The sequence below is a fragment of the Solanum dulcamara genome, chromosome 3 (genome assembly GCF_947179165.1).
Source record: "Solanum dulcamara chromosome 3, daSolDulc1.2, whole genome shotgun sequence".
NCBI classification, from domain to species: domain Eukaryota; kingdom Viridiplantae; phylum Streptophyta; class Magnoliopsida; order Solanales; family Solanaceae; genus Solanum; species Solanum dulcamara.
Window position 1 is genome coordinate 6,139,708 of NC_077239.1, and position 72,089 is coordinate 6,211,796.

The 72,089-nt window shown below is 33.5% G+C and overlaps 5 protein-coding genes, 2 non-coding genes and 1 pseudogene across 7 annotated transcripts; 2 read left to right on the forward strand and 6 right to left on the reverse strand.

Moving 5' to 3' along the window:
* Window positions 1-7,800: 7,800 nt before the first annotated feature.
* On the reverse strand, window positions 7,801-7,872 carry TRNAD-GUC (transfer RNA aspartic acid (anticodon GUC)). Its single transcript has one exon. It is a non-coding gene; the product is annotated as a tRNA-Asp (tRNA).
* A 1,510-nt stretch (window positions 7,873-9,382) lies between these two features.
* Window positions 9,383-9,454, forward strand: TRNAP-AGG (transfer RNA proline (anticodon AGG)). The gene has a single exon. It is a non-coding gene; the product is annotated as a tRNA-Pro (tRNA).
* A 78-nt stretch (window positions 9,455-9,532) lies between these two features.
* LOC129882301 (rop guanine nucleotide exchange factor 7-like) lies at window positions 9,533-13,076 on the reverse strand. The gene is made up of 7 exons (XM_055956547.1): window positions 12,227-13,076; window positions 11,779-11,895; window positions 11,494-11,648; window positions 11,258-11,332; window positions 10,885-11,175; window positions 10,455-10,805; window positions 9,533-10,312 (listed from the first exon to the last, which is right to left on the reverse strand). The coding sequence occupies exons 1-7, from the start codon at window positions 12,756-12,758 to the stop codon at window positions 9,854-9,856; spliced, it is 1,980 nt and encodes a 659-aa protein (XP_055812522.1). The 5' UTR covers window positions 12,759-13,076; the 3' UTR covers window positions 9,533-9,853.
* A 17,651-nt stretch (window positions 13,077-30,727) lies between these two features.
* On the reverse strand, window positions 30,728-31,801 carry LOC129882303 (probable glutathione S-transferase). Its single transcript, XM_055956549.1, has 2 exons — window positions 31,355-31,801; window positions 30,728-31,196 (listed from the first exon to the last, which is right to left on the reverse strand). The coding sequence occupies exons 1-2, from the start codon at window positions 31,661-31,663 to the stop codon at window positions 30,858-30,860; spliced, it is 648 nt and encodes a 215-aa protein (XP_055812524.1). The 5' UTR covers window positions 31,664-31,801; the 3' UTR covers window positions 30,728-30,857.
* Window positions 31,802-33,347: 1,546 nt separating this feature from the next.
* LOC129882302 (probable glutathione S-transferase) lies at window positions 33,348-35,497 on the reverse strand. The gene is made up of 2 exons (XM_055956548.1): window positions 35,063-35,497; window positions 33,348-33,921 (listed from the first exon to the last, which is right to left on the reverse strand). The coding sequence occupies exons 1-2, from the start codon at window positions 35,369-35,371 to the stop codon at window positions 33,553-33,555; spliced, it is 678 nt and encodes a 225-aa protein (XP_055812523.1). The 5' UTR covers window positions 35,372-35,497; the 3' UTR covers window positions 33,348-33,552.
* Window positions 35,498-42,877: 7,380 nt separating this feature from the next.
* LOC129881498 (probable glutathione S-transferase) lies at window positions 42,878-43,933 on the reverse strand. Its single transcript, XM_055955694.1, has 2 exons — window positions 43,483-43,933; window positions 42,878-43,306 (listed from the first exon to the last, which is right to left on the reverse strand). Exons 1-2 carry the CDS (start codon window positions 43,789-43,791, stop codon window positions 42,938-42,940), a joined length of 678 nt encoding a protein of 225 aa, XP_055811669.1. The 5' UTR covers window positions 43,792-43,933; the 3' UTR covers window positions 42,878-42,937.
* A 3,623-nt stretch (window positions 43,934-47,556) lies between these two features.
* On the reverse strand, window positions 47,557-53,930 carry LOC129881998 (probable glutathione S-transferase; annotated as a pseudogene).
* Window positions 53,931-56,063: 2,133 nt separating this feature from the next.
* LOC129881499 (probable glutathione S-transferase) lies at window positions 56,064-57,709 on the forward strand. The gene is made up of 2 exons (XM_055955695.1): window positions 56,064-56,418; window positions 57,220-57,709. The coding sequence occupies exons 1-2, from the start codon at window positions 56,110-56,112 to the stop codon at window positions 57,565-57,567; spliced, it is 657 nt and encodes a 218-aa protein (XP_055811670.1). The 5' UTR covers window positions 56,064-56,109; the 3' UTR covers window positions 57,568-57,709.
* Window positions 57,710-72,089: the final 14,380 nt, after the last annotated feature.

Below are 72,089 nucleotides of genomic sequence, written 5' to 3' on the forward strand. Positions count from 1 at the left end.
GATGTTTCCATGGTAGGTAAGATGAGTTCTTTTTAACAGAATACTCATTTTCGAAGCTGCGTTTGAATAAGATAAATTCCTTATTAGGATTTGGTGTCTTCATAAGAATTGTAGATATGGAAGTCTAGTTTCATATCGTTCAAGAATCAACCAATTTGGAGCAACCTACAGTGAGATATGAATTTTCTTCTATCAACACTCGATTCCGTCACAGCACTATATCTTGCAAAGATTAATTTATTTGACCTACCTATACTCCGAATTTGTAGTTATGTTCTTCATGAAAGTTGTAGGTAAGGATGTTGTGATTATTTGGACCAACTTATGAAAAGTTATGCCCAAAATACAGAGGCTGTATTATTTTCGTCGAGAATTGAAATATCGACATACAACATTTTAGGGGTTGTTACAAAATTATTATTTTTGTGACATATTTGTTAATAAATTGTGACTAATTATGTCACCACTGATGACTTTTTATTGTGGCGACATTCTTTAATCGTCACAAATAACCTTTAGTTATGGAACTACTACGAACGGAGCAATTGTCGCTGGTATAGACCTTTAGCAACGATCTTTGGGCATTTTGTCGCCACAGTAAAGTATATTTCTGGTAGTGCCAATTCAAATAGTTAAAGGGAATTTTAGGCCCTTCTCCGTACTTAATCATATGAATTGCAAGAAATGTACGGTTCTCAAGAATTGAGGTCTTAGATTATTGTATATATGGGGTATTTTAACAGAATCAAATTATGGTTATTGCATATTATATGGTATTGTAACTTCTATTGGATTTTAAAGGTGTGAATAGGAAATAAAGGGTTGGAAAGGTTGTGCCTTTTCTAAAGGGTTGTGACCTTTCTGAAAGATTGTGTCTTTTTCAAATAGTTGTGTCCTTTATGAAAAGTTGTGACTTTTGTGAAGGGTCGTGACTTTTTTAAAGAGTTGCGACTTTTCTGAAAGGTTGTGACTTTTGCGAAGGGTTATGACTTTTTCAAAGGGTTGCGACCTTTCCGATAAGACACAATAAACACCTATTCACACTACCATTTGTTGTCTATAAATAGAGGATTTTCCTCTCATTTTTTGAATATAAAATTTATCCCTCTTCTGCATATATTTTCTTACAAACAAAATTGAGTCTTTGTGTGATTTCATTGCTGACTTTTGAATTAGCCGGAATTATTGAAGTTTAAGGTATCACTACTTCTTTAATAGGTTATCCATTTTATCTTGGGAGGAAATAATTCATAACCTCGGGTACAATGGGGGGATTAAATTTCTTAAGGACACACAATGATTTCTGTGGACTCGGATACTTTCATTTCTTTTCATCTTAAAAGTATTTTTGTTTTATTATATTAAATACAGGGACAACAACTTCTAATAGGAAGATTTAGTTTTGTAATTCTTTATAAACTTTGAAGGTGAATAGAATTATCTTTCAATAAATTTGTTTTTAATTTTATGTCATTTTTATACGAGATTATCGATTTTATATATAAGAGATTCGAAAAAATCATTTTATTCTGTTAGAAATGGCCAATAGAGATGATTTTCATGTCCTAGTCTTACATTGGTCATGAAAATAAGATAATCCCAGAAAAACGAATACTAATTGTCATCGGATACTTCATTCTTGTTACTCTTGTAGCGCACATTTGTACTCAAGAAACTGAAATTTTTACTAGGACGAGAATGTAAAAGACTATTTCTACACTTGCTTATTTCCTATTGGTCTTATTGTAACAATAAAATGTGCAGGTATTCTACTTAGCAAATAAATATCTAACGGTATATTGGTATTTTCTATAGCTATATATAGGTATCTTTGGAAGCTGCTAAAAGCTTTTAAATGCTTCCAATCGACTTGCAAGAGCTAAAACAAATAGGAAATTTACGGAAATCCCACTAGTTTAGGGATTAATTATTTAGATACACTCTAGTTTGCAATATTATATTTTGTATCGTTAATTTAGGCTGAGAATACATGTATCTGCTTATTATATTTGAAATACATAATGAGCGAGATATATGAGAGACACGTGCTATTAATGGATCTTAACTGAATTGGTTAAACAATGGAGCAAATCACGCCATTTAACAACATTTGAGAATCTGAAGCAAAAGATGTTTTTAAAATATTCTAAAATTTCGGAATTCCATCCCATCTTTTTTGGGAGAAACATCAAAGATATCATTCTTCTTCTCCATTAATTCGATTTTGAGCTCTGTTTTTTTATCTAAACTCAGATACATACATTCTGTTTGACTTAACAAATGCTATAACTTAGATACACAATTCCAATCAAATATAAAACTTCAAACCTAAAATTCAGATACACAAATTCACTCGATATACATGCCCAAACTCATATACATACGTTCTGTTTAACTTAACAAATGTTATAACTCAGATACACAATTCCAATCAGATAGGAAACTTCAAACCTAAAATTCAGATACATAATTAGATACACAAATTCAATCGAGATACATGCCTGAACTTAGATACATATTTTATCCGTCTACAATTGAAAAATAATAATTGAATGATTAAAGTGTTTACAGTTCTATCCGAATCATCTTGTTGCTCAGATTGTGCATTTGTGGGTGTATTCATTCTAGCAAACCTTAACTCAATAGAGTTCTACCTTACCTTTAAATTTTAAAAATGAGAAGAAAAAAACAAATTGAAATATGTCACAGATACATGACTTTGAGTAATGTTTGATTCGATACAAACTTGAATATATAATATTCGATTTTCAGATTTGGTGTAGAGAGAGAATGAGGAAGACAGTAATAGTGGTAGAGGACGTGAGTGGGAGGTTGAAGAAAGAGGGGGTGAGTCGATTGACACGAAAGCCTTAATTATTGGTGGTTTAATTGTGCATATAACTATTTTAAGCTATTATTTATGAATATGTGTATCTAAATGTATTTTTTTAATATATAATAGAAAATTCATAATTAGTGGTAAAATACGTAATATTTTTAAGTATAGGTAGTAATAATATATGATAGAGGAGTATGTCTATTTATGTGGTTTCTCCAAAACAAATTGGAGGTTGTTTGTGTGAGAGGATCGGGCCTTTGAGACAAAAGGCCAAGACTTTGAACTTTGAGTGATCCATTTTGTTTAGACCATAAGTCTTAGGGTAAATTATGCAAAATGTCTAACTCATAATCCTCAGGGAAATTTACGTAGATATACTATATTAAGAAAATATTTATTATTTATATTAATAACATTTTTTTATTGAATACTTATAATATATTTATAATATAATTTTAATACATATTACCGAAATAATTTATAAAACATATATAATACAAGTTTTATTATGGATAATACATTTATCACACACTTTAATACACTGTGTCAATTTCGTACCAAACATGCATAATATATTTTAAAACACTTATAATACATTTATATTGTGGACATAATTTACTTTTAATACATAGCAAATTTATCATAGTTTTATTATGTATTGTTATAGATGGTAATAAATAAAAAGTAGCTAAAATCAGTAATTATTGATTAAAAAGTGTTTAACCAAGTAATTTTTCTAATCTGGGATTACTTACCATTGTTTTTAGCCCAACTAATAAAAATTATCTAAAATGGTTATTCGGCCATATTCTTTTCCAAAAAAATGGCCACACAACCTTTCTTTCTTCTTCTTCTTCATTGTCCTCCTCCTTTTTCTTCGTCTTCGTCCTTTTTCTTCTTTGTCTTCTTTGTTGTTTTTTCTTTTTCTTTAAAATTTGACGTACCGCAAATGTGAATCGTTTCGATCAAATTATACATCAAAAGACTTGAAAACATCGAGGGAATGTCATATTTAAAATTTGGGACTTTTTAGAGGTGATTTTGAGTTGGTCAGAATGAATAGTCAGTGTATACTTCATGTATAATCAGTATATACTTCATGTATAGTTAAGCGTGTATCATAATATATAGTCAGTATATAGCTCATGTATAGATAAGCTATATTGTATAATCAATATATACTTTTATGACTTTTGGCTACTTTTTATGTAAATAAAAATATGACTATATTTATTATAAACTAATTACTTTATTGTGTATATTTGAAACTAGTCGTATTTTGTATGTCCTCTGGATCTAAAAGTTTCTTCGATACATTGGATATAGACGAGGTTGAAGGAGTATCAGACACTAATGGCAATCACTTTATGGTGTTTTTAAAAATATTATTTTCATGTACACACTTCTTTTTATAACTAAGAAATTTTCAAGGATCAAATTTTAACTCGATGGATAATGGGTTCATCTCTTTAATCTTTTCTACTTAAATATATATCTAAGGGTTTTTATTTGAAACGCATGTTGTATTTTATCACCGAACGAAGTCCTAGGTCCTACTACATTATGTTTGTTCAGTCTCAACAAAGGTTTCATGAAATATCCCAGTTAATTGTGATTGTTTTTTTGGTATATCCTATGGTTGCAAACAGTTGGATGATTGTAATTGAGGATCTCAGAAGTATTGGATGGAAATTAATCCCTAGTCCTATTAGTCTTCTATAGTATGAGTGTTAGCATATAATATTATACTAATTTTAAAAAATCTATACATAAAATATCTAATTTTATGAAGAGGTCATAGATTCACGTATTCCATATTTAGCCTATAAATTCACCCCCAAGTGGAAATGTTTGATGAGCTTCAACTACTGAAAGCAATATAAATGTTGCACCACCCGTTATTACATGTTGAGTGAGAATTTATGAAAAATAAAGATGAGATTTTGGATGGTCAAATAATCTTAGATATTTAGTAGAACTTTTTAGAATTGTGTAGAGTTACTTGTTGTATCTAAAAAATGTGTAGATGTTCTAGAGAATGAGATATTTGTAGTCAATTATAGAATGATCTAGAGTAGTATCTAGGATAACCATCTTAAGAAAATATCTAGATATAGAAGATAAGTTTACTAGAATTTTCTTGTAGATGTATCTAGAAGCATTTCTAGAACCATCCATAGACAAGTATAAATAGGGGATGGTCTTATACATTTGTACTCAACCAAAAATCTAAAACAACAAAAATAAAAGTGTCTTCTTTCATAACAAAGTTGTCTTACCAAAATATACATTCTCCTTTCTACCTTCCTCTTCTTTAGTTGAATCTTCCGATCTTAGTTAACGATCTTAGGCTAGCAGAAGGGTCTCCTCAATTATACTTTTCTTTCGCTATTATATACATGGTATCAGAGCCATAGCTATACGTTGGCTTGCGTTATATTTCAAGATCGGGTTGGTGGTAGATTCAACTAGTTTGTGTACATGGATTTAAGTGATCGTGCTAATGGACTGGGGATGGAGTTGTTGAATCAGTCCAATTACAAGGTGTGGAAGATATGTATGAAATCATACCTTATGGGTGAGGATTTGTGGGATGTTGTTAATGGAAGTAACACAAGTCCTCCTGATGACGGATCGAAAAATAACAGTGCATACAAGAAGTGGAAACAAGTTAATGCAAAAGCAGAGTTCATTCTGAAGAAGACAATCTCCTCTGGTTTATTCGATCATATTATAAAGTGTAAATCAACTCATGAAATATGAAGGATCCTTGATCATTTGTTCAACAAAAAGAATAAAGCCCGACTGCATATATTGGAGAATGAATAGGCTAAAACCACTCAAGCTAATCTTTCTATCGCCGAGTATTTTTTAAAGATTAAGAACTTATGTTCTAAGATATCTTTATTAAATCCAGAAGAGGCTATATCTGAAGCAAGAATGAGAAGAATTATAATTCGTGGTTTGAAACCTAAATATATTTCATTCGTGATTACAATTCAAGGATGGGCTCAATAGCCATCCTTGGAGGAATTTGAGAATTTATTGTCTTCATAGGAGTTACTAGCCAAACCGTTGGCTGGTGTATTTATCAAAGAAGGGGAAGGAAATGCTCTTGTAGCCGACAAGAGGAACTTTAGAGTAAAATCAAGAGATATGCCGCTCTCTAGATTACCAGGTGGTTTAAGATCGCCAGAAAAGAAGGAAGAGGCTTCTAGCAATTACAGTAAGAAGCCTCTCAAATGTTACCGTTGTAGTGAAATAGAACACATAACAAGATATTGTCGAGCAAAGGAGAGCAATATGGCTCAAGTTGAGAAAGTTGTTGAAGAAGAAGACCGGGGAAGGTGCTTCTTAGCTGAGGCTCGAGCAGTAGACGTCATGGAAGTTTGAAAGAGACTGGATAGTGGATTCAGGATATAATACTGTCGATCACGAGGAGAAGCAAGACACTAATATTTGTGATATGGTAATTATTATCACATAAATCAAAGAAATAGATCCTAAATAAAGAGTTTCTGAAACAATATATGCTAGTGATGACCTTTACGGAGCAGGCACTGCAGAAAATGTAGTAGAAGTTGATGTCTCTTGTCAATCATCTATCATATCAAAGACAATGACTGACTTAGAGCAAACGTTGGAAGTAAATGAAGAAGATGATTATCAAATACATGAAGAAGAAAGCTTTGAAGGCCAAATTTCAGGAGGAGAGACAAATAACATAACTTTTGGAGGCCCTGAAGCTAATAAACTAGTTATTGAAGAGTTGGAAATAAAACTTGATGGTGGAACCTATTATGATGTTGAGGCATCATAGAAAATAGATGATCAGACTATCAACGACTCAAACGAGAAGGCCGATAGAAATGAAATCTCTTTCTGTTATGGAGTTGCGTTAGAAGGAACAGATTTCAAAATCTTGAACTCCGGAGTTCCAAACTTGCCCATCACAGATCTTTATCCATATAGTACAACTATCAGAAAGCAAAGAGAAAGAGGGAGCTCGAGAACTCAACAACATAAAACTCGACAAAGCTCTGACTCACTTGGTTCGCAAAGGCCGTTGGTATTTTACAAAAAAGAAAAGTTTATCAATGCGTATTATTGTTTCTTTGCAAACCCAATTGACTATGGAAAAATTTCATCATTTGAAGAAGTAAGAGGAGTCAGAAGAAAACTATTGAGATCTTCACCGCGGAATGATCAAAACCTTTGATTGAGTATCATCTGCAACAAACTTGGGGTAGTTTCCAAAAAATCACTTTAAGGGGGTGTGTGAAAAATAAAGATGATTTTTTGGATGGTCAAATAATCCTAGATATTTAGTAGAACTTTCTAAAATTGTGTAGAGTTACTTGTTGTATTTAAGAAATGTGTAGATGTTCTAGAGAATGAGATATTTGTAGTCAAAGGGCTGCCTGGTGCACTTGTGCTCCCGCTATGCGCTGGGTCTGGAGAATATAAGTTTACTAGAATTTTCTTGTAGATGTATCTAGAAGAATTTCTAGAACCATCCATATACAAGTATAAATAGGGGATGGTCTTATATATTTGTACTCAACCAAAAACCCAAAACAACAAAAATAAAAGTGTCTTCTTTCATAAAAAAATTGTCTTATCAAAATACACATTCTCCTTTCTAGGTTCCTCTTCTTTAGTTAAATCTTCCGATCTTAATTAACGATCTTGGGTTAGCAGAGGTTCTCCTCGATTATATTTTTCTTCTGCTATTCTCTACAGAACCATAATAAGTAAACTTAGATAAAAACTCCATCCAATATAGCTTTGCCAAGAACTAGCTCAACATTTCCTCCAAAATTATCAAATCAAAAATTTTAATATCGTATCATGGCTACCTGTATTTAGTCCATTACGAGATCTGGGTTTTAGGGCTATAAGTGAACTGAGACAGGTTTGAGTCTTACGAGACGATTAATCATAACCAGAATAAAAAGAAACGCCGCTGCCGGGGATCGAACCCGGGTCACCCGCGTGACAGGCTGGAATACTTACCACTATACTACAACGACTTGTTGACTTCAACAGTCAAATCGTTAAATAAATATCTTTCCATACTTCATCTACTTATTACAGACAGGAGGTTCATCTTTTTAAAAAAAATCATCACATTATTTTTTATGTTCAAACTTAGACATGATTGTCACCTTTTAATATTCAGGAAATATTTACCTAACTTAACCAAAGTATTATACCCTATAATTAATACACCTAATTGTGTGAATACCATGCATGTATCACTACTTTTTTTTATTTAACCAAACACTACAAAATAATGCAAAAACATTTTTTCGTGAAAATTATTTTCTTTTTAATATCTTTAAGCAGATGAGCTGACCTTCCTTTCGGAATTTTATTTTTTTTTAAAAAAATAAATTAACCTTGTTACATTTTTAAAATATCACAACAGAAACTTGTCATTCTATACTGCCCATTGATAACTCTGTTAGACCTTTATCTTTTTAACATATTTTGTGAAATTATTGGAATATTACATCACTATTGTTTGTCTTTCAAATTTCAGAATTAGCTAGAGCAAAGGAATAATGTCATTTTGTAAATATTATAACCTGATTCTTGAGGTGTTTTACTTTGAGCTGAGGGTCTATCTAAAACAATTTATTTATCTTTTTAAAGTAGTGATAAGACATTAAGGCTGCGTACACACTACTTTTTCCACGTCCCACGTACGAGATTATAGAGGATATGTTTGTATCTGGTGAGATCAGACAATTAGACACGTGAACAAGTTAGATGCAAATACGTGGAGGAACATGAAAGCAATAATTTTGAACCGGAATAAATTATATGATCCATTTCGACGGGACTGATCAACGGATGGTACCAGCTGATACGAAACTTTCCCGGAGGCAATGCAGGACATTACTTTTTTCTCTTAAATGACATTTAATTTGATTCAGCATGAGTTAAAAGGCAATTATTCTACGTTATCAAATCCTGAGAATTCATCCTTATAAAAGCAGTAGAATCTTTATGTGGTAGATCATAGAATTTAACTATTGACTACTTGAATTTCTGTCTAGCAATGTTTATCAATATCATTACATATTCATTAGTTTTGGATATTCACCAAGCTTGTCTGAGTCATCTTCATCAAAAATATCACTCGGATCATGCCAAAACATGGTACAATTGCTTAATATTCTGTTAAATTCATTCAACTAGTCTTAGTTTATTTCTTATTTATAGCTCTTCTTGTTTATATATTATTTCATTATCTTGATTAATTCAATTCACGTGTTCTTTAAAATTAGGATACAAATTTAACTGTAATTTTTTTAAGGTCAACAATGCTATTGTTGTTGCGAATAAATGAAAAAGCATGTCATTTCCAAATTCCTTCCACATGCAAGAGTCAAGGCCCAAGATGAACGTTTTTAGAATGAGTATTATATAAAGAAAATAAGTAAAAATAAACAAATTATTCTGATAGCAAAAGAGCAAAAAATATTATAGCAATTTCAGTGCTAAATAAACTGTATTCAGTTGTAGAGCCAATGTGGGCATTTGGTCTAGTGGTATGATTCTCGCTTAGGGTGCGAGAGGTCCCGAGTTCAATTCTCGGAATGCCCCAACTTATAATTTATTACATTTTTTTGCTTCGAAGCAAACTATAAGCACTTTCTGAAACAGCAATCTTTAGTAGTAGCATTACTGGAAATAAAATACATTAAGGTAACACTGGCTGATAAATATACATGGTAACGGGGACGATCAATATACTTTTATACAATGTAAATGTTCGTCATTGCCATCAGATTAAGCCTGTATGAAAGATGACAAAACTGCACAACAGAATAAATGTTGAGAGGACAGAGAAAACTAACATTGAAGTATAAAGAAATCGTTGAATGAACGTTTTAAATAATATAAGATTGAACCTATATCACACTGGAGTTCCCCTTCTATATCATCAGTGACAATATGCTTGAAAGAGCTAACTTTATCCATAAAAACTTGTGCTTTTCCGAGTTAGTCATGTGTCGATGGACTCACAATTTCTCCTGAACATTCAGAGGAGCCGACTGATGCTGTTGCTGAATCTGATCTCTTAAGTTCATTGCTGATGTCCTTCCCATTAGAATCAACGCTCCAATCATCAGTCAACATCTTTTTCACGCCAAAACCAAACTGAGAATTCTTGCTGCTGTCAAGGAATTGTGATCTGTCTCCTTTTGCTGGAGTAATATGCTGGGAAGACAAGATTGGTGTGGTGAAAGGAGCTTTGATCTGACTACCCGAGACGTGTACTGAGATTGGAGTTCCAATGGTTTTATGAGAAATGATGCCTACTTTGGAGATTGGAACAAATTGGTCCGAGTGCTTAGTTAAATTATCAACATAAATAAGATCATCGATACGAGCCATGATATTGAATGCTAGGCTCTCAAGAACTCTTGAGTAGCTCTCCAGGATTGATTTGCCAACATCCTAAGAACATCATTGAACAACAATTGTCAAACTTGAATTTGCTAAACAAGACAATAATAGGTAGTACTGATGTATATTGATTAATCAATTGGTCGAGAGAGAAAAGATGACAAAAATAGTCGAGTTGATTTCAAGTGAAAACCTTGTTATGTTGGATCTTGCTCATGTCTAAGGTGGTCTGAGGAAGACCAGGAAACCGCTGTCTTAAGCAAAGCAAAAGGCTTTCAGCTCTATCTGCAAGTAGGTCCCTTTTATCAACATCAATCATCAAATCTTTAACCATTTCCCATGAGGACTTCGAAGTGGATCGGAGCAGACTGGATTTTGCCTGAGTTCTTCTGCGCCACACGTAAATTGAGGCCTCTACTCGGTTTGCTATTTCTAATGCTTGGTGCTCAGACGATAAATCAAGGCAGTCAAGCAGACATTCAGGTGAAAATTGATCTGAGATGATATATCGGTGGATAAGATCACCTAAGCTAGCTTTTCCATTCTGCAGGGAAGTAAAATCCAATGCCAAATCAGCTCCAAGTACATAAAACGTAAGAGTCATATCTACAAGGATATTGTACCTTAGGAAGATTCTCAATATATGATTCAGGCACCTCCATTTCAGCTAAGGTATTGCTGTTAATTGCCATTGCAGCTTTCAAGATTTGGTTTGTGCAGTCGCGTTTGTGCTGCAACTGCTTTTTTGCATTTTGGCTAAGACCATCGATGGGGACTCTAGGAACAGGAAGCCACCATTTCTCCTCTTGACGAGGGAGAGGATTTCGAAATGAGGATGATCCATCAGCTTCTTCAGCTGAGAGCCCTTGGTCGACATACCAGAATTCTGTTTTTCTAAAACTGTCCAAAATCTCCTGTGAAATGAGGCAGAATATTCAGCACATCTCATTCAGCAGCTATGAGTGAAGTCTCGAGGAAAAGGGATGTATATCTTACAAGAAGCATATTGTCTAGTTTTCTGAGTGCTGGAAGGTTGGCATAAAGATCCAACCGCGGCCTAGAAGTCATTACCTATAACAAAACATAGGAAGAACAAATGAACACAAATGTAACATTTCCTACCTAAATATATATATAGGCTTTCTCAGCTTTTGCCTAAATGCCCAAATCACATTTACTAGCAACAAATCGAGTGTTGGTCCAAGTTCCAAATGTTCGATAAACATATTTACCTCAAGCTTAGTCCCATCTGGAAATGTCTGCCAAGAGGGTATCAATTCTACAATGTAATCACTAACACAAAGAAGCCATTCCATTTCTCTCCTCCACATTAACTTCTTCTCTGTAGGTAAAGGTTCCAATCTCCAAATTTGTCCAAAAAGTGTAGCTAAGGGCAAAAAACAAAAAAAAGAAATAGGAGGCACAAGCCACATCTTTAAATTAGTAAAACAAAAACACCAAAACAAATCAACCCCATCAAATGAAACTAAATATCAACAAATAAGATGGAAACATACCACATAAATTAGTTATAGCATTTGAAATTACAAGTGCTGTGCAAACCCCATTTCCACAACCAGACATGTCTTCACCAAGCAGCAACTTTGAAAATCTTTCCTTCATCATCTCAACCTCTACAGAAACACCAAAAGTTCAAACCAAACAATCTAATTTTCCAACAACACAACAACAACATACACAGTGTAGTCCCACAAAGTGGGGCTCAGGCCCCTTCCTCAAAAATACAGAGGCTTAGACTCAAAAAAAATCCAACAAGTACACGGAATACAAGAAACATCATATAGCAGCAGAAACAGTATTACAACAACATAACACTATAGTCAGAAGTACCCAAAACAACAAGTAGTAACAGAAATCGAACAACAAGAAACTAAAAGAGTATTACTACGACTGCTGGTGTGTGGACGAACAACAAGACAATTTTAGATTTATACAGAAACATACCTGATAAACAAGACCCTTGTTTCTCCAACTTCCTCTTATCCACATGGGGTTTCTCGACTTCTTCAGAATCAGCACAATGCTGCACCTCATTCTTCTGAATATGCCAAACAATTGAAAGGGGTGAACATGAATCCTCAGAGCTATGTTCTTCATCATTCACAGTTCCCTCAGATACCAAGAAATCTGAACTTAAACTGCTCTCTATACCCTCCTCATACACAAAAGACTCAATTTTGATGTCATTCTCCTCAGAAAACTCAAATTTCCCCTCTGTTCCATCACTCTTCTCAGTCAAAACCTCCATTTTATCATCAAGAAAAACTGAGTTTTCCACTACAACCCCATCAAAATCAAATCTTTTACTGCCAAACCCGTTTGTCAATTTTGCTTTTTGGTACAGATTCTTGAAAGATTTGCAGACCCCGAATTTAAATACAGAAAAAGGGGTACGATTCTTGGAATTTGTACAAGTGTTTATAGGAATAAAATGCTTGAGCTGTGGCTGAAATTGTAGAGGAACTTCTTTTTCCATAAGGTTTCAATTTGAAACATTTCTGCTGTATAGAGGGGAGGTGTTAAAATTGAACTCTTTTTTTTTTCTAATACAAAAACTCAAGAAAAAAAAGAAACTTTTCTTCAAGAAGAAAAGAATGATGCAGTATATAACTAGCTTAGGTAAGGCGCCTCTGTCACACCCGTTGGGCGTTTGCTTAAACAAGAGTTCTTTAATAATTATTTCTCACTACATTGGTGTAATAGCAAAAGACATTCAATATTTTGAGCTCCTTTTATGTGACATTATTTATAGTGATTGTTGGTTTGGTTGTGGGAGTCGTGTAATTGACGGATCAACTCATAATATGTACAATATATATATATGGTTAAATTGCTTTTAAGTAGCTGGCAAAAGGAGTAGTTTTCGTTAAGATTCTGACTTATTTGAAGATTAGATTTGTTATTCTTGCACATGTTACAATTTTTTTTGCGTTAGAGCTACAATTGTGTTAACATGAGCAGGAGTTAAGATAGATCATTCATGTGCTTTTATCTTCGTCAAGAACTATATATATATATATATCGACCATTCTTAATATATTATAAATCATTCATGTGCTTTTATCTAATTCAAATTTTATTCGGGCAGTTCGGTTTTATACTTTTTAACTTTCAGTCAGAGAAAAATAAAGTTACAAGAGGAATTATTATTAAAATAAAAAAAGAGGAAAAAGTTTATCATCTACCTACCCTATTGTCTTCAAGGCAGACAAACTTAAATACCTAATTAACAAGAAAGATTAAAGTGTAATTTTGTCATTATTATCTTCCTTCTTTTTTGTTAATAAGGTTTAAAACTTAATCTAAACTTGGCTTACATTTTTTTTTAAAAAAACTTGGCTTACATTGAATCTACTAATGTCTTCTTTTTTTTTAAACTTTTCTTTTAACTTTGTTACAAATTAAACAGGCTCACACTGAGGGATATTATTTAGAATCTATGTACCTGTATTTTGTTTGTTTCTGCAGGTAGGACAAAAAGATTGAAGCTAACAGATTATGACTTATAGTTTGAATTCAATACTAAATATATAAAAGAAATATAAAAATTAAGTTGTAATTTAAAATTAAAATTATAATTTGTTTGGATGGTTATTACCTATTATATTATATTATATTGTGTTGTTAATTTAAATATATTATTTAATTTATTTTGGTATCCTATCGTTAAATCATCATGTGTAACGATAATGAAAAGTTTTATTTTTGTGTAACGATTGATTTAGTGTGATTGCATCGTCAAGATGATTGTTGTCGACCCAAACAAGCTACTATATTAACAAGATTAATTAAGTTGAATTTTTTCATTATTAAATAAGGTTTAAATTTTGATTTAAACTTTACTTAAATCAACCTATAATTTCTCTTTTAAAAAAATCCCTTTTTTATAATTCTTTGTAAGAACATTTCGTTGTCGTCCTCGTCATTAAATAACAAGGGAAAACTACATATAGGATATAATTTTGTTTGTTTATTAATCCATGTGCCCGTAATTTGTTTGTTTTAGATGGTAGGGCAAAAACTTTGGATTTGAAAGCTATAACTCTTTCCAATTTATTTTATCTGATTGAATAGGCTGTTTGAAGAAATATATATTTTTAAAATTAAATTATTTTTAGATATGATTTTTTATAACATACTCCCTCCATCCTATTTTAGTTGTCATAATTTTCTTTTTGAGAGTCAAACTATATAAATTTTGACTAACATTTTAAGATATATTTTTTATCATATTGATATAAAAAAAATTATAAATTATAGTACTTTTCATATAGTTTTTGAATATCTAATTTTTTTTAGTTTATAATATTAAATTAAAGTAATATAATTTAATTTTTAAAATTAATCAAATTGACTTTCGAAAAGCACAACATGATAATTAAAATGGGACGGAGGGTGTATTAGACAAAATCTAATGTAAAATAAAATAACGAGAATACCATTTTGCAAGACAAAAAATACACTAATTAAATTATTCTTTCCTATCATTTTTTTTCTTTCACCAAAAAAATTAAAATTCGAATTAGGTACGTAACTTCATTGCTAGTTCGTTAGTGAATCACTCTAAGCTAATATTTTTTTTATATAATTTATTGCTAACTAGGATTAGCGATGGATTCGTTTGTTTAACTATTGTCCGTAGCTGATTTCTACTCTTGTTTTTTTTAAGTGCTTATTTACTGTTTAATTGGTTCTTTTCCAAAATAAATAAATTCAATATTTATCTCTAGACTCCATAATAAATAAGATACAACTTTGGATAGAAAGTGGTAAATAGGCCAAAATAGGAATCAACTACACCCTAATAGCATATGGTTCGTGTTAGAATTATTACCTTTTCACCAAAGTGGAATTTTGGGGAAAATAATTATATCTAAAATTGGGATCATTATTATTCAATATCAATACAGACGCCAATGTAAATTTAGGAAAAATTACTTAAATACACAACTTATTTTATCATATTCTCTAAAATTTTCTATCATTTAAAAAAATTATAAAAATTCCTACTCTCTCCTATTTTTGGATACATTATTTTATGTGATGTATCTCTCGGATACATCACTTTACATAATGTATCGAGACGTTGGATACATCACTTTACGCGATGTATCGGTCGGATACATCACTTTACAATGTATCGATCGAATACATCACTCACGCGATGTATCGAGACGTCGGATACATCACTTTACGTGAGATATCGTTCGGCTATATCACTTTACGCAATGTATTAATCGGATACATCAGTTTACGTAATGTATCATCAGGGTGTTTTGGGATGTATCCAGATTCCACCAAATTTAAGAAGTTTTTATAATTTAAAAAAAGAGTAAAATTAAAATATATTTAGCTATTAACACTATGAGATTTGTGTAATCCTTCCTATAAATAAATGAGGTTAATTAAATACAACTATAGATGCCATTATTGAGAATTGTTCAGTTTACGATTAGGGCCACATATAATCATAGTATATAAGTAATATATATTTCTCAACATCATATATCTAATTATGCCACTTTGTATTTAGTTTTTATTTAACTTTATTTCGTAGCTTTCCTTGTAAGGATTTGAAGTTCTCCATGCCAATGAACACTAGTTTGATGATAGTGCTGGTTGTTCCAACTGAAAACAGCAAAAGACAAAAAAAAAAAAAAAATGAAAAAACAAACTTCTTACGAAAAAGTCATTTTTGTTACATAGCGTTTTATTCCATTAATATAAACTCTTCTGGCGTAAATATAAAATTTGGTCAAGTCTCAATGCAAATATTAATGGACCCCCCCCCCCCCCTTCCAAATAAATTAAAAGAATGGCAATGGAAATCTTAGAAAAACTCCTCTCAACGGCTATAGATATATATAGTATAGAATTATATTGTTTGTTATTCATATGCATGGAAAAGTTGATAGTTGAATTTGAACAACCACAATTCATACTTCTGACCGTTTAGTAAAGTTATAACCTACCATAGGTTAAAGACAATTTATTTATGTAAAGGTAAAGATATTTATCACTTTATAACGTACCTTTGTATTTGAATAGGATCCCTCCAAAATTTTACCAATGTAGAATGTAATAAATATGCTCTTCTTTTTCTTGTAGAAAGACTAACAATGCTACATTCAAACTTCAAACCATTTAATTTTTTTCTACAAAATACTTACTTTAACATTATATATAAATTCCATCCAAATGAAGATTTAGATAAAAATATTTTATTACTACTTGTTTATTGCTTTCCCTCTCTTGTTCCTTAAGTAATTTTTATTAGACTTAAATGTGACTAAACATCAAAAAAGTTTCATTACGCAATATGATTCATATTAGTGTTAATAATACTGTCTCCCCCCTAATTTATGTGATACGTTTTGATCGGACACGAAATTTTAGAAATAAAAGATAATTTTGTTATGTTTACCTAATTGTCCTTATTACAGCCATTTTAGTGATTACTTTTGTTGACTTTTCTCGCAATAAACTGTTAAGTGAGACTCCATAAGAATAAAATTGGAATGGTAATATTAAATAATTATCAAATAAAGAAATATGACATTCTTTTTTGAGACAAAAAAAAATGTCATTTGAATTGGATCCGAAATGAATTTAGAATTTTAAGTCAATAGCATTTAAGATTTGACATCATGTAACTTGGACCACATAGTTCAAATGCCCAGTTTTGTTGGTTCTGGATAGGCCAACTTGGTATGTACTTTGTACCACAAACTTTCACATTCCATAGCATTTTATGTAGGAGAATTTTTATATATACTCACTCAAAAATATCTTAATTATATTCCATAGCAATAGTTTACTAATTACAATTTATAGCTATAGTTATAGCAGAATTTGTATAATTCGCGCAACATTTGTATACATTTGTATATTTCACTATACAATTCATGCACAACATTTGTATAATTCGTTATACAATTTGTAGTGTTTGTATATTTCGCTATACTATTCGATTCACGCACAACGTTTGTATAAATTGCGCGAATTATACAAAACTCAATTGTATAATCGCACGAATTATATAAAACTCAAACTGTAATTACAAATAGATGTTTGCCGCAAGCCATAATTAATTTAAACTATAATTATGTTAGCTAACTAACTAGTACATATTTATTTATCCGCGTTATTTTTCCTTTTATCTACAAGTCTGCTGGGCTTTGTCTATCTAGAACACTTAAAGCTCTTAACAAGATGAAAGGCCCAACAGAAATCTATTCCGAGTCTAGCAAATCTTCAAGTGAAAGTCTCTCTCATGACTTCCACAATCTCATCTCTTCAGGTGTCAAATGGACGGGTTATTTATATTCAAGTTCATTTTGACAGCTCTATCTCCCAGTGTAGCTTGAATATCACTGAATGTCTTGCATATGTCAATGTATACACTTGACATACATATGATATACAGTTGTATACGTTGACATACATGCAAGATACACACAATATTAAGTGATATACATACGTGTATGTCGTTGTGTGGATATAGTTATGTAAAATGTTTTTGTACTTGTTGCTACGATTTTGGTTGGGACTCAAGCCGCTCGATTTAGTTTCAAACAAATCTGAGGTAATTCAACAGTTAGTAATTCTCGTTGTTATAAGGTTATTGTTATAAGGTTAACACTTTTTCGAGTGCTGACCTATTTCGAATAGTTCAGGATTATATTTGTTATAACCCGTATTTTACACAGTTGGATATTTTGGGATAATTGTATCCAGTTAAGGATAATGCTATGTTTTGATCTTATTTGATATGTAAGTCGGTTATGAAAATTTTGGATGTGAAAATACTAGAAAAGGGATGCGGAAATACTAGAAAAGATTAGGGGCAAAATTAGAATTTGGTGATGGAAATATTGGAGAAGGCTAAGGGAAAAATTGGAATTTCACAACATGTAGTTCTATGACATATATGGGCTAAGGAGTTGGGCTTGGAAAGAAAATCAAAACAAAATAATAAGAGAGGCTCAACCATAAGTCATGGCCCAAAAAAAAAGAGAGATCCAAGCCCATGTAAATTTATCCATGTGATGAATGACATAAAAGGGTACTTAGTCATAAGTTCCTAGAACTTTCAAGACTAATTGAGAGGAGTGAAGAACAAAAGAAACAAGAGGAAAAAAAAGAGAAGAAAATCGGCCAAAGGGGAAAAAAATTGGTCCTTGAAATCTTGCTCCCAAAAATATTTTCTTCTAGTATTCCCACTAATTCAAGGGTCCTCTATAACATAGCAGAGTTATTTTGGAAGATTGGAGGCTTGTTTCTTTGATTTAGGAGTGAAGAAGTTAGAAGAAAAAAGGTAAGAATTAATTCCTTTTTATTATGTTATGAAGGTGGTTTATGTTGTAGTATGTAGAGATGTGTAGAATTTATGGAAATATGGAAGTTTGCATGGTAGTATGGTGCCATGTATACATGTTCTTATATGAGCAAGATTTATTAAATTTTTATGTAGTATGTTAGTAGTAGTTATGGAGTAGTAGTTATGGTGAAATTGTATGTTGAAAATGAAAGTTGGATGAATTTAATTGAAGTTGAAAATATGTGTTAAGGTGATGAGATGGAAAGAATTAAGTTTGTATAGTTTGTTACTTGTTGTTGTGATTCTTGGAATATAAATGGAGCTTGAATGATTTAAGTTGGTATTGAAATGGGTTGTAGGGAATTATGTCCTTATAGTATGATTTCATAATATTATGGAAATAAAGTCGTTAAAGTGTGGATTGTTGTTGTTGATTATGAAGTTGAAAGAAGAAAATGAATTATAATAGCTTTGTTGCATTTATGGAGCTTTTGGGTGAAATATGAAATTGATGAGTATTGGATAACTTGTTTGGAAAATTCTTCACCTATGTTTGAATGAGTTTAAAGTAATTTATGAACATGAAATATTCATATTTATTTGGAAATGCAAAGTTTGGTTGGAAGTTGTTGCACTAGTTGGAAAAGAAACCAATTTATGTTATGGTGCGTTTTGAATTGATTGTTGATGTTATTGGTGGTGTTGTCGGCATGGTTGTTGATATTGTGGCCGAATTGGAATCTCGGGGTTGTTGTATATATAGGGGAGGTGTTGCCCAAATTTTTGTAGGCAAGTGAAGGTTAAAAAAATTGAACTCTTAAAGGTTCATAACTTACATTTAGTAATTGTGACCATTTGTAGATTTTGGAGAAAAAGGAATTTGAGTTTGAGTGAGCGGAAGAACCGGATAAGGTATGTAAAACTTTACCTTTTCTTCTCTTGGCATGTCTTAGGTGTAATAGGTTTGAATACGAGCCTCGGGGATGACTCTACTCTTCGAAATCTACGCCTAAATTTGTCCCTTTTTCGTTCAATAGAATTGAATTAAATATTTATGAATAGTTGGAAAAATTGCCTAAACCTCTAGAACTTGTACAAATAGAACCCAACTATTTTAATACTCTCAAAAGTAATGTCATAAAGCTTAACACACATAATTTGTGTACATCACCTCATTCGACTGAGGTGGGCCCATTATTCTCAAACTTTTCCTTGCTATTCTATTTGACTTAGGGTGAGTAGAATTTAAAATACTAAACGACTATTATTTTAATTATTTCATCAAGCTCCATAATATATTTTAAAATATGAAGACGATTTCAGAAAGATTATTTTGATATAAACTAACGTGACAGCAGAAAGGCATGTGCTATGATTATTGTTCAATTTCGTTTGTATGATTTGTCATCAGGATTATGCTATTGAGTCTCTATAAGTGTTTTGTATTTTGAATTGCATTTAGATTCTCATTACTCCGCTCGTGCCTATTATTATGATATCGTTCGCCGAAACCCGGGTCGGCTTTGTAATCATGTGCCCTATAATATACTCGGCAGTATGATGTGTTATGGGTTCCGAGACCTCGTCATAGGGCCGGGTACCGTTTATGGTGTCATAATGTGATATGGCATATGAGATGTTCTGATGATATGACATGTTGTGATGATATGATGTGTTCGGGGTTTGTACGGAGATTTAAAACCTTCCGGAGTATGATGTGTTGTGGTACCAGCATCAGGGTGGTGACCACGTTCCCGAGCCTTATGCATGATTTTTATTTGCATTATGTACATATGTTTTCAGTACAGGTTTTGATGTCCTGGTTTGGTATGGGCTCCTTGCACCTTTCCGTTTCGTTACTGTTTATGCTTTGCATATTCAGTACACATTTTGTACTGGCCCCCTTTCTTCGGGGGACTGCGTTTTATGCCCGCAGGTACAGACGTTCAGGATCCATCAGCATAGGCTACATATCTTCTGCTACTACAGAGTGCTCCTTTGACCCGGAGCCTGCATTTTGGTATATGTCTTTCCGACGTATACACTCTTGTATATTTGACCATTTGGGTACGGCGGGGCCTTGTCCCGTCATATGTTTTCTCTATATTTTGGTAGAGGCTTGTAGACATCAGTGTGGGTCATGGGTTGTGTATGTTCTTTTGTTTATGACTTCTGTTTTAATACGGTCCCTTCCGTTATAATGGCCAATACGTCCCATATGTTTGTATATATGCTCATATCTGGCGATGCGCGTTCTGTCGCCCCTTTTGGCTTGATATGTTATTTTCTGCACGCGCGGCTTTGGTATGTAAGTTCGTTTGGGTGTCCAAATAGGGCACCAGTCGCGGTCCACGGAGCTGGGTCGTGACAATATTTGACTTTTTCCTCTTAAATAATTAACAAATCCAAGCTACGACTTAAGCATTTCACCCAATTTGTTTTAGGGCAAATAGGATATTTATGCCATTTTAAAGTAGTTCTGGAGGGTAATAGAACCCCTGTAAAGTATATGAGGCGTGTAATTGGTAATTGACTAATAAATTTGGGTGACATTTAGCTATTTTCTCGTTACACATTTGACTAATCAATTAAAATATTATTATTTTTGCTATCAATTTTGAAAATAAAAAATGACCTAAAATACCCTTGAACTATTGAAAATGGTACAAAACCACCCTCCATCCACCTATTAGCTCCAAAATACCACTAACGTGTACCTTTAGGTCCTATATTGCCCTTATTTTTAATGGCCTCTAATTTAAACTCAATTAATAAATTCATTAATGATGTGGCACTCATCTATTGGTTACCCTATAATTAACCTAAACTAATTAAAAACACACTCATTTCCAAATCAAATCGACCCACCCCAAATTAATTTAACCCAGCCCCCAAATTAAGCTAACTTACATATTCCCCATCTCTTTCCTTGTTTTTCGGTTTTCATCATCGCTCCCTCTTTCTCAGGCGAAAATCAAATTATTAGTTTCCTTCTTTATTTCTCTTTCTCTATCATTCCATCTCTTTCTATTTCCTCTTCTCCAAAATCCTAATTTCGTCTTTTTTTTCTTGTTTAGTAAAAAAAATTTTGAATTTTGTGATTCTTTGTGCTTTTGGTGCACTCAGATTACTCTTTTCCATAGTTTCTTTTTTTTCAAGTTGATATTTTTGCATTCTTATTGCTTTCGATTATGGCTTAAAATTTTGAGATTATTACTAGTCTGACTCTTGAATGTGAAACAAGAATATATAAAAGGCCACAAAGATGAGATTTTTATTATGACATTTTGTGTATTTCGGTTGTTCAAATTAAAGTCTTGGAGTTTATAACATCCGTCTAATTCTTCATGCAGTTGATTTTTATTTTATTCCAAAAACAACACATGTAGAATTCAATTTCTTATGAAAGTTTTTTGTTTCTTCCATCAATTCTCACCTATTCACAGATACTAACACAGTCAATTAATCAATTTTTTTTTACTCAAGATGGTACATTTATTCAGCACGTCTTCATCATCAGTTGAAGAATTCTTGAGTAATTTGTTAAAAAATAAAAATGAATCTGATATGGAAAGAACGTTAATTTGAACAAAATATGGAGAGAACACTACGGAAGTTAACTATGCAAAGCTTACAGGATGAACAAATACATAAATTTTATTTAAATAACTCCAACTGATTGATAAACAACCAATGTGTCATCAGAAGTAATATGATCCCACATGTTGGGAGGATGGATTAAATAAAGGAAAAATTACTTAATTGAATGTGTTTTTAAAAAATATTTATCATTTTTAAACATACTTTTATTTTATTACCATTTTTAATAATTATTAACAATACTTTGATTAAATAAGACATTATATACACTTTTTAATTTGGGAAAAAGAAAAATGGCGTCATTATCTCCCTCTTTCTCTTAGGGCTTTTTCTTCATTTTTCTGGCTCTCTCTCTTTCTCTTCTATAAGGGCTTTTCTTCATTTTTTGGCTCTTTCTCTTTCTCTTCTCTTAGGGCTTCTTCATTCTTTCCTTATTCTTTTATATTTTTGTTTGTTTCACACGGAATTCGTAGGTTTTAGGTGCACAATTGTAATGGAAGATCAGAAATCTCCTAGAAGAAGCCTACAAATTCAAATTGTTGATTCAACCGGTGGGGGTGAAGTGAATAGCGGTCCTACTTTTAGTTTGAGAATTTCTGCAAATTAATCTCCAGAAGAAGTTGGTAGTGAGGTTAATCAAAATTTTCAAGCAATGCATGTGAAAAAAAGGGCGGTAGAAGTAAGAAAAAATTACTGAGTTGAGTTTTAAATCTAAATCGAAAAGAAAACGAGTTGATATTGCATCGACATCTAAGAAATTTATTGACAGTGAAGATAATTTTGAGGATTTACCTCCTCAATTTCAGTCAAAGAAAGTGAGACCTGCAATTGCTCAAGAGAAGAATCCAAAAACTCAAAATCGATTGTGCAAAAATACGGTTCTACCGGAGAGTCTATATCCGGTATGTCATTCTACCAATACATTATTTAACTGATAGCATTTTCAATTTGTTTATGTATATTTTCTTAGTTTGTTGTTGTTTCGAACTTGTGTGCTAGATGTTGAAGAAAAAATTATGTATTTGATACTTTTATTATAGTCTAAATTTATTTGCTCATGTTTATTATATCAGTGATTGTTGGGAGTTTTGCTAGAAATTGTTAGATCTTTTGTGTTGCAATTTGTTTATTTTTTTAAATAAATAAATATAAATGAATTAAACTTTGAAATAAAATATATTACACATACATTAAAGCTGAATTAGAAGAGAAAATGAAATCTGTAGTTAATTGAAAAAAAGTTTTTTAACTGATCTGTACACCACAAAAATGAATTAAACTTTGTAACTAAAATATGTATTACACACACATTAAAGTTGAATTAGAATAGAATTAGGATGTTTCACCAAAGGTCTGTCTTATTTTGTTTCCAAAGATAGTGTTGGAATCTAGTTTGACTGTATAACCATCCATCTGATATTTCTAAAGAACATGCTCATATGATATTAAGATTCTGCAAGTATACTGATTCTATTATCACGAGTATAGAGGAATGTATTCAGTTCTTGCTCTGAGGCGTAGTTGACGAATTGATTGAAATATGGCTCTACTCGGTCTGTATTCAGTTAAAATTATACATGTTTAAGAGTTGCAAGTCTGTACTCCACAAAGAAGCCACATATATCTATTAGTCCTGCTGAACATTGTCACTAGTTTTGCTTCTGTTCTTTTTGGTGCAAATCACAGGCAACACATCTAGTATTTGATTACTGCATGAGGGAATGAGTTCATTCTTCTCAAATATATCATTTTTGCTTTATTTAAACTGAGGGTCTATCAGTTACAATCTTTTGATCTTCAAAAGGTAGGGGTAAGACTGTGTACACATCACCCTTGTCGGATTACATTAGGTATATATTGTTGGTTTAATTTTATGAAGCTCATGAAAATAAGAAGAAATTTGGAATCAAAGCTTCAGATGCTATTGCTGAGTATATATGCGAACGCCGTTTGTTGGCAAGCAACCCATGGGACAAAGTGGATTATGTTCTCTTTCCAGTAAACATTAAAGAGGGTTATCATTGAATTTTTGTTGTATTTGATATTGTTGAAAGGTGTTTGAAGGTGTATGATTCATTTTTGGCTAGAGGAAAGGTGAATTTTTTGACTCAAAATGCTGTTGGTATGATTTCATCGATTTTACCATACTACTTGAGTGTGGTGAAGTTCTATGATAAGTGTCCTGAATTGAAGAAATCATCTAAATGCAATGGAAAAAATTAGTTTGAGCTCATTGAATCTAAGTTCATAACTGAAGGGATTCCTAGACAACAAGAAGATTCATTGTAAGTTTAATTGTTTATCAAATAAATACTATCTTTTGTATTGATCTTATTAAACTCAATAGTATTTTTATAATAATTTTATATGTCAAATTTTGAAAGGACTGTGGAGTTTTTGTGGCTGCATTTGCGGAGTTAGTGAGCAATGGCTAGGATATTGCAAATCAACAACTAAGTGCAGACAGTCTCCGAAAGAGTTTTGGGGCTCTACTATGGGAATATGCAGTGAAGAAGCAAAAGAGTAATCTTCAAAGTGAAGATGAAAGACCACATAAATAAATAAATATAGTTATATTAGTTAAATGTCTATGAAAATTATGTTGTCTAAAAATAATTTATAGCTGATGTATTAGTTAGGTTTTGAAGATTGTTTTGTGCTATCTTTTTTAAAATAACTTTTGTTCATGTAGAATACACTTTTAATATAGTTTTTTGTTCATGTAAAATATATCTTCTTTTTTTTAATGCAATACATAGCTACGTTAATGTTAAAGTGTTGCAGTAGTGTTATCAAACTGAAACCTGCATTATGAATTAAACTTGAATGAAAAATGAATTAAATTTGAATGAAAAATAAATTACATACATATTAAAGTTGAATTAGAATAGAATTAGACACGAATGAAAAGTGTAGCTAATGAAAAATTATTCAGTGATCTATAGAAACACAAAAATGAATTACATACACACTAAAGTTGAATTAGAAGAGAATTAGACACGAATGAAAATTATAGCTAATAAAAAGGCTTCAGTGATGTGTTTCAGTAGTGTTATCAAACTGAAACCTGCATTATGAATTAAACTTGAATGAAAAATGAATTAAACTTGAATGAAAAATGAATTAAACTTGAATGAAAAATAAATTACATACATATGAAAGTTGAATTAGAATAGAATTAGACACAAATGAAAAGTGTAGCTATTGAAAAAGCCTCCAGTAATCCATAGACCATAAAAATGAATTAGACTTGAACTAAAAATGAATTACATACACACTAAAGTTGAATTAGAAGAGAATTAGACACGAATGAAAATTGTAGCTAATGAAAAAACCTTCAGTGATCTATAGACCACAAAAAATGAATTAAACTTGAACTAAAAAATGAATTCTTGTAGCAAGGTAATGACCTAAAACAAACAGAGTTTATTCTTTATTTCAAATGTCATTCTTTATTCTTAATTCAAAGGCCTAACATTCTTGCAAGTCTTCCTGTTGTGACCTTGTTGTCCACAATTGTTGCATGTTATTTTTGATTTTTTGAATCCATCTTCTCTCAATTGCGTGTGTCTTTTATATTTTGGCCTCCTAGGAGGTCTCTTTCCAAGTAGTGGAAGTACAACCTCTTCAAGAACGTGTGTTGGTATATTTTAGGTGCTTTCATCAAAAAGGGGATTCAAGTAAAACTGGTATGTCCACAATAAATTCTCTCTTGTGTAGTAATCAGAGCAATATTTTTCATAACCAGTGTGTTTTGTTGTTAAAACAACTAAAGCATGTGGGCATGACAGCTCATCCAATTGAAATCTCTCGTACGTTGTTGAAGACATACCGTGAATCGTGTAATGCCATCAAGTGCTGTATACACATATTTATTTGTCTCCCTAACCTATGAAAAATAAGAAGAAATATAAGCAAGAGAGATGTTACATGTGAATCAGAAGAAAAAATATTAGCAAAAAGAAATTTTTAGATATCATACTCTTAATTTCTCCTATGTAGTTTTGATACGTTGTAGAATATTTTCATACTTTTTCCCAAGGTAAAATACTGAAAATATTGCCTTTGACATGTTATTGTTATTCCATTTTGAACAAGTTGTCTCATGAATTCTAGGAGGTTCAAGACTATAAGAATTTTGGCATGTCTTGTTCTTGAATTGACTGATTCTGCAATGTTTGATGTCATTATCCAAGTCTTATTTACCTGAGCATGAACATGTGACCATTTGTTGTATCCAATGTTCAGCAAGTAGTCTTTAATCCTCTTGTCTATCTTCTCAACAATTACCATATGTTGATTAAACTCTACCGTGGTGTATGTTTTTGTCATAGAGTAGAACAATTTCGTTACCTTTTGCTGACTCTTTCTGAAGTTTTTCATTATGTTTTGCAACAAGTGCCATATACACGCGAAATGAGGTATTTCATCATAGACAGTTAGAGTTGCCTTAATAATGCTTGCATGCCTATACGAAATGATACACATCTCTAATCTTTGACCAAATGCCTCTCTGAATTGTTCAACAAACCACCTCCAAGATGCATTATTCTCTGAATCAACAATGGCATAAGTAAGAGGCAGTATACTCCCTACATTAGGTATAATGTTTAATACATTTTTGTTTCATGTATAATACACTTTTAATACATTGTGCAGACTTTTAATACAAATTAGAATTTCATTTATAAAAGCATTAGTATTGTATTCAAAAAGTCTCACCTACTGTATTTAAGGTATTAACTGTTAGCATTGTCCCTTTGTATGCTCCTTTTAGAAAAGTTTCATCAACAACTACAATTGGTCTACAATACTCTCATCCTTTTATCGATGTAAACAGAGATACAAATGCATATAGGAAATGCTCATCCTCTGATTTGTGCAATCTTATATAAGAACCAGGGTAAGTTGCCTCTAGTATGTGAAAGTAACTTGGCAACTTTGCATATAATTGAATTGGATCACCTCGGACTAATTCAAGAGCTTTTTCTTCAGATCTCCAAGCTTGCATATATGTGAGACGCACACCATATTCCTGTATCATGTCATTTTATATATCTCTTGGTGTATAGTTGACATCTGAATCAATATATTTGGCAACAATAATACTCCCAACAACTGTCTTTATTGCTTGTCTTTCCGATAATGAATTATGTAGCAACATACACATATGTTCGCTTTCAATATCTAATAGCGAACATTTGAGATTTATTCACGCTTGAAGCGCGTAAATTCCAACTACAGTTTTCTCCGAGGTATTGTATTGAATAGTTGTTGAAAAAAATTATTAATAGACAATCAATAGTATAAACTAACTTGAATTTGAGTCTTACCATATTGAGCTTGATCTCAATGTCTTGAATTCGAAGTGTTTAAGAATGGAATGTCTTTTTAGTGCACTAGTAAGGACATATTTATTTTTGTAAACTTGATCTTTCTCAAAAAAAGATGATTGGGGTTAATAATGATGCTTGGTTGTATTTCTTCTTGCTCATCAACTTCCTCACATGATCCAAAATCAATTAACTCTAGCGCATCACCGATACCACTAAATGCATTAGAAAAGTATGAATTGTGTGTAATCCTCATGTCTTCTGAAGTGTCTGAACATAGTGGAATTAAGGTGGAATCACTCTCCAAGTTGACCGATTCAGTTGTTGTGACACATAAAGGGCATTTTGACATATCTTTATGTTCCTTTTTGGTTTCAATATACACTTTTACTTCCATATCGTTATGAATTTGAATTGGAGGAGACCTTTCATCAATCTTATAGCTGATTTCAACTTTACTTGTTGATGTGTCTATTGACAATTGAGCAGCAATCACAGAAATGAGGTTAGCAAATGTTGAATCGGTATTTATCAACACACCATCTGCCAAGTAATTAATATACTTGTTGCTAGAATCCTATCGGCCATTGAAGTAAAGCAGTACAACCAGATTAGCCATGTTTTTCTTTTGCATATTTTTTTGTTGAATTAGAAGAAAATTAGAGAATTAGAAATGAATAATTAAACTTGAACAATAAATGTATTACACACACATTAAACTTGAATTAGAAGAGAATTAGATACGAATAAAATCTATACTAATGAAATCAGCCTTCAGTGATCTGTAGGCTACATAAATGAATTAAACTTGAATAACAAAGGTATTATACACACATTAAACTTGAATTAGAAGAGAATTAGACAAGAATAAAATATGTAGCTAACAAAACCAACCTATAGTGATTTGGAGGCCACAAAAATGAATTAAACTTGAATAATAAACGTATTACATACACATTAAACTTGAATTAGAAGAGAATTAGACATGAATGAAATTTATATCTAATGAAACCAACCTTCAGTGATCTGTAGGCCAAAAAAAATGAATTAAACTTGAACAAAAGCTGTATTACACACATATTAAACAAGTAAACAAGTAATTGTGATAAACGTAGAACAAAAATAAACTTTCATATTGAATCACAACTGAATACAAATCGTGCATCGCTAATGAATTAGGTATGCAATCTAATTCAAACCTTCAAACAATTAAACATTCAACTATTCAAACTTTTAAGTAGTCACAGATCTCTACTCAGAAATCACAATTCTTCAACTGATTCAAATCTGCATTCACCTAAATCTTGCCATTCTTCTATAATAACATACGCATTAATCATTATATAACACAAAACGTTCATTCACACATACAAATAAACTGTAAACATAGGAGATCAAAGTTAAATAGATGAACATACGGCGAATCTGAGAAGAAGACATGATTTGCCGACAGAAGAATCGCCGATTAACAACAGTTTGAACAAGTAATCGTTGCAATCAAAGAAACGAAAATCAGTAATAAAAATAAAAAATTATGGAGAAAATTTTGCATGAATATTGTTGAATATCGTACTATTCGTTGTTCATGTTTGCTTCTTCCTCTTTTTGGCTATGGAGAACAAAAAAATTTCTTCTGAAAAGTGAGATTCCACCGAATACACATCACTTAATTCCAAAATTAGAGTACAAATGTTGTAGAAAGTCGTGGTTGAGAAGCTATGAAGCTAAGTATTGCCCTAATTTTGGAGAAAATTATGGGTGAGAAGATTGGAGAGAATATTGGTGTAGCAAATTTGGAGAGAAACATGGGAAGAGAAAATTATGGGTGAGAGTTTTAGAAGACCGTACTGAATTTAATTCAAATAATTTGCTATATATGGTTAAAATAATTATGTTGCTCTATGTGATAAATATTTTTTGAATATTGTACATTTATGTGATTTACCCTTAAATAAACTTGGGGCAGGTCTATTTGATTTGGTGAGGGTATTTGGGAATGGGTGGGCTTTTAAATTAGTTTAGGTTAATTATAAGGTGACCAATAGATGAGCGCCACATCATTAATGAATTTATTAACTGGGCATAAATTGAAAATCGTTAAAAGTAACGGTAATATAGGACCTAAAGGTAGACGTCGGGGGTATTGTGGAGCTAATAAGTGGATGGAGGGTAATTTTATAGCATTTTCAATAATTCAAGGGTATTTTAATCCCTTTTTCATTTTAAAAATAAATTATTTTATGTTAAAATATATATTTTTATATATCATATAATAATCATATAATAATCATATAATAATATAGAAAAATTATATATATACTAATTATTATTTGAATGAATTATTATTTTAATGAACAATTATTTATTTATGCCGACCACTCAAAAATATAATGATGTCCATCTAATCAAACAACTAAAAAAAATAAGAGGAGCTGAATGTTGATATCAGCTTCACATGAACAAAAATTATAACAAAATAATATACTCTATTCATTTCATATTAGCGGTCAATTTTATAGAAAAATCCGTCTAAAAATATTGGTCAATTTACAAAATAAAATAAAATTAATTAACTTTTAATTTTATCTTTAAAATTAATTATTTTTTTAAAAAATATTTAATTATATTGAAAAAAATTAAAGATAAATTAGTAAAAATTACTTTTTATCTATGATTTTTCAAAAGACGAGTCAAAAAAATAATATGACAACTAATATGAGAAAGAAGAAATTACATTCACCACAATTTTTCAAAGAATATGAAAACTTATTCAGTTCCATATACTGTCAACCATCCCAAAGTAATACATAGTCAAATTACTTCCTCCGCCCTGGTCATTTTTTTTTTACATGCATATTAAGAAATCATAAATGAAAAAATAATTCTACTTATTCATTCTTTAAAAAACTTCTTGAAAATTTGACAAACAAATGTGAATATTTTTAAAAAGAATTAATTATAAAAGTAATATAGAAAAAAATTAATTAATAATTTTTTGATTTAGATGAATACCTAATATAGGATTATTATTTTATTAGTAAAATGACCAATTAATATGTGATAGAGGGACTACTGTTTCATGCTTGCATCCATCGATTTTAGATCATTTATTATTGGAATTTATGAGATTATTTAATATTGCCAACCATGTCACTGATGTGGAAAGAAAGAAATACGTAAGCACTTAGCTAATTTAATCTCGAGAACAATAAGATAACTTATACAACAATTATTATTTCATTACAAAATAACTTGCATACGCGCTTATAAGTACATATTCTGATACATAATTCGACACTTCATAAGATAAATGAGGAGGTGTTTATGCTTTAGAAGCAGAAGCTTGGACAAAAGCAAGCAAATCATTTTTTGGAGGTAGATATTTCTTGACTAAGCTGCAATTAACATATTCATCCCTCCAAGCACAAAAATTTGGAAATTTTTCACTTGTTACTAATACAACTCCAAAGGCTTCTTGAAAAACTCCTAGCCAATAACCCACAAAATTTGCGGCAATATCAGCAAATCCAAATTTGTCACCTACAAAAAATTTCTTGTCCTTGAGCTCATTATCAAGAACTTTCAACATCTCACAAACTTCCTCGTTACTTTTCTCATGCTCTTCTCCTTTGAGGAAGAAAAAATTCACCACTGCTGCAACCTACAACAACCACGATAATACTACGTCTCAATTTCAAACAAGTCAGAATAGACTATACAAAATTATAAAAAGTATTCCAAGATCTCTCTATAAAAGTAAACGTACTACCTGACTAAATAATGCAAATATGAATATATATAGCATGAAGATGAATTTACCTTGTCATCAAGAAATTTAGCCCAAAAACGAGCTAAAGCTCGATCATAAGGGTCTTTAGGCAAGATGGAAGGACCTTCAAATGTCTCGTCGATGTATTCAAGAATGATCATAGACTCACAAATGGGCTTGTCATTGTGAATGAGAACTGGGATTTTCTTGTGAACAGGGTTGGATTCAAGAAGGAGAGGGCTCTTATTTTGTAGATTTTCTTCTATAAATTCATATTTTACACCCTTAATCTTTAGAGCCCACTCAACTCTGTGACTAGCAGGGCTATACCATAGACCAAGCAGCTTAATATCTTCCATCTCTCAGCTTTCAATAATTGTTTTTTGCTTTACTAATTGAGGGAATTATATGTGGTGGTTCTCCCTTGAGGTCAAGTCTTCTTGTATAGAGGAAAAATAAAACAGGGAAGTTTCTTAGCAATCCACCAAAATCCAAATACATTGACCAGAGACTTAAAATAAATACTATTGGTACTCCCTCCTATCATAACAAGTGGCCTTTTCTTTCTCTTTTAAAATAAGTGGTGTTTCACAAAATATGATGATAGTGATTTTGAAGTCGGTTTTGATAATTTGACAAATTCAAAAAACACGTAAAGGACTTGGTCCCTCTGAGGAATTCTTGCTGATAACGACAGCAGATAAATAGTACATAATAGATCCTGCCAAGTCTGCAGGTCTGTATGTACGCGACTGAGTCTCAGTGCAGAAGGCCAGTTGTCTAACCAATACAAAATGATCCAGGTATATAGGTGATACCTACACTCTTTACAACATTTTCCCACTTGGCTTTTTGAATCTGAAAAGGAATATTTATATAAGATCATGCTCTCAAGTATTGAAAATTTGCTTTTGAAAGATGGAGTTATCAGTGTTTTTGTTCTTGTTTTTAGATTTGTAATTTATTGTTCTTAATCTTATAAGGTCTACTTCCTAATCTGTAAAGGAAGTTAGATCAGCTCTCATTTCTTATCTCTTTTGTTCATCTTGTCGAAATAACTAGAGCTAGTTATGGAGACCATCTGAACTCTAAATCATCTAGGAGTTTAGTGATTTAGGAAGCAACATAGTTATTGTTTCAAGTCTGTAACAGAGTTGTTACAAAGAGTGGAGAGGGATTGTGAGTATAATTCCTAGGTTACAATAGCTTATAATCTGAATCTTGGCTCAGTTATTCTAGTGAAGATTTGAGCTGAAATTCTATGGGACAGATCGTGATTTTTCTCCCTTGAGCAAGGAGTTTCCACGTTAAAATATTGTGTCTATGTTATCTTTCTGTTCTTTAAGTTTCTGCGTTGATTTTTGATAAGGGACCCAGTCCCTATTGTTTTGGTGGAAGTATACATTCTAACATAAAATACTAATAGCTGAGAGAGTGTACACACACATGATTATCAGAGATACAATTTTTTTCTGATACAATTGTCGGGATCAAAATAACATAATATCACGAAAAAGATAATAATTACAAGTAATGACGATGATAAATTAGATGACAAAGAAAAACTATAAAAAAAACTTTATGATATGATGAGAGTTCGTTCAATTGACTTACATATAATTTTACTAATATAAAAAATATTCTAAAACTATTGAGAGAATAAATCTCTCTCTAAAAAGAACTCTATGAACAACTATATTATATATTGTGGATGTGTTATTGTGTTCTGAATGAGAAGAAATGATATTCTATTTATATAAGTCCAAAATTTCTCTTAAAAAAATGGATAAATGTGATAGAGTCGTATTAATCCAAGAAAAACCTTCCTAATCGAAACACATTTATTATAGAATCCAAATAAAATAAGAAATTCGGTCAAATCCTAAGAACAATGACGAAATTGGATATGATTAATTATTGTAGAATCACTGACCAACTAACAAATTAAAACACAGTTTACTCTTCTTGGTATGTGATTAGTTGGCTAAGCTAGCTAATTTAAACAGTAATAGTTTTATTAGGAAGAAAATGCAGAATCTAATCTAGAGTCACTAAATAGTGTGCTTAATAGCAATTTAATTAACAGTAATAAATAAAAATCCCCATTTGAGAGAAGCATAAGTAAATGGGGCAATATTTCAATTCTTTTCTTTCGCTTACGAATACATAATTGAATTTAAATTGTTTTAGATTCACAATTTTATTCCAACACATAATTTAAAACATCATAAGATGATTGAGGATATATTTATTTTTGAGTAGAAGCAGAAGCTGTAGCCGCAGCGCGAACAAAAGCTTGAAAAAAAGCAAGCAACTCATCATTTCTTGGAGGTAGATATTCCTTGACTTGACTGCAATTAATATACTCATTTCTCCAAGCACAAAAATTTGGAATTTTTTCACTTGTTACTAATACGACTCCAGAGGCTTCTTGAAAAATTCCTAGCCAAAATCCTACCAAATTTGCAGCAATATCAGCAAATCCAAATTTGTCACCCACAAAGAATTTCTTGTCCTTGAGCTCATTATCAAGAATTTTCAACATATCATAAGCTTCCTCTTTAGCTTTCTCTTGCTCCTCTCCTTTGCGTATGATAGTATTTATTACCGCTGCCACCTACGAAGTACACACTCAAAACTTAACAATAGTACTAAGAGCCCGTTTGGATGGGCTTAAAAAAAAGTAACTTTTATGTATAAAGTGCTTTTAGAACTTTGAAGTGTTAAAAATTATTTTTATAAATAAGCAGTTGAGTGTTTGGATAAAAGTGCTTATGATGTGAATTTTAGGGTTAAAAGAATAAAAAAAGGTAGTTTGAGAATTTAGTTAAAATATAAATGATATAAAAGTAATTTTCATGGTCAAAGAAAATGACTTTAAACACTTTGAAAAAAAAAGTTAGGAATCCTAACTTTTCATTTCTGATGGCTTAAAGTCAGCATTAGGCAAACACGTCCAAAAGCTAAAAAGGGGCTTTAAGTTGGTTTTGACCAACTTAAAGCCAATCCAAACGGGCTCTAAGTCTCCATCTCAAGCAAGTCAGAATCGTTTATTTATCTAAATTCTCATTAACAATGTCATTTGCTCCATTTACATTATCCTCACCATTATTATATACTAAATTATGGAAAGTGTCAAGCTCTCTATAAACAAATTAAAGTACTAAATGAGGGAGTTGTTGAAGGTTCCTAATTTTTCCTTCTTTTTTTTTTCTTTCAATTCTTCTTATATTTATTTAGCTTTACCTGGGACGAAACGTTGTGTAAGACTTGAAAAGGCAAATGCTTATTAAATTAATTCATGTTTGTTTAAAGGCATTGAATGACATACGTAAGTACTTAGCTAACTCTATTTTGAGACACATCACCAAGGATTGATTGCATATCTTACAGGGTCAAATTTTGTCCCTTTTTTTTTATTTTTAAACTAACTATTGAATTAAAAAAAAAAAAACTCTTTTGAACGTCCAAACTTAAATATGTTGAATAGATCGATCATATTTTCATGAGCTAATTTTATCATTATTATCTCTGGCAGAAATGCAAGATAAGATTGTGTATAATAGACCCTTGTGGTCGGTCCTTCCTCGAACCCGGCGCATAGCGGAAGCTTTAGTACACCAGACTGTTTTTTTTTTATCTCTTACATAGATCTTGAAAATTACATTAGTCTCAAAAAAAAGGTTTACTAAATTATGGAGGTAACAATATATATATAGATAGATAGATATATAGATATAGCATGAAGACGAATTTACCTTATCATCAAGGAACTTAGCCCAAAAACGAGCTAAAGCACGATCGTAAGGATCTTTAGGCAGGATGGAAGGTCCTTCAAATGTCTCGTCGATGTATTCAACAATTACCATAGACTCACAAATGGGCTTGCCATTGTGAATGAGCACTGGGATTTTCTTGTGTATTGGATTGGATTGAAGAAGCAAAGGGCTCTTATTTTGTAGATCATCTTCAATATATTCATATTTGACACCCTTAATCTTTAGAGCCCACTCAACTCTATGACTAAAAGGGCTATACCATAGACCAAGCAACTTAACATCTGTCATCTCTCAACTTTGATTAACTGTGTTTTTGCTTTACTAATTGAGGGAATTTTATGTGGTCTAGTCTTCTTTTATAGAGGAAAAAACAAGGAAGTTTCTTAGCAATACAGCAAATACATTAATATTTCCTGTTCGTCTCTTTAGTTTTATAATTTAGGCCCCGTTTGCCCAAGTTTCCAAATATTCTTGCCAAGTTATTTTTGGGAGAAATTTTGGTGAAATTGCACTATGCGTTTGATCTCAAGTTTTCTCAATTTTTGGTGAAATTTTAAAAAATATTATTTTGTACCCGTAAGTTCTAAAAATTATTAAAAATACTCGTAAGTTTGTGTTATCATTTTATAATGAACATGTTCCGTTAAAAAATATTTTATAACATAATTGATAACAATCAACAACAACAAAATAACATTATATACAATACATTATTCGTTTCATTTTACATATACTTAATGATCAAGAATTAAGAGGATGGGCAAATATTTTTATAGATAAGTTTTATTTAAGAGGATTAATGGTATTGGTTGATCATATTAATGGAGTAAATTGATAGATAAATATTTAATTGAAATTATTAAATGATTGATGTTTTTATAAAATATAAAAGTTTGGAGTTATTTTTAAATTTTTAAAACTTTTCAAATTCTCAAGTTTTGTTATAAAATAAAATTGTAAACTAAAGAAAGAAAGAAAGAAGAAAAATATGGTAGGTTAGGAAGTAGGCAGAGGAGTAACATGCCGTATGTATATCTTGTTACAATCTTCAATTGCCAAACTTTGGCAATTAAAGAGAAAGAGGAAAAGAAAATGTGGGCAACTTGCCCACTTTTAGTGGCCCCACATGAAGAAAAGATAGGAACAAGTGGACAACCACCTGCTCCCACTTTAGTGTCCACGTGTAATGTGCTTCAAAAACAATTTACAAGAAAGAATATACATAGTTATTCTGAATATTCATAGATATTGTATTTCGTTAAAATCTTACTAGGAAAAATCCAATGAGAAAAAGCCTAGTGAAGAAAAAAGAGTACCACGCATCTAGGAATACTCCTTGAGTGTTGCCTCATTAAAAACCTTACCAGGAAAACCCAGTGGGACAAAACCTTGGTTAAGGAAAAAAGAGTGTAGCGTGTATTTTACTCCTCTTGATGAAAACTTCATTTGATATTTTAGAGACGACGCATTCCAACTTTATATCTTAGCTTCTCAAAAGTTTATGTTGGTAATGCCTTTGTAAATAAATCTGCAAGATTATCACTTGAACGAACTTGTTATACATCAATATCACCATTCTCTTGGAGATTATGTGTGAAAAATAATTTTGGTGAAATATATTTTGTTTTGTCTCCTTTTATGAAGTCACCTTTCAATTGAGCTATACACGCATCATTGTCTTCGAATATAATTGTGGGTACTTTGACATCATTTTCTAGGCCGCATTTTTTTTTGATGAACTGTATTATCGATCTCAACCACACACATTCTCTATTTGCTTCATAAATTGCTATTATTTCAGCATGATTTGAAGAAATAGCAACAATAGACTTCTTTATAGATCGCCTTGATATAGCAATTCCTCCGTGTGTAAATAGATAGCCTGTCTGAGATCGTGCTTTGTGTGGATCTGATAAATAATCTGCATCTGCATAACCAATAAGGTCTGCACAACCTTTGTTAGTATAAAACAAACCCATATCAATAGTACCATTTAGGTATCGCAAAATATTCTTGATACCGTTCCAATGCCTTCGCGTTAGGGATGAACTATACCTTGCCAGCAGATTAACAGAAAATGCTATATCAGGTCTGGTTGTGTTATCAAGATACATAAGTGCACCAATAGCACTGAGATATGGTACTTCAGGACCAAGAAGTTCTTCATCCATTTCTGGAGGTCAAAATTGATCCTTTTCCATTTTAAGTGATCGAACAACTATTGGAGTACTTAATGGATGTGCTTTGTCCATGTAAAATCATTTTAAGATTTTCTCAATATAGGCATATTGGTGGACAAAGATCCTGCCTGCTAAATGTTCAATTTGCAGACCTAGACAAAATTTTGTCTTTCCAAGGTCTTTTATCTCAAATTCTTTCTTTAGATATTCAATCACCTTTTGGACTTCTTCAGGGGATCCAATGAGATTTATGTCATCAACATAAACGGTGAGTATAACAAACTCTTATTCCGATTTCTTAATAAAAATAAATGGACAAATGACATCATTTATATAGCATTTATTTATCAAGTACTCACTAAGATGATTATACCACATACGCCCTGATTATTTCAGACCATGTAATGATCTTTGCAATTTCATTGAGTACATCTCTCGAGACTTATTACATGCTTCAAGCAATTTTAATTCTTTTGGAATTTTTATGTAAATTTTATTATCAAGTGAACCATAAAGGTAAGTTGTAACTACATCCATTAGATGTATTTCAAGATTTTTATGTACAGCTAGACTGATGAGATATCGAAATGTTATTCCATCCATAACAGGTGAGTATGTTTCTTCATAGTTGACCCCGGGTTTTTAAAAGAATCCTTGTGCAACAAGGCGTGTCTTGTATCTTACAATTTCATTTCTCTCATTTCGTTTTAGCACAAAAACTCATTTATAGCCAACCGATTTTACACCTTCAGGGGTTTGGACTAAAGGTCCAAAAAGTTCACGTTTAGCAAGTGAGTCTAATTCTGATTAAATTGCCTTTTGCTATTCTGACCAATCATATCTACGTCAATATTCTTCGACGGATTTAGTCTCAAGACTTTCACTATCTTGCATGAGGTTAAGTGCAACATTATATGTAAAAACATTATCAACCGTGATTTTCGATCGATCTAAATTTATCTCATCACTGGTAGAACTTATTGAAAGTTTTTCATTCACCTGAGTCTCGAGTTCACTGATTTCTTTAGGAATATATCAGGATTACTCAAATGTTGACCTTCTTCAGGAGGTTCTTGTGTAGTATCATCTTTGTTATTTCTCACGCTTCTCTTTCTAAGATTTTTATCCTTTGAACCCAATTGTCTACCGTGCTTCAGACGTGTTAAGGATTCAGAAGCTATGATACTAGTAGATGGTCCTTTTGGGACATCAATTCAGATAGGCACATTTACTGCAGGAATATGTGACTTAGTTATTCGTTTCAAATCAGTAAAATGCATCTGGCATTTGATTTGCTATTTTTTGTAAGTGGATGATCTTCTGTACCTCCTACTCATATGTGCGGGTACGTGGATCAAACTGAGATAGTGATAAAACTTTTCACGCAATATTTTTTGGGTTCCTTTTTCTCTCCCCCTAATGGTAGGAAAGTTGTTTTATCAAACCGATAATCTGCAAATCGAGCAGTGAATAAGTCTCCAGTCTATGGTTCAAGGTATCGAATTATGAAGGGTGAGTCAAACCCAACATATATGCCCAACCTTAGTTGAGGGCCCATATTTGTACGTTGTGGTGGTGCTACACACACCTATATCGCACAACCAAATTTTTTTAGATGGGATATATTTGGCTCATGACCAAATACTAATTGTAACGGAGAGTATTTATTATAATGTGTCGGTCTGAGATGTATAAGTGTTGCTGCATGTAAGATAGCATGACCCTAAACAGTAATTGACAATTTTATTTTCATTAGTAGAGGTCTGGCTATCAATTGTAGGCGCTTAATAAATGACTCTGCAAGGCAATTTTGAGTATGAACATGTGCAACAGGATGTTCAATTTTTATCCTAATTGATAAACAATAATCATCAAAAGCTTGAGATGTAAATTTTCTAGTATTATCAAGGCGAATGGCCTTAATTGGATAATCTGGGAATTGCGCCCTTAATCTTATTATTTGTGCTAACAACTTCGCAAACGCCAGGTTGCGAGAAGATAAGAGACACACATGAGACCATCTAGATGATGCATCTATTAGGATCATAAAATATCTAAACAATCCACTAGGTGGATGAATATGTCCACATATATCTCCGTATATACGCTCTAAAAAGCCGGGAAATTGGATGTCAACCTTCAGAGTCGATGGTCTTACAATTAATTTGCCTTGATAACAAGCAGCACATGAAAATTCATCCTTCATAAGAATCTTCTGGTTCTTTAAAGGATGTCCAGTTGAATTTTTTTAAGAATTCGTCTCATCATTATTGATCCAGGATGACCTATTCGATCATGCCATAGCATAAATGTATTTAGATCAGTAAACTTCGTGTTTACGATCATATGTTCTTTAATTGCACAAATTTTTGCATAATATAGGCCAGACGACAAAGTTGGTAATTTTTTCAAAATATATTTCTGGCCTGAGACACTCTTAGTTATACCAAGGTATTCAGTATTTATTTCATATAGTGTCTCAACATGATATCCATTTCTGCGGATATCTTTAAAATTTAACAAGTTTTTTGGGGATTTAGAAGAGAATAGTGCATCTTCTATAACAATTTTTGTCCCCTTAGGCAGAATTATAGTACCTCTTCCAGAGCCTTCAATCATTTTTGAATTACCAGAAATTGTAGTAACATTTATTTTTCTTCTAAGCAAGTTGAAAAAATATTTCTCTTCTTTAAAAATAGCATGAGTTGTTCCACAATCAATTACACAAATATCCCTGTGATTGATAATTGATCCAAACAAAATTTGAGGCATATCCATATTTCTTTTCAAAAAAAAAATAAATTAAATATTATAATTAATACATGGTTCATTACATAAATTTTACTTTGATTGAAAAATACAAACACGATATTTAGTACAGATAAATAAAAAGAAAATTAAATATTATTAAGCTTATCAATATTCATATTGTCTTCTGGAAAATTGAAGAAATTAGCTACATCTAAATACATATGCTCAATATTATCTTCAGAGATAAAATTTATTTCTGGATTATTTTCTTCCCTTTTCAAGGATGCTTGATATAGTTGAACCAGACGTTTTGATGACCGGCAAGTCCATGACCAGTGCCCCACACCTCCACATCTATGACATATGCTTTCTGAATTTTTTTTTGGTAAAACTTCTGGCTTTTCACTCTTCTTTTTGTACTGTTGATCATTTCTCGGTGCAAGCTGAGCATCATGATTATAATTTCTTCTTCGATCATGACCACGACCACGACTGGGGCCATGACCTCTTTCTCGTTGGTTATAATTTGTCTGATTCACTTCAGGAAAAGACAAAAAACCAACAGACCGACTATCATAATTTTTTCATTAACAACTATTCTGGAGTTCGGCAATGAGAAAGTGAGAAAGTGATTCAGAATATTTTTTAAATCCTTTTTCGCGACATTGCTGCTGCAGGGGCATATTCGCGGGTGAAAATATGGAGTATGTTTTTTCAAGTTTATCTTACTCAGTGATTTCTTCTTCGTATAAATTTAACTGAGCTATAATTCTAAACAAGGAAGAATTATATTCAGTTATATTTTTGAAATCCATTAATCTCAGATTTAGCCAATCATGACGTGCTTGTGAAAGGTGGTCATATCTTTCTTTTAATTTTTTCCACAATTTAAGGGAATCTTTTAATGTGAGATATTGTAATTTTAATCACTCGTCAAAATGGTGGCGGGGAAATATCATGCCTTTGGCACGGTCTTGACTAGATGCCGTATTTTCATCTTTGATGGTGTCTGCCAGACTCATCGATTTTAGATGTATTTCGTCATTTAGTGCCCATGATGAACAACCTTTTCTAGATATGTCAAGAACAACAAATTCAAGTTTTGAGATATTAGACATTTTAAGAAAATAAAATTCTTATCCGTTTTGTTATCTTCATAAAAATATAGCTCAAAACGATGGAAGCTCGTGCTGATAATGTGTTATAAAATAAAATTGTAAACTAAAGAAAAAAAGAAAGAAGAAAAATATGGCAGGTTAGGAAGTAGGCAGAGGAGTAATATGCCGTATGTATATCTCTGTTACAATCTTCAATTGCCAAACTTTGGCAATTTATAGAGAAGATGAAGAGAAAATGTGGGCAACTTGCCCACTTTCAGTGAGCCTCACATGAAGAAAAGATAGGAACAAGTAGACAGCCACCTGATCCCACTTGGTTTCTAACAAGTTCTATGTTTTTTAGAACTTGGGAATTTATCAAAAATATTTGCTAAATAATGTCAAATTACATGGACAAACACAAATTTTTAAATATTTTTTTAATTTTTTTTTAAAAACTACTTTGGCCAAATGCTACCTTAATAATGACCGGGGATTTAAAATAACTACTATTGGTACTTCCTCCTATTAGAACAAGTGCTGTTTTTATCCTTTTATAGATAAACAGTTGAGAGGGTGTATACTATGGACCATCAAATATTAAGTGAGATGTGTTTTGATAAATAGTTAATGATACTTCAGATAAAAAATACAAATATATAATAATTTAGATAAAAAATCCATAAAATAAATAATACTTTAAATATGGTTCAAACCATTATCTCCAGTTCTTTATATTGATAATAATTAAAATTTAATCTTGAGAATAATAAGATGACTAATGTGACTCACTATTTTACCAAATTATGTGGCTTACTTTCTTCTTTCATTTTTCGATACAATTACAGGGATCGAAATAACATGACATTATTTGGAAGCTAATAATTGCGAGCCATGTGGATGACTAATCAGAAAACAAAAAAAAAATATAAAAAAGACTCTATGATATAGATTCGGTCAATTGACCTGCACATAATAATACTAATATAAACTATATTCTAAATTTATTGAGAGAATAAATCTCCCCCTAAATAAAATTCTCTAAACGATTATATTGTGGATGTTATTGCGTTCTGAATGAGAAGAAATGAACTTTTATTTATGACGGAATAATCTGGAAAACCCTTGTACTTGGCTCCGTTTGTCAGTTGGACCCTTATACTCATGACTTTACCAACTGAACCCTTAAACTCGGTAAAACACAATATTTTAAAGATTCAATTGACAAAGTCGTAAGTATAACGGTTCAACAGACAAACAAAATCAAGTACAAGGGTCTCTCAAGTCATTCCTCCTTTATTTATAAAACTTCAAAACTTCTCTTCTAAAAAAAGAATAAATGTGATAGAGTCCTTTTCTACCGAGAATTTTTTTTCTAAATGAAATACAAATTATAGAATCCAAATAAAATAAGAAATTCGGCCAAATCATAACAAGTTAACAACAATGAGAAAATTGGATATGATTAGTTAATGTCGAATCACTGAGTCACTGACCAACTAACAATTAAAACAGTAGCACAACACTCTTCTTGGTATGTAACTAGTTGGCTAAGCTAGCTAATTTAACAAGTAGTAGTTTTCTTAGGAAGAAAAAGTAGAATTGGAATAATTAATATGCCACTAAATAGTGTGCCTAGTAGCAATTTTTATTAATACTAATAAATATAAAAATCCTCACTGGTGAGAAGTACAAGTAAGCGGGGCAATATTTTAATTCTTATATTTTACATACGAATACATAATTGAATCTATTGACGTCGTTCTAGATTCACAATTTTATTTAGATACATAATTCGAAACTTCAAACAATGAATCAAGATGTGTTTATTTTTTAGTAGAAGCAGAAGTTGCAGCTTGAGCACGAGTGCGAGCTTGGTAAAAAGCAAGCAAGTCATCATTTCTTAGAGGTAGATATTCCTTGACTTGACTGCAATTAATATACTCATCTCTCCAAGCACAAAAATTTGGAAATTTTTCACTTGTTACTAATACAACTCCAGAGGCTTCTTGGAAAACTCCTAGCCAAAGTCCTATCAAATTTGCAACAATATCAGCAAATCCAAATTTGTCAGCCACAAAGAACTTCTTATCCTTGAGCTCATTATCAAGAATTTTCAACATCTCACAAACTTCCTCTTTAGCTTTCTCATGCTCCTCACCTTTGCGTAAGAATGCATTTACCACCACTGACACCTACAAAGTGCACTCTCAAAACATAATTATTATACTTCGCCTCAATCTCAAGCTATTTATATAAATTCTCATTAATAATGTTAATTGCTCCATATTATTATATACAAAACTATGAAAAGTGTACTAATATGACTAAATTATGCAAATAGGTATATATAACATGAAGATGAATTTACCTTATCGTCAAGGAACTTAGCCCAAAAACGAGATAAAGCACGGTCATAAGGGTCTTCAGGCAAGATGGAAGGGCCTTCAAATATCTCATCAATATATTCAAGAATGACCATTGAATCACAAATGGGCTTGCCATTATGAATTAGTACAGGCACTTTTTTGTAAATTGGATTGGATTGAAGAAGTAAAGGACTCTTGTTATCTCGATCTTCTTCAATATATTCATATTTGATGCCCTTAATCTTTAGAGCCCACTCAACCCTGTGAGTAAATGGGCTATACCAAAAACCTAGCAACTTCACTTGTGCCATATCACAACTTCGGTTATAATTGTTTGCTAATTTGCTATGTTAAAGGAAATTTTAGTGGTGATTCTGTCTTGAATTATGATATTCTTTTATAGAAGGAAAAATCGAGGGACTGTTTAAAGGTTCCTATTTTTAAAAAAAATTCTTCTACCAAACGTTGTGTAAGACTAGGAAAGACAAATGGTTATTAAATTAGTTCATGTTTGTTTAAAGGCATTGAATGACCTACGTAAGCACTTAGCTAACAAATGAATAATATATGCGAGATGATTATTAAAAAAGAAAAAATAATAATTTATGTACGTCGTTGTACAAATTGTAATAGGAGTATATGTTTTGTGGTACAAGATAAGTCGTCACTGCAAACGATTACTGAATTTTAGTCGATAGAAAAATTAAGTCACAAAGCTATTGTTTTTTAGCATATTAAAGTAATTTGAAATTTTTTTAAAAATAGAAGTGATTGAAAATTCAAACCTATGAAACAGGATAATCATTTTCTATATAAGAGCATGTTTGACATTGTCGTTGAGAGGTCAAAATACTTATTTTTTTAAAAAAAATATTTTTTGAAAAAATTAATGTATTTGGCCAATCATTAAAATTATTTTTAATTGGAAGCAGAAGCAATTTTTTTTCTATTGGAAAGAAGTTAGAAATTTCTGTTTGTTAAAAAAAACAGGAGCAGAAAATTATTTTTCTCAAGACCAAACTATCTTTGCATATATACATATTTATCAATATATCTCTTATATTTATTTATTTTTGTGGAGAATTTTCATATGTAGTGATTTAATTTATGGGATTTTTTTTAAAAAAAAATTCTTGCTATTTTTAATTATATTTAAATTATTATGTTAATATTATATTAATATTTAACTTATTATTTTTATTTATCTATATATAATATTAATTGAAACTTTAAATGTGTACATATTAATTAAATAAAAATAATTAATAATTTGGTTAAAGTGTGACATTCCACGTGCGAGGTCTCAAGATCAAACCAAGATAGAATATTTTTTATTCCCGTTTTTGATTCAGCACATTTACTCATTTGTAGTTTTTTTTTATGGGCCCAGTTCAATCCCCTCCTTCTTTTATGTGTTCTCATTAATTAAAATGTATATCTCATCATTTATTTATTTAGTGTTGATTAAAAAGAAACATTTGGTATTATGTAAATATTAGTTATGAAAAATTTAATTATTTATGTATTATTTATTTATATTTTAGTTATTTCATCTTCTAACATAAAGATATTTTCAATTTTTAAATTTCATCCAAAATATTTTGTGTTATATAATTAAAAAATATTATTATTATTGTTATTAGTATTATTTTAAGAAAATCTTATTTACATAAGTGAGTTTTTACTATAAAAAAATACCAAATAAGTATTACTTAATTAAGTGTAGCAAATATCCAAGATGTATTAATTTAAATTATTGGTTTGTGTCCAAAAATCTATCATATTTTGTTGTTATTAACTAAGTAATACGTTTGATTATTTTATTTTTCAGTATTTTAATTTATAAATTACCATTTATTTCTAATGTTAAGTAGAAAAAAAATATCATTGAATTTAAAAAATTAAAAGTACCGCCAATAAACATTACCAATCCTTTCAAATAAGAAAAAATTACCTCAATACACAACTTATTTTATCATATTCTCTAAAATTTTCTACCATTTGAAAAAATTACAAAAATTTCTACTCTTTCTTATTTTCTGATACATCACTGTACGTGATGTATCAGAACGTCAGATACATCACTTTACGTGATGTATCGATCGGATAAATCATTTACATGATGTATCAAAACGTCGGATACATCACTTTATGAAATGAAGTAATCAGATACATCACTTTACATAATATATTAAGAAGTATGTGATGTATTCAGATTTCACCAAAAAAAGGATTTCGAATAATTTTTTTTTAAAAAAAATAAAATATAATTTTAAAAAATCACTATAAAATTTAAATAAAATTTACTTCAAATAATAATGATTGAGCCCGTGTAGAGCAGGAGAAGACGAACTTCTCCTTTTCTAGGATAATGAATAAAGTTCAATAATTATACCTGCAATTAATCCTTCTTTGCTGTATCTTGATCCTAAAGAGACAACCCCAAGTGGAAAGAAAGAAAATATGTAAATAATTTAACTAGCTTTACTTTTGACTCATCATTCACCCAAAGATCGTTTTATGCGTCATGCCTACTTTGGAAACAGCCAATTATATTGTACAATCCTCCATTCCATATTAAATGAGTATCTTATTAAAAATATTTATTTTATATTATTTGATCACTTATTGAATGTAAATAATTCTTAATACTATCTATTTTTATACTCTATGTATATTGCATTGATATAAACAAAGGACAAAATGATAAAGTCTTCAAATATATTAATGATTTCTTAATCACCGTATAAAATTAGAAATGTTTATCTAATATAAAACGGAAATAGTAGTACACAAAGATATATAGTAGTGATCAGGCCGCGGATCTACAACTTTGAAAACAAGCAATTCTCTTAGGCCTCTAAATTTAAGGCGCCTCATTTTTTTTAAAAGAAAATAATAAGTTATAAGTATTTTTTTAAAAGAAAAGTATCGAGTATTATTTGTAGAAAATATAAACTTTTTATATAAGAGCAAAAAATTAATAGAAGTTTGATAAATCTTAAATATTATGTCTCAAAAAAGATTAAATCATTGACTATAATAAACTTCATAAAAAATATATATTAAAATTTAAAGCCTCCATTCGAATTTGGCTTTAGCGCACCGATATAATTGAGCTGCCACTGTTGACTATTAAATGTAAAATTAACCTAGACAACTAGCTAAAATAATGAAATTAAAGAAAAATACTTATGCTTGGTTGACTAGAAACTTTAAAAAAAAACTCACGACTATAAGGACAGGAAAAAAAATCATAGGACTAAACCAAAACATCATTAAAAAAATATATATTCTTCAACACAAAAAATGGCAGAAGTGAAGTTGCTTGGTGTTGGTGGTAGCTCTTATGTAGAGTTGAATGGACCTTGAAAGTTAAAGGAGTTAAATATGAATTTATAGAAGATTTACAAAACAAGAGCCTTTTCTTCTAGATTAATCCAATCCTATTCTTAAGAAAATTCCAGTGCTAATTCACAATGGAAAGCCCATTTGTGAATCTATGGTAATTCTTGAATGTATTGATGAGACATTCTTATGAACGAGCTATTGCACGTTTCTGGGCTGAGTTTCTTGATGGATCCCGCTCTGATGGCCTAATCCCGCTCAACTGACCTAGCACGGACAGTGCTTAGTAAAATGAGCATAACTTTTTGTTTCAAACTCCAAATGAGGCAAACTTAGTGGCGTAGGAAAGAAGACTCATAAACCTTTAATATGATAGGTCACGGTCCGCCTAATTTATTATAGACTGAGAGATATAGTCGTTTGAAGTTGACCTTAGTTTAAACTCAAGTCTAAAACTAAATCGGAAAGACACTTTCAACTTAACTTTGAGATATGGACATTGTACGACCGCAATTCACAACTAATGCACTCGCATACCAATGAATTGATCCTAGTCTTATGACAAATGAGATTCGTATACTTTTACCGCATATATTTTTAGTAACGACAGACTAGGTTGTTACAATAGATATCAATTTACCCCTTCTTTGTCCCCGAATGATACCACAGAGAAGAGGGCACGAGCCGATTTAAGAGTTTTTCAAAACCAATGATGAGACACCTACAACTTAGGAAAAATCACATCCCAAACTAACCCCTTTTGTGTCAAACGCTATATTCAAAATTCTACTAACTCTGGAGGCTTCTTGAAAAACTCCTAGCCGAAGTCCCACCAAACTTGCAACAATATCAGTAAATCCAAATTTGTCAGCCACAAAAAACTTCTTGTCCTTGAGCTCATTTTCAAGAACTTTCAACATCTCATAAACTTACTCTCTACCTTTCTCTTGTTCCTCTCCTTTGCGTAAGCAAGTATTTACCACCACCATTATCTATATCTCAATCTCAAGTAAGTCAGGATCGGCTACTTATATAAATTCTCATTAACAGTGTTAATTGCTCCATTTAAATTATCCGCACCATTACTACATACTGTTAAAACTCCATTAATGGAGGTTCTCAGTGCTCCATTAATGGAAAACAGAAGAGAGAAGACGAAGCTAGAGAGAGAAAGTAAGGAGAGAATTCTGAGTTTAGAGAAAAGGAGAAGGAAAAAATATCTCCACTTGTATTTCTTCAACTAACTAATACATGTACATATATGTGTTTGTACTTAGCTGTGTATTGTGTACATATACACACCTAACAGAATTCATAACTAACTAACAACTCATTAGTTAGTGTCTAACAACCTACTAACTAATTTTGTTAGCTTAACTACCATTAATTAGCCATGGTAGCTTGACTAACTAAACCTTTAGTCAACACTCCCCCTCAAGCTCATGGCTTAAACAAGTCCATGACTCCTAAGCCATTTAGAAGTAGTTGATGTTGTGCTTTGCCAAGGCTCTTTGTGAGTAGATCAGCCAGCTGATTTTCAGTGGGTGTGAATTTAGTTTTCAGGACACCTTGACATATCTTTTCCCTTATAAAGTGACAATCTATGTCTATGTGTTTGGTTCTTTCATGAAATATTGGATTTGCAGCAATTTTTATGGCAGACTTACTGTCACACACCATTCTAATTGGGAGTTTAACTTGAATGCGAAGTTCTTTGAATAAAACAATCAACCAAGTTACCTCAGCTACACAGTTTGCCATGCTTCTGAATTCAGGCTCTGCTGAACTTCTGGAGACTGTCTCTTGTTTCTTAAACTTCCAAGATATGAGACTTCCACCAAACTTAACTACGTAGCCAGTGACAGACCTCCTGGTATCTAGGTATGCACCCCAGTCTGAGTCACAGTAGGCAATAAGCTGTTCTGAGGCTTCTGATGGCATGAAAAGGCCAAGACCTAGAGCTTCTTTGATGTATCTGACTACTCTGAGTGTTGCATCCATATGTGATTCCTTGGGGCAATGCATATATTGGCTTAGCTTCTGAACTGAAAATGCAAGATCAGGCCTGGTCATGGTAAGATAAAGAAGTCTTTCTACTAGCCTTTGATATCTGTCAGGGTCCTTCAGTGCAGGGTCTTCATATTCTCCTTTTGGAGCAATAACTTCATCATACTTGGGAGAAGTTAATTTTAGATTTTGTTCAAGTGGTGTAGCTGCAGGCTTGGCTCCCCCTAGACCAGTTTCAGCTATTAGCTCAGTGCATATTTCCTTTGAGATAGATGTATGCCTTTGCTGGATCTAGCAACCACAATCCCAAGGAAAAATTTAAGTTCTCCTAGGTCCTTCATCTTGAATTGCTTCTGCAGGTCACTCCTTGTGCAGTCTATCAGATTTTATTTATTGCCAGTAATTAAGAGATCATCTACATAGACTAGGATAATCACAATATCACCCTCAGCTTGTCTAGTGAACAGTGAGTAATCATAATGGCTCTGAATGAACCCCAGTTGTACCAAGGCTTCTGTTAATTTAAGATTCCATTGTCTGGAAGCCTGGTTGAGGCCATAGAGTGACTTGTGGAGTTTGCAGACCTTACCTTGCTCCCCCTGTCTTGCAAAATCAGCTGGAACAGTCATGTATACCTCCTCCAGGAGATCACCATTGAGAAAAGTATTGTGAACATCTATTTGATGAATGCACCAGCCTTTGGAAGCAGCAAGAGCAACAATAGATCTAACAGTGACCATCTTAGCAACAGGACTAAAGGTCTCACTGTAGTCAAGGCCTTCTTATTGACTGTACCCTTTGGCCACAAGCCTGGCCTTATATCTTTCAATAATACTTAAAGCCTGGTACTTCACTTTGTATACCCACTTACAGCCAATAGGTTTCTTGCCAGGAGGCAAGTCCACCACATTCCAAGTGTGATTATCCTATAGGATAGCTATCTCCAGTTCCATAGCCTAGATCCATTTAGGATTAAGTGAAGCTTTAGAATAGGAGGTAGGCTCAGTTACAGCGAGTAGGCAGCCAGAGCATGAGCATAATTGGAAGACAAATTGGCAAAAGAGAGATGATCAGACATGGGATATGAAGAAGAGGAACCATGATTTGCAGTGATAAATTCTTGAAGCCACAAGAGAGGGTTGGTTTGTCTAGAGGATCTCCTAGGAGGAGGAACATTAGGAGTTGGAGAAAGATCTGAGGAAGGTGAGTCAGGGTCAGGACATGAGTGATGAGGAGTTGGAGGAGATTGAGGTACCAAAGGAGGCAGTGACACAAATGGGGGATCAACAGTATGTGGAGGTAGAGTAAGAACTGGAAATAAGGGATTAGAAGAGACTTGTAAGTCTTTAAAGGGAAATATATCCTCCTTGAAAACTATATTTCTATTAATAAACAGACTTGGAGTGCAGATCATAGAGGAGATAGCCCTTTTTTGACAGAGAGTATCCCATCATGACTGCAGGAATAGCTCTAGGGGCAAATTTATTTGAGATCTTAGGGCAGGCTACATAGCACATATAACCAAATGTTTTTATATGTGAGAGGAAATGAGGTGAAGAATGAAGTAATTCAAAAGGGGACTTATAGTAAAGAAGTTTGGAAGGAAGTCTATTAAGAATGTACACAGCAGTGGTGACAAACTCACCCCAAAACTTCAGAGGCATGCTAGCTTGAAACCTGATTGCTCTAGCCATGTCTATAATGGTTTTATGCTTCCTTTCAGCAACCTCATTTTGTTGAGGAGTGTAGACACATGTACTTTGATGAAGGACACCAAGATTAGAAAGTAGAGATTGAAAGTCATGGCTAAAAAACTCACTACCATTATCAGTTCTAAAAGTTTTAATAGTAGTAGAGAAAAAATTATAAACTTGTGCAAAGAACTTTCTCAACACCACTATAGTATCAGCTTTGGAGGAAATAAGAAACAACCAAGTAAACCTGGAAAAATCATCCACTAAGGTAATAAAGTATTTCATTCCAGAATGAGTGGGTACTCTGTAAGGGCCCCAAATATAACAATGAACCAGCTCAAACACTGATGTAGAGTCATAAGAGCTAGTTGGAAAAGGTAGTTTAGTTTGTTTAGATAAGGGGCAGACAGTGCAAGGTAAATGTACAGTAGTATGAACTATATCAAGACCAATGGACTTCTTTATTATGTCTATGGGGGATTTTCCCAATCTTCTATGCCACAAGGAGTCAGATTCAGCTTGACTTATTGAAGCAGAGGCAATATGTGTTGAGTGTGTAGAGGAAAGAAAGGTTGGGACTGAGCTGATGAGATTTTCCTTGAGGATGTAGAGACCTTGATCTTCTCTACCAATCCCCCTGACCAGTCCATTTGAAAGGTCCTGAAAAATACAGAAATAAGGAAAGAAGACTGCCATACATTGAAGCTCTTTGGTAAGTTTTAACACACACAATAAGTTACACTTGAAGTCTGGAACAAACAACACATTACTAATACTTTGACTACCAAATACTTTTGTGCTCCCAGTGTGTGAGACTGATACTATATTACTAGTAGGGAGTTGAATTTCTTTTCTCTCAAGGCTAGGCACAGGTTGAACTGCATCAAGCACATCAAGACTAGCTGTCATATGATCTGTGGCTCTAGTATCTATTATCCAGTCCAAAGGCACATATTTGGATACTAAGGCAGATAAGGTACTACCTGCAGAAGTTGCTTTAGCTGAATACTCCCTTGTATTCTCACTTCCTTTTGTCAGTATCTGGATGATTTGTTGATATTGATCTTGTGTGAAAAAAGGTTGCAGTTGGTGGAGCTGGAGGATTCAGAGTGGACAGGCCATTGTTAGTAGATTGAGAGACTTCAACTTGATTAACATAGGAGCTTGTGCCTCCACCTTTCTTCTTTGATCTCCACCCCACAGGATAACCTTTAACCTTAAAGCATTACTCCTTAGTATGTCCCCTATATCCACACACTTCATATATAACTTTCTGAGTTTTCTGAGCCTGTGGCTTGTATTGAGGGTCATAGTGTCCTCTGTTTGGATGACCATTACCACTTCCTTGTTGATGTCCAAAGTTTCCATTTCCATGAGTATATGTTTTTTGACTGAACAATGTTGCACTTTCAATAGTTCTGTGAAGAGAGACATCTGAATTGATATGGACTAGATTTCTCTGACTCTCATGATCTAAGATGAGTGAAAAAGCTTTGTTTAGATTTGGAGTAGGAGTTTGAAGCAGAATTTGTCCTCGAGCAGCTGAGTAAGATTCATTCAATTCCATTAGGAACTGAAGTAGCCTTTGATACTCACAGTGTTCCTTGAATTTTCTGGATTTATCACAAGAACATCTTGGACAAGGCATGATGGAGTCAAATTCGTTCCAAAAACTCTTATGTGTGGTGTAATAATCGGTCATTGACAGTGTTCCTTGGTTTAAGCTGTGAATCTCCTTATGAAGATGAAATACATGTGCTCCATTAATCTTATCAAAACTCTTTTTTAAATCACACCACACTTTATGAGCGTCACCACTGTATACTACACTGCTAAGTAGGCCTGGTCTAGCAGAGTTCATAATCTAGGACAATACTACGGTGTTGCTTTTTTCCCAAATATCAAAATATTCAGAGGGAAATTTTGACTTAGGGTATCTATCATCCACAAACCCTAATTTAATCTTACCTAGCAGTCCAATACGCATGGACCTACTCCATATTGCGTAGTTTTCTAAGCCGGTGAGTTGCAAGGAGATTAGTGAGCTTCCTAGAGTATCACTAGATTGAAGATAGAGCGGATGATTATGGTCTAACATCAGAATGTTGAATCGAGCTGCCTCGGTGGTGGTGTTTGTGTTTTGGTTGCTGGTTTCCATAGATCCAGCTTCAAATCCAGCTGTAATAGCCATTTCTTCAAGCTTTGAGCTCCTTTTGTTTATTGTTGTTTCCTCTTAGCCGCTGACTTTCGATTCTAGTGCTCCTTGGCTTTAAATCTCAGCAATAGGTTGCCGCACTTAGTAGATCGTAGTGCAGGCTCTGATACCATGCTAAAACTACATTAATGGAGGTTCTCAGTGCTCCATTAATGGAGGAAAAGAGAAGAGAGAAGACGAAGCTAGAGAGAGAAAGTGAGGAGAGAATTCTGAGTTTAGAGAAAGGGAGAAGGAAAAAATATCTCCACTTGTATTTCTTCAACTAACTAATATATGTACATATATGTGTTTGTACTTAGCTGTGTATGTTGTACATATATACACCTAACAGAATTCATAACTAACTAACAACTCATTAGTTAGTGTCTAACAACCTACTAACTAATTTTGTTAGCTTAACTACCATTAATTAGCCATGATAGCTTGGCTAACTAGACCTTTAGTCAACACATACAAACTTATGAAAAGTATTTCAAGCACTCTATATTTTCTACATAATAAGATCTAAAGTACATTTACAAATATGATGACTAAATTATGCAAATATATGAATATATAACATGAACACGAATTTACCTTATTATCAAGGAAATTAGCCCAAAAAGGAGCTAAAGCTCGGTCATAAGGGTCTTTAGGCAAAGATGGAAGGGCCTTCAGGCTCGGCAAAAACGAGACTAGGGACCATGCTCCCCGCTTTCTGTTTAGTTCCAACAGTGTGATGAAGAATAGATCCGAGAAAGAGACTTTCATTTCCAGTCTCCTATCGCCTAATCAAATTTCTTTTCTTGCTTCGCAACCTCGTGCGAGTCTAGCTCTTACAGATCTAGGATTCCCGCTATCACTAGTCTGAGTGCCCCGAGATCATTCCGCCCTTCTAGCCTTGAGTAGTGGACAGTGTATCATTGATAGCGTTGCTATTGATCACTCAAGAGTCGGTGCTTGTGAGTAGAAGAACATTCGTCTCTATCAATATATTTAAGAATGATCATAGACTCACAAATGGGCTTGCCATTGTGAATTTGCACAGGGACCTTTTTGTACATTGGATTGGATTAAGAAGTAAAGGGCTCTTGTTGTTTCGATCTTCTTCAATATGTTCATAGTTGATGCCCTTAATCTTTAGAGCCCACTCAACTCTATGACTAAATGGGCTGTACCAAAAACCTAGCAACTTCACTTGTGCCATATCACAATTTTGGTTATAATTGTTTGCTAAGTTACTATGTTAAAGGAAATTTTAATGGTGGTTTTGTCTTGAATTATGATCTTCTTTTATAAAAAGAAAACTCGAGGGAGTGGTTGAAGGTTTTTTTTTCCTTTTTTTAATTTTAAAAAAATCTTCCTAGATTTTTACCTTTGGACCCAATGTTGTGTAAAGTTGAGTCACCTACTAGTTTCTCAGATTCGAGGCATATTAATCTCAATATTAACAAAATCATTCCTTACATAAACTTTGACAATCAACGTGGCTTCATCAATTTATGTCGGATTAGAATTTTTTTTTTAACTATGGGTGCTCAATTATTTTTAATTTGAATTTGAAGCTACTACTAAAAATGAGTACTTACTTCACATATTTGTACAAATTACTAAATTTCCTATATCAACAACAGTGTTGGCTCCAAAATGTTAAGCACCCATAAGTTTGAATATAGATCCGCCATTGGGCTTCATTATAGAAAGATTGATTAAAGAAGAGATTGTCATGTAAACAAAAGAGATTGTTGAAGGAATCTCTAAGCCTAATACGGAAGGAAACGTAGTGATAAAATTGGAGACTAAAGCATATGATAAAATGTTATGATTTTTCTTAATACTAATCCTACAAAGGTTTGGTTTTTCATCAAAATGAATAAAATTAGCGTAAATTTGAGACGACCACACACACACACACACATATATTTTGTAGTAGACTAACTTTGTGGTACTTTTTTTTTTTTGGCTAAGTTCCTGGATGGAAAGGCGAGTTGATTACCATAATTACAATTTGACATAGTTGAGTAATAATTTTTATGAAATTATTGTTATAGTAGCTAAGTTCAGCTATTTTAGTGTGACCAATAATAATCTTATGTTTTATTGTTATAAGGAAAAGAGGCAAATATACTCCTCAATTTTGCGAGAGTTAAAATTTTCGTTAAAAATATAATGCATATATATTTTTTTCGTCTATCAAATAAAGCATATTTATACTTTTCATTAGAAAACTCATATTTATTGAATTAAAAAGATATTCTTAAATTAATTTTTTAATTTCAAAATGTGACGTGGTTTTAGAAAATTACCTCACACGTTTCTTTTACTCCTTCAGCCTCGACCTAGCATCGACCCAGACCTAACACGATTAAAAAAATAGGTGAGGTAATTTTTTAAGTGATCGTGATATTTTTGGAAAGAAAAAAACTAATTTTTGAATTATGTTTTAACTAGTAAATATGGGTATGTTAGCGAAAATGATATATTTGCTCTATTTGCTAGATAACAAGGGTAAATATATTATTTTAATTATTAGACAATAAAAATATATATGCAATATTTATTTAAAATTTTAAATTTCGTCCAAAATATTTTCTATAATTAAAAAGATATTATTATTATTATTATTAATTTAATAAAATCTTATTTACATAAGTGAATTTTTACTATAAAAAATATACCAAATAAGTATTACTTAATTAAGTGTAGCAAATATTTACGATGTTTCAAATTAAATTTTTAGTTTAATTGCCCAAAATTCTATCATATTTTATTTTAACTAAGTAATAAATTTGATTATTTTATTTCTTTATCTTTTTATCTATAAATTATCTTTTATTTCTAATGTTAAATTGTTAATATTATCAATAAGAAAACAAATATTATTAAATTTAAAAATTAAAAATACCACAATTAAATATTACGAATTTCAACTAATGATGAAGTTCCCCGTTTTTTAATACAATGAATAAATAAAGTTCAATAATTATATCTGAAATTAATCCTTCGTTGCTGTATCTTGATCCTAAAAAGACAAACCCAAGTGGGAAAGAAAGAAAAATGTAATAGCTTTACTTTTGACTCATCATTCACCCAATTAAAGATCCTTTTATGCGTGATGCCTACTTTATAAACTTCCAAATATCAGAGATATATTGTACTACGACTTTTGACTTCCACATCTATTGTAGTACACAAAGATAAGTTGAAAATTAAATGTAAAATCAACCTTGACAACTAGCTAAAATAATGAATTAATTAAAGAAAAAAAATACATACGCTTGGCCGACAAGAAACTTCAAAAATTTCTCACGACTATAATAAACATGAAAAAAAATCATAGGACTAAACCAAAACATTATTAAAAATATATATTCTTCAACACAAAAATGGAAGAAGTGAAATTGCTTGGTGTTAGTGGTAGTTCCTATAGTCGTAGAGTTGAATGGGCCTTGAAAGTTAAAGGAGTTAAATATGAATTTATAGAAGAAGATTTACAAAACAAGAGCCTTCTTCTTCTTGAATCCAATCCTGTTCTTAATAAAATTCCAGTGCTAATTCACAATGGAAAGCCCATTTGTGAATCTATGGTAATTCTTGAATATATTGATGAGGCATTTGAAGGTCCGTCTATCTTGCCTAAAGACTCTTATGAACGAGCTATTGCACGTTTCTGGGCTAAATTCCTTGATGGAAAGGTGAGTTGTTATACGTAGTAATGAAACAAGTTATTTTATAATGAGAAAACAATGAATTAATGAGTGATATAGTCATTGGTAAATACTTTTCGCGTTTAAAAAAAATGTCCTTTTTTTTTATTTGTTCTAAAAATAATGATCCATTTTCTTTTTTGGTAAAAACATTAATTTCAACTTTCCACGTGACATATTTAAGATCACAAAATTAAAAAGTATTTTGGTACATTTGACATAAAAAACCTTCTTTTTTTTAAATTCCGTGTCAAGTCAAAATATGTCATTCTTTTTTAAACAGAGAGAGTATTTATTTATGATAGAGATACTTTTGTCTTTAAAAAAAAAAAACTTTTTGCTTCTGCTTTTTTCAAGAAACAAAAAGTTTTAACTTCTAAACGGTCAAAAAAAATCCTTTCTGCTTTTACTTAAATATTTTTACCCAAACACCTCAAATATCTTTTAAAAAAATAAAATAATACTATTTTTAATTTTAAAAAAGACACCTTTGGCTTCCAAACCACTTGGTCAAACAAGTTCTATGATAATAAAATTACAAAATTATTATATTACATTAATATAACTAAATTAAGTATAAAATTAATACGCAGTGAAATACAAATGCGCATACAGTTCAGTAACTTTGATGTGACAAACGATATATATTTACAAGTTCATTGTTATAATAGGTAAAACTCAACTACTTCAATATAATAAAAAATACCTTTATAACTTCATTAGTATTACTAAGCAAGCAGTTTAGTAACCATAGGTGAAATTAATTAACCTTTCTTTGTGTGTTTTCAGTGCTTGGAAGTAGTGGGGAAAGCTCTGTGGAGCAAAGGAGATGAACAAGAGAAGAGCAAACAAGAAGAAGCTTATGAGATGCTGAAAATTGTTGACAATGAACTCAAGGACAAAAAGTTTTTTGGGGGAAATAAAATTGGATTTGTTGATGTTGCTGCAAATTACATCCCATTTTGGGTGGAAATTGTGGAAGAAGCTACTGGAGTTGTGTTGATTACAAGTGAAAAGTTTCCTAATTTGTGTGCTTGGATAGATGAGTACCTCAATTGTAGTGAAGTTAAAGAAAATCTTCCTGATAGAGATACGATGCTTAGTTTTTTTAAAGATAAAGCACTAGCTGCTAAATGAACATCTATTGAATTGATTGTGTAAAAGTCTAAGATATCTTGTGTGTGGAAGGGATCTAGGTAGCTTAGTTTTCTCAATTTAGGTGATTTTTGTTTTATGTGTTGAGGCAAGGGGTGATGAAAATATAATAAGAATGAAGACAGATTTTTTTGATTTTCTTCTTTGATGATCTATCCTGCAATCCTCATGTCTATATATACAAATATAAAAGATAAACAACAAGAAAAAGTCTACTAGTTAAAATAACAATAAAATCCATAAAAGATAAACAACAATAAAAATCCATACTAGTTATAATAATAATAAATTCATACTAATTTGCATAATTTTCAGCAAGTTACTTCTCTTTGTCTTCTCTTCTCTTTATTCCAACATAGACCTCTTCATCCCTTCCTTTTTCGAAATCAAATTACTGTTGATGGAGGGGACAACTTTGTTTGTAAATCCAACATCCCCCCTCAAGTTGGAGGGGAGAGAATTAACCCCCAACTTGTGAAGAATGGTATTGTGAGCTGGTCCTAATAAAGGCTTTGTGAAGATATTTGCAACTTGAGATGCAGATGGAACAAAATTTAGAGAAATGAGACCTGCGGTGAACTGTTGGCGCACAAAATGGCAGTCAAGTTCGACGTGCTTTGTGCATTCATGAAGCACAGGGTTTCTAGCAATGTGGGGTGCCGATTGACTATCAGAATAGACTGGGATTGATAGCTTAGGCGGAGCTGATAGATCTCGAAGAAGACGATTCAACCATGTGACTTCAGCAACAACTCGTCGCATTGATCTATATTTTGCTTCCGCAGATGAAAGTGATACTGAAATTTGTTTCTTGAATTTCTAAGAAATCGGAGAGCCACCCATGCTTATAAAATACCCGTTGACAGATCTTCTCGTATCTAAACACGAGGCTCAATCGACATTGCAAAAAGCAAGAATAAAAAAAAAGGATTGCTACTGAAGAACAATCCTTGACCTGGAGATTTTTGAAATATCAAAGAACACGAATTGCAGCATCGTAATGAGGTAACCTTGGGGACTGCATATACTGTGACAAATGTTGAATCGTAAAGGCTAAATCTAGACGAGTGTGAGTTAAATAGTTGAGTTTTCCGATCAATCTTCGATAGGAAAAATGATCTGTGAGTGGTGTCCCTTCATCAGCAGAGAGTTTTTGCGAAGGATCAAGTGGAGAAGGTACTTCAGCTAAGTCATCACAGTTGTACTGAGATAGAAGTTCAAGAGTGAATTTCCTCTGGTTCACTATCAGACCATAGTCTTCTCGTACTGTAATGACCTTGAGGGTGATTTTCAAAAAATTGTACAAAAACGCATGAACAGTAACACGCGTGAACAGTAACACGCGTGAACAGTAACTTTTTAGGCAGAAAATGCCCCTTTCTTTCCATTTCAATATTTTTCATCATTTGTTTGAGTTCTTGAACTCCTTGAGGTGATTTGAGAAGAGATTTTCGAGGCAAAGTGTTGGGTAAGTGATTTTTGACCTAAAACCTTCCTTTTTCATTAAGTTTATGACGATTTTAACTCTTAAATTTTAGTTTCAAACCTCAAAAATCCTTGTTTCTTTCCTAATCCGAATTTAAGGAAAATTATGATTTTCAACTCGTTTTGAGCTCTATTTTTATGGGTTTTTCAACCATGAGTTCCTTATTACCAATAGAATGGGATTGTTCAATAAAATTCCAGATTTGACCCTTTTCGAAAGTAGTTAATTTTTGGACCATTTTACCCCCGGTTCCGAAACCTATCAATATGGGTGTCATTGGACTCCTTGTGATGTGTATGTTTCATTGTTGATAGTGGGTTGTCATTTCGGGCGCTGAATTCGAGAGTTACTTGTCCGGTGGAGGTATTCGAGTGCGGTTTCGGCAATTGAGGTAGGTTTGGCTATCTTTCTTTGAGATTGAGATGGGGTAATTAGTCATTCATATGTTATAGACTTTGGGATGGGGTTGTAGTATGAGTTGAGAATGTTATATATATTGTGATGTCCGTGTGGAGGCTTATTTATTAATGTGTTGCCGTGACGGGGTTTATTTGTATTACATAGCCCGTGTGGGGGCCTTATTTGTTATCTTAATTGCTTTGAGAGCATGTGAATTATGATTTGCCTAAGAGAGAGGCTTGAGTATATTATTTGACTTGTGATGCCGCCTGAGAGATTGAGTTGGGGGTTTTGAGCAAACTTGAGTATTGAAATATTGTTGAGAAAGGAGTGAATATTTAAATGAAAGTGTGTTCTTCCCGTTACTATTTATTGAGGGTGAATATTATGTGTAGGTTAAGTTTTGAGAACTTTGAACCTTATACCACATGTGAGTTGATTATTACTTCCATGCATATGTGTTTTGATGCATTCATCCTCATTCATAATATCATGAAACATGGGAAGTTGAGAAATATGGAAATTCTTTTTGAGAAAGAAAATGAAACACCTTTAAACCTTTGTATCTTGAGTCCTTGACCGAGGCAGTTTTCCGGCAGGGTAGTGGATGCATTGTGATCCCAACCTTTGTATCTTGAGTCCCTGACCGAGACAGTTTTCCGGCAGGGTAGTGGATGCATTGTGATCCTAACCTTTGTATCTTGAGTCCCTGACCGAGGCAGTTTTCCGGCAGGGTAGTGGATGCATTGTGATCCTAACCTTTGTATTTTGAGTCCCTGACTGAGGCAGTTTTCCGGCAGGGTAGTGGATGCATTGTGATCCCTTGACCACGAGGAGGTGGAAAGGATAATGAGATATTGTGATTGATGTATATGGTCTGCGAGACCCCCATGGGTCCTGCTTGGTAGCACAGCTCGGCAGGTGTATACGACAGGCTGTGCGATATTCTTGATTCCACCGTACCACCACATCATTACATCATCATATTGCATTGCATTGCATTGATATTTGTGCTGCTTGAATTATCTGAATAATTATGATTATGAGCTGTTATTATGGGTTTACTTTACTCGCGCCAATATATATATAAACTGGCGGCACCAATGCCGAAGTGGGACTTTTCTGTATGCAGGTGGAAGTGTTCCTTAGTTTATTTCATAGGTTTGATTAATTCCTTATACTCAGTCAGCTAAAACCTACTGAGTACATGTGAATTGTACTCACTCCTACTTTTGTGTCCCTTTTTGATGCAGATACTAGTCGGGGTACCCCACGTGGCAGTTAATATTCTAGCGGATTGTGTATTCTCAGATTAGTGGTGAGGTCCCAGAATTCGGATCGTCACTAGTCTATCTTTATTTTTCAGTCTTTTGTATCATTCAGAGACTTATGTTGTATCTTCAGATTCGAACCTTGTATTAGATGCTCTTTATACTTATGACACCAGGTTTTGGGATAATTTCTTCATTATTTTTTTCTTTTTATTTAAATCGTGGCATCACTTTCCCCTTTGGAAGTCTTGTATGAGTTTTATTTTTAGGGTTACATATCAGATTGGGTTTTGAGATGTGTGCCATTATGACCTCAGTTTTTGGGTCGTGACAATTGGTATTAGAGCACTAGGTTCACCGGTCTTATAAGTTAAAGAGCAGGGTGTCTAGTAGAGTCTTGCGGATCGGTACGTGGACGTCCGTACTTATCTTCGAGAGGCTACAAGATACTTAATAGGAGAATTTCTTTCTTTTTACTCCCTTCCTGCGATTTATTCATATCAAATGTTGTATACCTCTGATCTATTCCTTCTGCGCATATGGTGAGGACTAGAGCCACAATTACTGAGGGTGAGGCTGCACCTGCTGCCCGAGCCCTAGTACCCGGGCGAGGTAGAGGACGTGGTGGAGTCAAGGGACAAGGCCGAGCAAGGGGAGCGGCACCTGCTCGTGGATGAGCTAGAGAGCTATCACCTGAGCCCATGTATGAGCATGAGGATGACTTAGAGCAGAAGATTGAGGAGCAGAGGCCATCCCAGCCTCCTGTGGTTCCCGATAGTGCTCCGATTCTTCAGGAGCTACTGGTTCGATTATTGGCTAGACTGGATGGTGCTCCTACCTTTGGTATTATTTCAGGTACTATAGGTTCTCCTATCACAGTTGGTGCTACACTGCCTGTTCAGGGGCCTAGTGTAGGATTTCAGACTCCTAGTTCATCTTCAATGCCTTCTATTGCACCTCCGAGATTTGCAGCTCCGCCAGTTTCTGCTAATGCTGCCATATCGGTAGCTGAGCAGAAGAGTTTGGAGAGGTTCGTTCGATTGGCACCTCCAAGGTTTGATGGTAAAGCCGGAGAGAAAACCTATGACTTTTTGACTAAGTGTCAAGATAGGTTATTCAACCTAGGCATTTTAGAGGCACATGGAGTTGCTTACACTTCATATCAATTTGCGGGAGTGGCCAAAGAATGGTGGAGGTCAGTTCTTGCTCGTAGACTTATTGGTTCTCCTATGATGAGTTGGGAACAGTTTACTGAGGTGTTCCTTGAGAGATTTGTGCCTTATAGCCTTCGTGATCAGCGTAGGGATGAGTTTGACAGACTGGAGCAGGGCTCCCTATCTGTATCTGAGTACGAGACTCGCTTCCATGAGTTATCTCGTTATGCTATGTCGAGTATTCCCACCGAGTTCGAGCGGATTCGCAAACTAGTGAAGAGATTCGTTGGTTATCTCCAGGAGGATACAGCCTCTCTTGTACTGTCTGGGGGTACGTTTCAGAGTATTATTGATCATGCCAGGATGATAGAGAGCATCCGACGTGCTAGACAGGGCGGGGCCAAGAGGTTCCGTCGGCAGGGTCAATTCAGCAATCATTCCTCCAGGATAGAGAATATTCGGGTTCAGGAACCCATGGTTATCAGGGCAGACCAGTCCAGGCAGCTATTCAGGGTTCTTCGAGCTCTGGAGGTCGTTTTAACACTTCTAGTTATTCCCCACGGAGTTCAGGTCCTCGAGGTTGTTATGTATGTGATGAGTTTGGGCATAAGGCCCAAGATTGCCCCAAACGTGCTTCTTCTAATAGATGGCCTAGGGCACCAGTTGTTCGTTCTATAGATGCTCCAACTGTTCGAGGTTCTTCACAGAATACTAGAGGTGGCACCTATGGTGCTAGGGGTAGAGTACGAGATGGTGCTCGTGGTGGTTCGCAGGCTAAGGGTGACCGTCAGTTATGCTATGCTATACCGGGTAGATATGAGGCAGAAGCCTCTGATGCAGTTATTACAGGTATTGTTCCAGTTTGCCATCGTTCTGCTTCAGTATTATTTGACCCAGGGTCTACCTATTTTTATGTGTCGACTTATTTTGATGTGGGTATTGATTATGTGGGTGAGTCCCTTATTGTGCCTATTACTATTTCTACCCCAATAGGTGAATCTTTAGTAGTGGATCGGGTATACAAGGGATGTTTGGTGATATTTTCGGGTAGAGAGACCCGTGCGGACTTGATTTTATTAGACATGCTTGATTTTGATGTGATACTGGGTATGGACTGGTTATCTCCTTATCATGCTATATTAGATTGTTATGCAAAGACCGTGACCTTAGCTTATCCCGGTTTACCTAGCTTAGTATGGAAGGGTAATCCAAGTTCGTATCCTAAGGGGGTGATATCTTATATTCGTGCTCATCGCTTGATGGATAAGGGTTGTTTATCTTATTTGGCTCATGTATGTGATCTCACCACGGAGTCATCTCATATAGAGACTACGAGGGTGGTGAGAGAGTTTATGGATGTATTTCCTACAGACTTGCCGGGAGTTCCTCCTGACCGTGATATCGATTTTGTGATTGATTTGGAGCATGACACTAAACCCATCTCTATTTCTCCTTATCGGATGGCTCCGGCAGAATTGAAAGAGTTGAAAGAACAATTGGAAGATTTATTGAAGAAAGGGTTTATTAGACCTAGTGTATCACCGTGGGGTGCACCGGTTTTATTTGTGAAGAAGAAAGATGGTACTATGAGGATGTGTATTGACTATCGACAGTTGAACAAAGTCACTATCAAGAACAAGTATCCTCTCCCTCGCATTGATGATTTATTTGATCAGCTTCAAGGTGCATCGGTGTTCTCAAAGATTGATTTGAGGTCGGGTTACCATCAGTTGAGAGTTCGGGAATCTGATATCCCAAAGACTGTATTCAGGACTCGTTATGGGCATTATGAGTTTGTGGTTATGTCCTTCGGGTTGACTAATGCCCCGGCTACTTTTATGGAGTTGATGAACCGGGTATTTCGACCTTATTTGGACTCGTTTGTGATCGTGTTTATTAATGACATCTTGGTTTATTCCAAGAATGAGGCGGATCATGTTAGGCACCTGAGGACAGTCCTTTAGAGATTGAGAAAGGAGAAGTTATATGCAAAATTCTCCAAATGTGAGTTTTGGCTTGAGTCCGTGACATTCTTGGGTCATATAGTGACCAAGGATGGTATTATGGTTGATCCAACCAAAGTTGCAGCGGTTCGTGATTGGGTTAGGCCTACTTCGGTTACTGAGATTCGGAGTTTTATTGGGTTGGTAGGCTACTATCGTCAGTTTGTTTAAGGATTCTCTTCTATTGCAGCCCCATTGACTAGGCTAACTCAAAAGATCGTGGCATTTCAGTGGACTGATGAGTGTGAGGCGATCTTTCAAAAGCTCAAGGAATTATTGACTTCAGCATCTATACTAGCCTTACTCGAGGAGGGCGTGGCATTTATTGTGTTTTGTGATGCTTCGGGAGTCGGCTTAGGTGGTGTATTAATGCAAAAAGGTAGAGTTATAGCTTATGCTTCTCGACAGTTGAAGGTACATGAGAAGAACTATCCTACCCACGACTTAGAGTTAGCAGTGGTGGTGTTTGTTCTGAAGTTGTGGAGGCATTATCTCTATGGAGTGCATTGCGAGGTCTATACTGACCACCGTAGCCTTAAGTATATCTTTTCTCAGCCGAATCTGAACATGCGGCAGCGTAGGTGGTTAGAGTTATTGAAAGACTATGACATTACCATACTTTATCATCCGGGAAAAGCTAATGTGGTAGCGGATGCCCTAAGTCGCAAAGCATTTAGCATGGGTAGTTTGACCTTTCTTAAAGCTGTGGAGAGGCCTTTGGCGTTGGAGGTTCAGTCATTGGCTAGACAGTTGGTCCGACTTGATATTTCTACACATCATGGTATTTTGGCCTTTGTGGAGGCTAGGTCTACTTTGATGGACCAGATTCGTACACACCAGTTTGAAGATGAAAAGTTGAGGGCCATTCGAGACAAAGTGTTGAGTGGTGAAGCAAAATCAGCCTCTCTTGATCCGGAAGGAGTTTTGAGGATTAATGGTCGCATTTGTGTGCCCAGGGTTAGTGAATGGGTACGTATGATATTAGAAGAGGCTCATTGTTCCAAGTATTCGATTCACCCGGGAGTGGAAAAAATGTTTCATGACTTGAAACAACACTATTGGTGGTGTGGCATGAAGAGAGACATTATTGATTTTGTGGCTAAGTGTCTAAATTGCCAACAAGTGAAGTATGAGCATCAGAAACCGGGTGGTCCTATGCAAAGGATGCCCATTCCTGAGTGGAAATAGGAGCGTATCACTATGGACTTCGTGTCTGGATTACCCATGGCATTGGGTAAGTATGACTCTGTCTGGGTGATTGTGGATCGATTGACCAAATCAGCCCATTTCCTTCCGGTGAAGACTAGCTACAATGCGGATCAGTTAGCTAGGATCTATCTTCGTGAGATTGTTAGGCTGCATGGGGTGCCTATCTCTATTGTATCGGATCGGGGTTCAGTGTTCACCTCTCTCTTTTGGAAGGCATTACAGCGTGGTTTGGGTACGCGGCTAGATATGAGTTCAGCATTTCATCCCCAAACCAATGGTCAGTCCGAGCGGACTATTCAGGTGTTGGAGGATATGCTTAGGGCCTGTATGATTGATTTTGGTGCCCGATGGGACCAACACTTGCCCTTAGCAGAGTTTGCCTATAATAACAGTTATCACTCCAACATTCAAATGGCACCATTTGAGGCATTGTATGGTCGTAGGTGTCGATCACCCATTGGATGGTTTGATTCTGTTGCGGTTGATGCATTGGATACTGACTTACTTAGGGATGCTATGGAGTGGGTACGTTTGATTCAGGGTCGACTATTGACAGCTCAGAGTCGTCAGAAGAGTTATGCTGATAGGAGGGTTCGTCCCTTAGAGTTCATGGTGGGTGATTGTGTGTGGCTTAAAATATCGCCCATGAAGGGTGTGATGAGGTTCGGAAAGAAAGGCAAGCTTAGCCCAAGGTTTGTTGGCCCGTTTGAAATCCTGAGGAGAGTAGGTGGAGTGGCGTATAAGTTGGCCTTACCCCCCTAAATTGTCAGCTGTCCATCCGGTGTTTCATGTTTCCATGCTTCGCAAGTACATACCTGATGAGTCTCATGTGATTTCTTATGATGCGGTAGAGTTGAGTCCGGATTTGACTTATGAGGAGGAGCCGACAGTTATTCTAGATAGGCGGCTTCGTAGACTCAGGACCAAGGAGGTCGCTTCGGTCAAGGTACAGTGGTAGCATTGGCTTGCTGAGGAGGCGACTTGGGAGTTAGAGTCTGATATGCAGGCTCGGTACCCTCAACTTTTTGAGACCCCAGGTACTTTATTTTATGTTATGTTCGAGGACGAACATCCTTTTTAGTGGTGGATATTGTAATGACCTTGAGGGTGATTTTCAAAAATTTATACAAAAACGCATGAACAGTTACACGCGTGAATAGTAACACACGTGAACAGTAACTTTTTAGGCAGAAAATGCCCCTTTCTTCCCATTTCAATATTTTTCATCATTTGTTTGAGTTCTTGAACTTCTTGAGGTGATTTGAGAAGAGATTTTCGAGGCAAAGTGTTGGGTAAGTGATTTTTGACCTAAAACCTTCCTTTTTCATTAAGTTTTTGACGATTTTAACTCTTAAATTTTAGTTTCAAACCCCAAAAATCCTTGTTTCTTTCCTAATCCGAATTTAAGGAAAATTGTGATTTCCAACTCGTTTTGAACTCTATTTTTATGGGTTTTTCAACCATGAGTTCCGTATTAACAATAGAATGGAATTGTTCAGTAAAATTCCAGATTTGACCCTTTTCGAAAATAGTTAATTTTTGGACCATTTTACCTCCGGTTCCGAAACCTATCAATATGGGTGTCATTGGACTCCTTGTGATGTGTATGTTTCATTGTTGATAGTGGGTTGTCATTTTGGGCGCTGAATTCGAGAGTTGCTTGTCCGGTGGAGGTATTCGAGTGCGGTTTCGGCAATTGAGGTAGGTTTGGCTATCTTTCTTTGAGATTGAGATGGGGTAATTAGTCATTCATATGTTATAGACTTTGGGATGGGGTTGTAGTATGAGTTGAGAATGTTATATATATTGTGATGTCCGTGTGGAGGCTTATTTATTAATGTGTTGTCGTAACGGGGTTTATTTGTATTACATAGCCCGTGTGGGGGCCTTATTTGTTATCTTATTTGCTTTGAGAGCATGTGAATTATGATTTGCCTAAGAGAGAGGCTTGAGTATATTATTTGACTTGTGATGCCGCCTGAGAGATTGAGTTGGGGGTTTTGAGCAAACTTGAGTATTGAAATATTGTTGAGAAAGGAGTTAATATTTAAATGAAAGTGTGTTCTTCCCGTTACTATTTATTGAGGGTGAATATTATGTGTAGGTTAAGTTTTGAGAACTTTGAACCTTATACCACATGTGAGTTGATTATTACTTCCATGCATATGTGTTTTGATGCATTCATCCTCATTCATAATATCATGAAACATGGGAAGTTGAGAAATATGGAAATTCTTTTTGAGAAAGAAAATGAAATACCTTTAAACCTTTGTATCTTGAGTCCTTGACCGAGGCAGTTTTCCGGCAGGGTAGTGGATGCATTGTGATCCCAACCTTTGTATCTTGAGTCCCTGACCGAGACAGTTTTCCGGCAGGGTAGTGGATGCATTGTGATCCTAACCTTTGTATCTTGAGTCCCTGACCGAGGCAGTTTTCCGGCAGGATAGTGGATGCATTGTGATCCCAACCTTTGTATCTTGAGTCCCTGACCGAGGCAGTTTTCCGGCAGGGTAGTGGATGCATTGTGATCCCTTGACCACGAGGAGGTGGAAAGGATAATGAGATATTGTGATTGATGTATATGGTCTGCGAGACCCCCATGGGTCCTGCTTGGTAGCACAGCTCGGCAGGTGTATACGACAGGCTGTGCGATAGTCTTGATTCCACCGTACCACCACATCATTACATCATCATATTGCATTGCATTGCATTGATATTTGTGCTGCTTGAATTATCTGAATAATTATGATTATGAGCTGTTATTATGGGTTTACTTTACTCGGGCCAATATATATATAAACTGGCGGCACCAATGCCGAAGTGGGACTTTTCTGTATGCAGGTGGAAGCGTTCCTTAGTTTATTTCATAGGTTTGGTTAATTCCTTATACTCAGTCAGCTAAAACCTACTGAGTACATGTGAATTGTACTCACCCCTACTTCTGTGTCCCTTTTTGATGCAGATACTAGTTGGGGTACCCCACGTGGCAGTTAATATTCTAGCGGATTGTGTATTCTCAGATTAGTGGTGAGGTCCCAGAATTCGGATCGTCACTAGTCTATCTTTATTTTTCAGTCTTTTGTATCATTCAGAGACTTATGTTGTATCTTCAGATTCGAACCTTGTATTAGATGCTCTTTATACTTATGACACCAGGTTTTGGGATAATTTCTTCATTATTTTTTTTCTTTTTATTTAAATCGTGGCATTACTTTCCCCTTTGGGAGTCTTGTATGAGTTTTATTTTTAGGGTTACACATCAGATTGGATTTTGAGATGTGTGCGATCATGACCTTAGTTTTTGGGTCGTGACACGTACCACCTCCAATTCAAGAAAATAATGTAAGCTTCCTAGGTCTTTTATCTTAAATTCAGTGTCCAAAAATTGCTTGAGGTTAGACAACTCTGTAGAATCATTTCCAGTAATAATTATATCATCGACATAGACTGCAATTAAAGAAACTGAGTGACCTAAATGCTTGTAGAATACAAAGTAATCATTCAGAGATGAAACATAGCCTTTGAAATTAAGAGCACCCCCTAATTTTGCATACCATTGTCTTGAGGCTTGTCTCAATCCATATAAAGATTTGTTTAGTTTGCAAACTAAGTTAGGATTAGAAGATTCCAAACTCGGAGAAAATTTCATATACACCTCTTCTTGCAATTCACCATACAAGAAGGCATTATTGGGATCTAGTTGAGATATATTCCAACCTCTCTTGACTGCTACTGCAAGTAAGCATCTTATTGTTGTCATTTTGAAAACAAGAGAATACATTTCATTAAAGTCGATGCCTTCTCTTTGAATGTCTCTCCTTCCCACCAATCTTGCCTTTAATCTCTCTATAGACCCATCTACTTTGTCCTTTACTTTGTAAATCCATTTACAAGGTAAAGCTTTCTTATTTAGAGGTAGACTCACAATTTTCCAAGTGTTGTTGGGATTTAATACCTCAAATTCAGTGTCCATAGCTTTTAACCAACCATGATCCATAGCTGCATTAGAATAATTCTTTGGTTCACTTATACTTGAAATTGCATTCAAGACCTGCTTATTAGAGACATATAATGCAGCAAAGGAGAAAATAGGAGGATTAATAGGATCAGTAAAACATGAAGTGGAAAGATCAATGAGATAAACTGAGTTGCAAACATACTTATCTAGATACACAGGCCTTTTAGGAACCCTCTCTGATTTTCTTTTAGGTGCAACAGAGACGAGATCCACACCATGAGTTGGAAGACTATTAGATGAGGAACATAGACTTGGGAAAGGTGGAGGAACATCAATAGATGAGCTAGATGAAGGAAGTGTGCTAGAATCACTAGGAATGGACCCTAAGGAATCAGATTCATCAGGGGTAGAAATCAATGGAGATAGGGTATGAGAAGAAGAAATAGATGTTCCTGAATCAACTATGGTTGTAGTAAAAATAGGAGGAGAAGGAATTTGAGTGTGAAAAGGAAATGTAGTTTCATGAAAAACTGCATCTCTTGAAATGATGATTTTCTTAGAATCCATTTCCATGACTGCCCTAGGAGCAAATTTGGGTCTGTTATATGAAAGGGTTGAAACAAAACACAAACATCCAAAACTTTTCAAAAACTTGTATGAAGGAGAAGTTTCAAAAATCAATTCAAAAAGTGTTTTTCCTTGGAGCACAGATGAGGTAAACCTATTTATTAGAAAAATTATGGTCAATAAACAATCACTTCAGTAGAAAATGGGCACTTTAGATTGGTGTAATAAAGCTCTAGAAGTCTCCAAAAGGTGTTTATGTTTACTTTCCACAACTCCATTCTATTGTGGAGAGGCAGTGCAAGAAGTTTGGTGGATGATTCCTCTTGAGAGAAAATATTATGAAAGAATCACTCCACTGCCTAACTCAAGAGCATTATCTGACCTTATCATTTTTATCTTAGCCTCAAATTGTCTTTCAATGTAAGCTAGGTAGTTTTTTAGTGTAGGAAAAATATTGCTTTTAGTACTCAAGAGATAAGTCCAAGTTGCTCAACTAAAATCATCTACAATAGTAAGAAAATACTTGTATCCATTGTAGGTAGATGACTTATAGGGTCCCCAAGTGTCCACATGGATTAACTCAAAAATTGCCTTAGTTTTGATGCAACTAGAAGGGAATGACAATTTAGTTTTATCTAGCAACAGGGCATATATCACATTTGTGATCAAAATGAGAAAAGGAAAAAGAGGAACTAATGTTTTTCATTGAATCAAAAGGCATGTGGCCCAATATAATGTGCCATAATTTTACATCATCCCTATTATTTATTGGAATAGAAAAAGAGCTAGGAAAAGAACTACAACTGGAGAGTAAAATATCAGATTTAGAACTAGACTTGACAAGACTTTGTAGACTTGAAGTAGTGTTCATGATATAGATCCCATCCTTTGCTTCACCAATAACCAGAGGGGTCCTCATTGAATGGCCCTACATGACACAACAAATGAAAGAAAACTTTAGTGTGTAATAGAATTGTTTGCAGAATTGATGAACTGATATCAAATTGATTTTAAAAGAAGGGACAAGTAAAACATTCTTTAATAGCAAATTATGAGGAAGAGTGATAGTTCCTCCATGTATCACCCTTACCCTGAAAGAATTTGGGAGCTTGAGATAAATAGGAGAAGATAGAAGTGTAAGAGTAGTAAAGAAAGCAGGGTCAAAAGACATATGAGCAGAAGCTTCTGAATCTAATATCCAGTAGCTAGAGTTAGCATGAGTTTGATATAGTCTTAGATCACTGAAAGTGTTACCAGAAAAATAGTGCACCATGTTAGCTGAAACCTCACTTCCTTCAAATAACACATCTTCAATCTGTGCATTCTGAAACGCTTCTTCCAAACCACCATAGTTTTCTTGAGCAACAGATCCATTTGCTTGTTTCCCATTTATTGTGTAACCTGACTATCCAACTGTTAACACTGCATTAGCCATAAAGTTCCCTTTATTATTTGGTTGTGATTTTGACCCCTTGGTGAACTTAAAATCAGGTGGATAACCTATTATTCTGTAGCATTTTACAATTGAGTGCCCTGATTTCTTATAATTTGTGCAATACACATTGTTGTTGTAGTTATTGTTGGTGTTCTTTCTTACACTAAAATTAGTATTGTTATACCTTTGAGCTGAGAAATTCTGACGTGTTGCAAGAAATGAAGATGTGTCACTTGGAAAGTTAGGATTAACATTTGCCTCTCTCTGTTTATCATCTTGAATGAGGAGAGAGTACACATGATTCACATTTGGGAGAGGTGACATCATGAGTATGTTGCTTCTTACTGCTGCATAAACATCATTAAGTCCCCTTAGAAATTGGATCAATCTTTCATCCTGCTTGGATTTGACTACTTTCTTCTTTTCTCCACAGGTGCAGTTGCAAGAACATATTTATCCACTATAGAGAGAATCCAACTCATCCCAAATCCTCTTGATTCTTATGAAATATCCTGCTACATGAGTTGTTCCTTACATCAGATCTATGAGGCCTTTTTGAAGGTGATAGAGTTGAGCTTCATTGGACTGACCAAACCTGTCATGAAGGTCAGTCCAGAGATCTTTAGCAGATTTAGGTATATCACACTCCCTGCAATTTATTTTGAAAGAGAGTTAAGCAATCAAGAAATCACCATGTTATTGCACCTAGATTGAAATTTGAACTCAGGTATCAGCAGATGGTATTTCGGCAGAACCATCAATAAAACTCATCTTATTCTTAGCTGATAGAGAAATAATGATGGACCTTCTCCACGCAGCAAAATCAGTTCCATCAAAAATGAAATTCACAAGATTCATTCTTGGAGAATTTGAGGGATGAAGATAATATGGACTCCTAGAATCCATTACTGCAGATGAAGAAGAGTTTCCCTTAGATGATTGTGATATGTTTTTCATTTGGATTGAAAGGAAAAAATAAAGAAAAGATTTGCATCTTACTGCCGCTCTAATACCATGATGAG

Excerpts from the sequence above, each read along its gene's own strand:
- LOC129882303 (XM_055956549.1), bottom strand. The coding sequence starts at position 31,663 with ATGGAAGATATTAAGCTGCTTGGTCTATGGTATAGCCCTGCTAGTCAC. Across the intron at positions 31,197-31,354 it reads CTAAATTTCTTGATGACAAG|GTTGCAGCAGTGGTGAATTT; the intron begins GTAAATTCATCT and ends TGGTTGTTGTAG.
- LOC129882301 (XM_055956547.1), bottom strand. The coding sequence starts at position 12,758 with ATGGAAAAAGAAGTTCCTCTACAATTTCAGCCACAGCTCAAGCATTTT. Across the intron at positions 11,176-11,257 it reads AACTAGACAATATGCTTCTT|GAGATTTTGGACAGTTTTAG; the intron begins GTAAGATATACA and ends CTCATTTCACAG. Across the intron at positions 10,313-10,454 it reads GCAAGATCCAACATAACAAG|GATGTTGGCAAATCAATCCT; the intron begins GTTTTCACTTGA and ends TGATGTTCTTAG.
- LOC129881499 (XM_055955695.1), top strand. The coding sequence starts at position 56,110 with ATGGAAGAAGTGAAATTGCTTGGTGTTAGTGGTAGTTCCTATAGTCGT. Across the intron at positions 56,419-57,219 it reads CTAAATTCCTTGATGGAAAG|TGCTTGGAAGTAGTGGGGAA; the intron begins GTGAGTTGTTAT and ends GTGTGTTTTCAG.
- LOC129881498 (XM_055955694.1), bottom strand. The coding sequence starts at position 43,791 with ATGGCACAAGTGAAGTTGCTAGGTTTTTGGTATAGCCCATTTACTCAC. Across the intron at positions 43,307-43,482 it reads CTAAGTTCCTTGACGATAAG|GTGTCAGTGGTGGTAAATGC; the intron begins GTAAATTCATCT and ends TGCACTTTGTAG.
- LOC129882302 (XM_055956548.1), bottom strand. The coding sequence starts at position 35,371 with ATGACAGATGTTAAGTTGCTTGGTCTATGGTATAGCCCTTTTAGTCAT. Across the intron at positions 33,922-35,062 it reads CTAAGTTCCTTGATGATAAG|GTGGCAGCGGTAATAAATAC; the intron begins GTAAATTCGTCT and ends TGTACTTCGTAG.